The 72,089-nt window shown below is 40.0% G+C and overlaps 1 protein-coding gene and 2 pseudogenes across 4 annotated transcripts; 1 reads left to right on the forward strand and 2 right to left on the reverse strand.

The window, feature by feature from the left end:
- The first annotated feature begins 14,138 nt into the window (after positions 1 to 14,138).
- Positions 14,139 to 29,252, forward strand: LOC121767949 (2-alkenal reductase (NADP(+)-dependent)-like). 4 transcript variants are annotated; one of them, XM_042164278.1, is made up of 6 exons: positions 14,139 to 14,210; positions 14,307 to 14,377; positions 15,317 to 15,381; positions 27,562 to 28,183; positions 28,271 to 28,357; positions 28,702 to 29,178. In XM_042164278.1, the coding sequence occupies exons 4-6, from the start codon at positions 28,038 to 28,040 to the stop codon at positions 29,006 to 29,008; spliced, it is 540 nt and encodes a 179-aa protein (XP_042020212.1). In that variant the 5' UTR covers positions 14,139 to 14,210; positions 14,307 to 14,377; positions 15,317 to 15,381; positions 27,562 to 28,037; the 3' UTR covers positions 29,009 to 29,178. The 4 variants fall into 4 exon arrangements, 3 of the variants coding, with proteins under 3 accessions (XP_042020212.1, XP_042020211.1, XP_042020210.1); XR_006043247.1 differs by lacking the exons at positions 14,139 to 14,210; positions 14,307 to 14,377; positions 15,317 to 15,381 and adding exons at positions 26,599 to 27,160; positions 29,226 to 29,252 and having other exon boundaries at positions 28,702 to 29,079; XM_042164277.1 differs by lacking the exons at positions 14,139 to 14,210; positions 14,307 to 14,377; positions 15,317 to 15,381 and adding an exon at positions 26,599 to 27,160 and having other exon boundaries at positions 27,562 to 27,740; positions 28,028 to 28,183.
- A 4,198-nt stretch (positions 29,253 to 33,450) lies between these two features.
- Positions 33,451 to 37,894, reverse strand: LOC121767093 (annotated as a pseudogene).
- A 14,986-nt stretch (positions 37,895 to 52,880) lies between these two features.
- Positions 52,881 to 55,230, reverse strand: LOC121767205 (annotated as a pseudogene).
- Between the last annotated feature and the right edge of the window lie 16,859 nt (positions 55,231 to 72,089).

The following is a 72,089-nucleotide window of genomic DNA, read 5'->3' on the forward strand; positions in this document are numbered from 1 at the left end:
ACAAAACAGACCATAAAACAAACAAAGAACATGCTAAAACCAAAACAAACTTCTCACACTTAGACCGTACACCGGGCTAAGTGGGAGAAATCTCAACAACCAAAACCGAACATGCAAAAACAGCACAACCCCTTCTCACACTTAGACCAAAGATTGGGCTAAGTGTGGGAAGGTGCAATATATATATACAGAACGAAGCATGCTGGCACAGATAATCATAAACAGAAAGCAATAAAAATAAATAAAAAGAAAGTAAAAGTTACTTGGGTTGGAGGAAATCAATTCGGGGTCCGGCCCCCTCGGGAGCCAGACTTGGGCGGCACAGCCTGCTGGGTCACTTTAGCTTTCTTTCTTGCCGGCGACTCCGGCCTCTCTGTCATCTCTTCTGTCTGTCTGGGTATGGTCTTCTTCAAGATCACGGGTCCAGTAGAAGGCGGGGTGGTTAGAGACTTGGTGGCTTGTGGCGGCTTCTGGATAGATAGATTTCCTGGACCTGGCGCCTTGGATCCGCCACTATGTCCAGGAAGTGACTTTGGTGCGTCCGGGAATTTCTCGCACAACCACTTCATCATTGTCATCATTAATGAGGTGGCCTCTCCCATCCTATCAGAGTGCCTCGACGACGCTGCCACCAGGTCAGTGATGCGCCCTTTTAAGGCCACAACCTCCTCTCTGCTCCTCCCGATCTCTCTTTTTATCTCTTCTACCTCCGTTCTTATCCTGGCGACCTCCTTCCGCACTCTCTCAATCTCAACACTGTCCTTTCCTTTAACCCGTAGGGCCACGATCTCTTTTCTCACCATTTTAATTTCGGATCTCATCCATCTGACCTCTGTTCTCATTTCTTCCACGTCAATCCCTCTACCTGCTTCCATACTCACTGCTTCCTGTTTTACCTGCACATCTGACTTGCCAACTTCGTAAAAACAGACCTCCTTCCCCTGCGTGATTAGCAGCCCCTTGTTGAAGAAGTAATCCATGTTGAAGACCTCCGGGGGTAGACACATCTTCACTTCCCGGCAAGACTTGTGGATCCTCATGATCACATTGCGCTGCAAATAAGCCCCTAGAAGATGGCATGTGTATAGGTGCCTGGAAGGGTTGGCCGTTACTTGGTGGCAAGCTTGGGCTAACCAGTAGCCCAAGTGGACACACACTTCCGTTGCCATACACCAAGTAAAGTACAAGTCGGGGGTTGTCGAGGCATTGTTGGCGGTGCCCATCAGATTGTAGCTAATGAATGTCTGGGCAAACCTCAGGATCCTGTTCTCGATATGGTGGGCTTTCGAAAAGCTGGTCTTAAACTGACCCACCCTAGGATGAGTTACAAACTCCCATGCACTCTGTGTCTTGAAACCTGGTGTGAACTTTGGCGGACCAACCATTCTCTCGTTCCATAAACCTTCGTCGTCCTCTGTACGCGTCAGCAGATCCGTCCGTAGAGTCCACTCACGGATGCTCATCACATGCTCTTTATTGAAGAGGCGGAAGTTGATGGACTCGGCATCCAAGTCAGTGGTGGACTTAAAACGGAAGGTCAAAAAGAATTCCCGTGCCAAGTCTATTGGAACTTTGGAGGTGCTGTGCTTAAGTAACCAGTCAAAACCGATTGCGTCGATATACGCTGGGAATTCATCGTTGCTCGAGATCTCCTTGAGCTCGGCCGAATCGTACATCTTTCCGGATTTAGCATACTTCCCCACGACACTCTTCTTCTTATATATCGCTGTGTGGTTTGGGTCTGTGAACTTTCTCATCTCGTCCAGCAATTCCTTGGTGATCCAGATTTCTGTCGGCTCGAAGTTGAGCTCCTCTTTTTGTTCCTCGTCGGAGTCGCTGGACCCATCAGGGCTTTCGGACTCAGCAGCGTACGGTACCTTAGCAGGTGGAGGGAGAGAGGGTTCAACGGACTTCCCTTTTGCTTACTTGGTCGAGGAAGGAGCAATCTGTTTTCCTTTCCTCTTCCTCTCGACCGCGTGGCGGCGCTCCTCCTCATCGCTCTCCCCCTCAGTAACATTTTCCCGGGCTTCGTCGCCCTCCAAGACAGTCTCACACACACCAGGAGTTTCCCCCTCTCCAAACTCCTCCAAAACAGGGGTTTCCCCCTCAGCACTACTATCAGCAACAGCAGAAAGATCCACACCCACAGATTCGGGTAGGGTTTCTCTCTCAACAAAATCCACAGCGGCAAACACAGGGTTCACCCCCTCAGCAACTCCAACTACTTCATCATTTAAAACAGGGGTTTCCCCCTCAGCGACTGAATCTAACCTGGGTTCACGTATAGCCAATAATTCCCGCCCTGCCGCCAGATCTGCTTCTTCTTCGTGCTTTTCTGCGACAGTTGTCTCCGGGACGGCAGTGGTGGGTTCTGCAACGGACTCTGGTTAGGGTGTTGAAACCCCTGGAGTTTTCGGTGGTGGTGGTACGGCAGATGTTGAAACAGCCGGTACGGTCCCCCCATTGCAGATGCGAGCATGGCAAACGCCTCCATCGCTTTTTCCGGCCCCCCAAGCTTTTGTAGTAAGTCAGCCATGAACGCCGCCGCGTTAGAATCGGCGGATCTTGAAGTGCTTCCGGTGCTCTGTTTGTTGTCCATGAAGAATTCTGCAAAATTTCCACAGAAACTCGGACGGAATTTTCTTGATTAGGGTTAAAGAAAGAAAACCTAGAGAGAAATTTGGGGAATTTTGAATGTAGAGAGAGAGTGAGTAATGAAAAATAAAAGGCAGCACACGGTTATTAGCCGATAGGCATGGAAGAGGACGGTTTTGTAGGCATGATGCTAGCGACCGTATGCCTCCATATAAAGGTGTTTTTTGAAATCCGAACCGGTGCCAACTCCCTCCAATATTTTGCTCCTCAATTCCCTGCCCCAGTAGATACTTCCTGCAAAGTCACACTTAAAAAGACATCAAATTAAAAAAAAATGGAAACGCCAGACTCCCCGGGTCTCGGGTATGACAGTATCAAAATCATTCCTAAGGAGTCTGGTATTTCGAAAATATTTTGGAAGATTTTTTTTCTAATTTGTTTGGGTTTTTTTTTCTTGAATTAAAGAAAACAATTAAATATTTACAAATTATGTTCAAGTGCTCTCAAGATTCCCTAGGTCAGGTCATGGTAAAACTTTTTGGATACTGGACCTAGGAAATCTCTAAGAACACTTACTTCCCAGACCGATTAGGCGATATCAGGAGTGCGCGTAGTGGCATTTCGTCCACTACACACATCTCCGAGTTATCCCTAAATACCTTCACACGATGACCGTTGACAAGAAAAGGAATCGAGTTTGCAGCACTTCCCTGGATCTCTACTGCTCCATTTGCACGAAGACTCACAATAGTGTATGGTCCAATCCATTTGGACTTCAGCTTACCAGGCATCAACTTTAGGCGGGATTGGAATAGGAGAACTTTTTGACCTACTTTCAATTCCTTGACCCAGAGGTTCTTGTCATGCCAGAGTCTTGTTTTCTCTTTGTACCACATTGCTGATTCATATGACTCCAGCCTTAATTCCTCCAACTCCTGCAGTTGTAATTTTCTCTCTTCCTCACAGGACTCGGGTCTCATGTTAATCTCCTTGACCGCCCAATATGCTCGGTGTTCTAATCCCATGGGCAAGTGACACATTTTTCCGAACACAAGCCTATAAGGTGACATCCCAATAGGCATCTTGTACGCTGTCCTGTAAGCCCATAGTGCATTTCCAAGCCTCTTACTCCAGTCCTTCCTAGACGGATTAACCGTCTTCTCCAGTATCGCCTTTATCTCCCTGTTGGAGATCTCTGCTTGCCCATTTGATTGAGGGTGGTATGGTGTGGAAAGACGGTGGTGAACTCTGTACTTTCTCATTAGAGCTTCAATAGTCCAGTTACGAAAATGCGTTCCATTGTCAGATATTATAGCTCTGGGCACTCCATACCTGTTAAAGATGTTAGCTCTAAGGAATCTCGATACCTCCTTAGCCTCACAAGATGTGGTCGCCTTGGCCTCTATCCACTTTGAAACATAATCAACTGCCACAAGTATGTATGCGTTCCCGTATGAAGACAGAAATGGACCCATGAAGTCCATTCCCCAGACATCGAAGATCTCACACACAATTACTGGAACTTGTGGCATTTCGTCCCTCCTGGAGATTCCCCCGGTCTGTTGACACCTCTCACAGTTCTGACAAAACTCGAAAGCATCTTTATGCAATGTAGGCCAGTAAAACCCGCTATCTAACACCTTCCTTGCAGTCTTCCTAGGTCTAAAGTGACCTCCACAAGCTAGGGCATGACAATGATTTAGCACATCCCTCTGTTCCCACTCCGGGATACACCTCCGGATCACTTGGTCAGCTCCCATTCTCCACAAATACGGGTCGTCCCAGAAATAATACTTGGCTTCGCTTTTGAGCTTCATCCTCTGGGCCCGGGAAATTTCCTGCGAACTGGGCACCTCTCCAGTGACCAAGTAATTTGCCAGGTCTGTGAACCATGGCTCATCGTTTAGATGACATTTTCCTTTCTCAGAATCTCCTGGACCTGTTAACACCATGATCTTTTCCCAATTGATAGGTCTAAGAAATTCCCCTAGATAGTGGGCACCTCTTCGGGGAATGCATCTTGTATTGCTTCCTCGGTCTCCCCTTGAAAAATACGACTCAGGTGGTCAGCCACCTTGTTCTCAGTTCCCTTCTTATCCTTAACCTCCCAATCAAATTCTTGTAAAAGTAACACCCAACGGATTAATCTTGGTTTGGACTCCTTCTTCGCCAGCAGGTACTTAATAGCTGCGTGGTCTGTGAAAACGATCACCTTCGACCCCAGCAAGTACGGGCGAAATTTCTCAAATGAATATACCACCGCCAGCATTTCCTTTTCGGTGGTGTCATAGTTCTTCTGGGCTTGATTTAGCGTCTTGGAAGCATAAAAAATCACGTAGCTCTTCCCATCAACTCTTTTACCTAGCACCGCTCCCACGGCATAGTCGTTTGCGTCACACATGATTTCAAAAGGTAGATTCCAGTCGGGCGCTCTAATAATGGGAGCAGAAACTAACCTATCCTTCAATAACTGAAAAACTTTCTTGCACTCTTCATCGAAAACAAACTCCACATCGTTATGCAATAAGTGAGTGAGTGGTTGAGCAATCCTTGCGAAATCCTTTATAAACCTCCTATAAAATTCTGCGTGCCCTAAGAATCCTCTCATCTCTTTCTGATTCGTCGGGTAAGACAGTTTTGAGATAACATCAATTTTTGCTTGATCTACTTGTATGCCTCTTTCTGATACCACATGCCCTAGGACAATTCCCTCAGGGACCATAAAGTGACATTTCTCGAAATTCAAAAACAAATGCTTCTCCTGACACCTCCTCAGCACTATATCCAAACTTGCCAAACACGAGTCAAATGAATTCCCGTACACAGTGAAGTCGTCCATAAAAATCTCGATGCAATCCTCCAGGAGATCCGAGAAGATACTCATCATACACCGCTGAAAAGTGCCTGGCGCATTGCACAGACCAAACGGCATCATTCTATAAGCATACGTTCCAAAGGGACACGTGAAAGTTGTCTTCTCCTGATCCTCGGGATCCACATAGATTTGAAAATACCCACTATATCCATCCGGGAAACAAAAATATTGCTTGCCCGCCAACCTTTCCAACATCTGGTCAATGAAAGGTAATGGGAAGTGATCCTTCTTAGTAGCCTCGTTCAGCTTCCGGTAGTCAATACACATCCTCCACCTAGTAACAAGTCGAGTGGGGACCAACTCGTTTTTATCGTTCTTAACCACCTGTATTCCTGACTTCTTTGGTACCATATGTACTGGACTAACCCATTCACTGTCTGGTATGGAATATATGATTCCTAGGGATAGCAACTTCAATACCTCCTTCAGCACTTCTTCCCTCATGTTCGGATTCAACTTGCGTGGTGTGTCCCTACAGGCTTTTGCTCCTTCCTCTAGGAGAATGTGATGCATGCACAGGTCTGGACTGATCCCAACCAAGTCAGAGAGTGTCCACCCAATAGCCTTCATGTTTCTCCTGATTACATTCAGCAATTCCTCTTCTTGTCCCTCGGTCAAGCTGCTGTTAATAATCACCGGGAAATTTTCATTCTCCTCCAGATACGCATACTTGAGCCCGGGTGGAAGTGTCTTCAATTCTTTCTTGGGGACATCTTTTTCTTGGGGCAAGGGATTTTTCTCCATCGACTCAGTTGGTATTCCCTTCTTAGACTCAGTAGAACTGTCCATGCTCGCCACATAAGGTGCCTTCCTTGATCCAGCTCGCTCCGGTTTCGTACAGAATTCCAGAATTGCTTCAGCTAGCTCATCATCTGATAACTCATCTGTGTTCATTGCTTGACACCAACTAGCTACTTCTCTATCAATGGCATGACTCATCTTGGAATTCTCGATCTGTTCCTGCATTAATTCTGTCTCAAGATACTCCTGGAACAAAGGGGTTAATAACATCTATAGCATGCAAATTTTCGACGTCAAGAGGTTTTTTCATTGCCTCATCTATGCTGAATGTATATTTCTCCCCATTATAATCAAGGCAGATGGTGCCATCAAAGACATCAATGATAGTCTTAGCGGTACGCAGGAAGGGCCTCCCTAAAAGCACTCCGCCAGACTCTGCAGGCTCATTATCACTCATTCTAATCACATGGAAATCAGTTGGGTACAAGAAGTCATGTACCTTTACTATCACATTCTCAAGCACTCCTTCAGAACAAATGCATGACCTGTCTGCCAATTGGATCACAACCTTCGTGTCCACCGTGCCTACCCCTACTAACTTCTTGTATATAGACAGTGGTAACACATTTATGGATGCACCTAAATCGCACATCGCATGCTCGATTTTTACATCACCAATAGAGATGGGTAAGGTGAACATACCTGGATCATTGCATTTCGAAGGCATCCTCCGCTTTTGAATCACTGCAGAGACGTTCTCTCCTATCAAAATTTTCCCACTGGGTCTAGCCTTCCCAGCTATAAATTCCTTGATGAATTTACTAAACACCGGCAATTTCAAAGCCTGTAAGAATGGTAGATTAATCTCCAATTTCCCAAAAATATCCATGAAATCCACCGGCTCCTCCTTCTTCTTCTTGGCTTCCCCCGGCTTGGGAAAGGCTTCAGCCGCTTCCCTGCTCCTATAGAGCTTTCAGCTGAGAATTCTCCATTTTCTTCCCTTACTGCCTCATTCTCCAACTTCGGCTCTGGATCGAGGAAGAATGGTTCATTTGACTTAGGCAAGGGTTTCTCCAAATCTCCTGTTTTAAAGTCATCCTTGACCAAGGAATTTTCTCCCTCCAAGTTCCTAGACCAAGGAGTTGTATCCTCGTCCTTCTTATTTTCCTTGGAGATTGTCACTTCCTTCATTTTTACCACTGGCCCATCATATCCCTTCCCGGATCTCAAGGTAATCTGACTTATATTCGCTCTATCCGGTGGCCTTATTAAGGCGGGAATCTTTCCTTCATTTCCCCTCATGTCACTCAAAGAAGTGGCTATCTAGGACAATTGCTTAGCCAGCATATCCATGGCTGCCTTTTGCTCATGTTGAGCATCTTGAAGCTTATGCACTACGTCATTGTTCGATTGCAGGTTGTTTTGCATATGTTGCTGAGAACTGACGAGATCGTGCACCATATCATGAATACTCTTTTGTGGCTTTGGTGGCTGACTGGGCCCTGGCCATATACTCAGAGTCGGCCCACTCATTTGATTCTGACGAGCGTTTCCTTGACCTCCTGAAGAGTTGTTGTATTGATTTCCATGACTCTGGTAATTGTTCTGAAAATTCCTTTGGTGCGGTGGTACATAAGAGTTCCCTTGATTATTCTGATTTCTGTTTCCCCAGCTCGAGTGGTCTCATTGGTTCCGATTGATCCAGCTGCTCTGCCCCTCTTGATTCCTTCCTGACCAGTTACCTTGTCTCTCGGGCTGAGGTGCAAACTGCTGACTTTGTTGTGGTGCTGGCTGATTCTGCTCATTGTCAGTCCATCTAAAATTTGGATGGTTTCTCCAGGGCGCATCTCTCTGTCTCCCTGGATTCCAGCTCCCATCGGGATTCCAACTTCCCATTGCATTGACCTGGGCCTGATAATCTCCTTCCTGGGTTCCGTAATATTGCTGAATTTGATTATCTCCTGGACCAGGGGATTTCTCCTTCCCTTGTGAAGCTGGTGGATTTTCTTTTTCAATCGCGTTCAATAGAGCTTTCTCGAGCCTGTCAATCCTTGCTTCTACCTTATCACCCTCTTGCTCTCTCACAGCATGCACCGATCCTCTCCTTACTGCATTCCTAGGGTTATCTTACGCCTTCTTAGCGTCAATCAACTTCCCCAGGATTTCTCTTGCCTCACTTCCCCTCTTTCTTGTGAAATTCCCCCCACTCGAGGAATTCATTAAATCCTTTGACTCAGGAGTTGCCCCTTCGTAAAATAGAGAGTAGGTCTCTGCCTCTATCATTCGGTGATTCGGGCATGCATCCAACAATCCCTTAAATCTCGACCAATACTGACTCAAGGATTCATCGTAATCCTGCTTACACTCTAGTATTTCCTTTTTCAGTGCATTCATCTTGTTAGATGGGAAGAAATAATCTAAGAATTCCAACTTGAAGTCCCTCCATGTGCGGATAGAATCCGGGGGCAACCTCAATAACCACGTATTAGCTTCCCCCTTCAAGGTAAACGGAATTGCCCGTAGGCGATAATCCTCCTCTGTTGCTTCATTCGGCCTCTTCTGAATACCACACAACTTACTGAATTAATTTAAGAACTCATACGGACACTCATTTCTGCACCAAGAGAACGTTGGCAAGATGCCGAGTACGTTTCTCTTGATCTCAATAGTCCTCTGGCGCTGGTTCATTACTATGGCTTGGGCCGGCTCTCCATCTAAATGAGCTGTCAACGACCCTATCTCTGGATCTGGATCTACCACTTGCGCCATGACTACTTCCTCTATTTCCCCTGTTTCCGACTCTGTTTCTGATTCGGGTGGTGACTCGGGATCTTCGCGTCCTGACGACATCCAAGATTCGTTGCTAGTGAAATCACTCGGAAACGGATCTCCGGTGGTGAACCCTGATCTGGTGGTCATAGTAGAGATTGTATCCTTAACCTGCCAATTAAACTGGCCGTGCTTCCACCCAGATGAGTTGCTCCAGTGGGTAGATCTTGAGCCTCTGCTCATAAACTACAAATAAAAAAGAAAGAAAATAAATCAAAACTATTTACACCACAGACTCTAAACACTAGCACAAAGCACGCCATCCTTCCCCGGCAACGGTGCCTTTTGAAGGGAAGGGTCGTGATTATCGATCTCGGAGTAAGCAAGTGTGCACAGAGAAAATTAATGCAAGTGCTTGGTCAAGACACCACGCTCCACTGGATCACCAGGTCCAGGAACTCAAGAGAACATAGAGTGTTTTTGTCGTTGGACACACTCGACTCCCCTTCAAAAATAAATCCCTCAACCCGTAACTATGAATTAGTATAGGGAAGTGGGGTCGATCCCACGAAGATGGATTCGTGAAGTAGTGCTTAGAGACTCTGGAAACAAGCGGCTGCTGCCACGCAAAAGGGTTGAGAATTTTAACTACCTCTAGACCTAGACACGAAATGTAATAGAATCAGACTTCAATACTGAGAGACACATTTTACTTCCTAGATTGAGTAAACGACTAACTAATTAGACTAGACAGGGAGAATAAACAGCGGGGACCATGATTCCAAATATAGCAAGTACGGCTAAAGCTGCAAGTAACAAACTCATGCTCCAACTAACAACGACATGCAATTTCCTAACCAGTTCAAACACGCAAATGGAGAAAACAGAGCATATATCTAGATTCGAGCAGAATATAGAGATTGGAATGCCGAAACTTACCATAAACTGAAAATACATCAGATCTACGTAAACTAGGCGAAATGAAATGAAAACACGTAAACTAGGCATAATTTAAATCAATCTTGCTCAGATTCACGTCAGATGCTTAATCCACTCCGGATCCAAGCGATCCGAACCCAACAACAGACACAATCGATCCCATAACTCCGGTTTTCACAGATCTACTCCGATCCTTTCAAATTCAAACAATCGCAGACAACTCCACAACACCAGCGAACTCAACCCTCTGATTCATCCACAAACAGACTCTGATCACCCAGATCCACCGCAAACCTGCATAAATTCAGAAAACAACTGCGAAACGCATCCAACTCGAACAATCCAACTCCAACTCCAAAATTCCGAAAATCAACATAACAGTCGTAACAGAAATCAAACTTGCATTAAACTAAGAGAATATTCAGCAAAAACAAACAGAGGTCCGAGCTTCGAACAGCGAAGCTCGGCGAAATCAGCAAAGTATGAAAGCGGAAATTAAATTGTTTTCTCGCCCCACAGAAGGACGGTGTTACAACCCAATCGAAATGTAAGAAAGCTCAAAGTAAACCCAGTGCATAACCCCCTGAATCTCCCCACGAAAAGACCCAAGTGTGTGAAAAGTGAACTGAGCTACAGGCTGTTAGTGAGGCCTCCAACGAGAAGGTCCCTCCAGCGTGCATGCTTCTCCCTTTTATAGACGCGGACATAGCCTTCTAGAGTCTTCGTAGAAATCTCTATTCTATCCCTTCAACTCCGAGGCTTCCTCCGTCAAGGCAATTTTCTCGCATAAATGTCCACTCATGCTGCCTATTTCCATAGGTCCACGCAATTTTCCTCCTCCTTTCCGGAATTATGTTTCAAAGTGGGATAGCCTAGCCAAAGGCCTTTCACGACACCCAGGCGAGTCTTGTGAGAGCAATCAGTGGCGTGGTGATCTGAAGAACCCAGTATTAGAAGTCTTCACAGAATCATTATACCACCTAGACCTATGAGCTAGGAGTGCGCCAGAGCTGACAAATTAGGCCTATAATATCTACATATCATATAGCAAAAGTGATACACGACATTATTTTCCGTACCACGATACCCTAAACTTTGAGCAAAGCTAACCTCAACATAGTCAAAATACCAGATAAACTTACATAGAACGTGATGTCCGATATTCTCTCGCACTTTCCCAGAGTCTTTACCTGAATTCTTACCCCATATTTCCACCCTCAATAAATGGGCAAGCAGAGATCTCCAACAGGGAGATAAAGGCGATTACGGGAGGAAGACGGTTTAATCCGTCTAGGAAGGACTAGTAAGAGGCTTGGAAATGCACTATGGCTTACAGGACCGCGGTATAACAAGAATGCTTACCCACAACAACTAACTCTATACTATCTACTACTACTACTACTACTACTACTAATACTACTATTTTAATTATTTGTACTTTAATTTTAATATTTTTTTTAAATTTTATTCACTCAAATTATTTATATATTATTCAAAATCTCTTTGCAATTGATTTTTTTTTTCAAATAATTATAGGAAGATAAATTTGAATAGACATATTTAATGTTCCATCTATCTCATATAAATAGTCCACTTCTATATTTGGTGACTTTATTGTTCCATCACTTTCTCTCTCAATGTTTCTCATATTTTACCAATTTTGCATCAACCTATGTCGTACCAAAAGTGTCTATTCTTATGGGACGAAGGGAGTAATATTTAACGTGATTAAAAAATTATCTAATAAATATATACGAAATACAATTAAAATTAGAAATTATAGGAATATAGATGATTTAATTCTCACATAATTTTTTTTTTAATTTAGAGTACTACAATTTATTAAAAAACATTCAAAAATACATTTAAAAAAACTGATAAACAATAATTTAATTTATGGGTACCCAACCTAGCTTGAGCTAGGTTGAGTCTAAACTTATAGAAAGAAAATGCAGCCCAATCTAGCCTACTTTAGTCATGGGCCTGAGTCTAGAAAGGCCTGGGCATGCGCCGCCAATTGATAACTCCTAAAAGGATGCAATGTGATGGTTGACATTTTATTTGCATTAAAATAAGATATTGATCAAATTTCAATAGCTGTTCTTAATTTTATTTTATTTTTGATGAAAAGAAAAATGCTCAAGCTAGGTAAACAAAGAGAAATAAGCCTCACAAACCACAAGAACAAAACTCACCCAAACCAACACCAAAAGTAAGAAAAGTTAAAAACTAAAAACATCTATACCAGGGATCTAGCCTCTAGGTATCAAAAACAAACACCAACCCAAAAATGTTTACATGTTGTTAATGGTTTAGGACTTTTGTTAATAATTTAGTGGGCAGAAAGTAACTATTGGATCTAGCCTTTAGCGGCGTAACAAATGGGGGTATATCTTCCTCCCCTTCAGAGGTAGAAAATGATGGACCTCCTGTGTTCAACCCGGACCTGGTGACAACGGGAACGAATGCTGTTCTTATCTTCCAATTTCCCTCGGAGTCTCTCCAGTTCCCGGTATTGTTTCCAGCGTCCACGATTCGGGCCCAGGTACAGCAACTACAAGAAATAAGAAATAACAAAGTAAATAAACTATTTACACTAGTGTCTCAAACACAAGCACATAAACGTCACGTCATCCATCCCCGGCAACGACGCCATTTGAAAAGCCTGCCTTTTAAGCTAATCCTTTATAACCCTCTGAAACACAATCAAAATTAAACACGTATAGCATATACCGCTTGGTCAAGTCTAAGAACGGATGGCTCAAGCTAAGCACAGCTACTGATGGCTGTTTGTGCTCCAGATTGAAATTTGGGATGTCTTTCAAGACCTTAACCCGCACTACTATCGTCTTAGTAGAGGGAAGTACGGGTCGAATCGCACAGGAATGGTTGCGAATGGAATTGAGATTGAGACATTTTGGGGGGTTTTGGCTGCTGCCACGCTTTTGGGGGTTAAGATTTACCTAAGAAAATAAACGACTCAACTTATAAACTAAACTTATCAAGTTAAATAAGAATATGATGGAAGTAAATAACCAACTGATCAACTAGACTGATAAAGCGAAAAGCAAAAAGCATGTTGGGACCACTGACACAAATGCGCGCCTCCAAAAAGCTGTGAAAACTAGAAAAGGTGACAGAAACATGCAGTTTAACTAACTACCATCTTCTTCTTCTCCAAGAAACTAAAAGCGAACATCAAACAACATATTTGAACAGAGCATGAATATTAACATGAAATAAAACAGACTCAACACAGATCCGTATGAGATCCAACGTAAATAAGACAGATCTAGACAATCTACTCTATTTCATGCACCCAACTAGCTGAAAGCACAAACTACCAACGTGAAAACAAAAAGAGAGCTGAAACTAAACGCATCAGGGTCATCATAATTGAAATCCACAGATCTAACACAGCAAGAACTAACAACTCCATTTCATAAAGGATCGGCGGTGGAAATATCCAAACTCAGGTTCCAAACACAAATGCACGATCTAAACACAACGGAATTGAAACTAGAGTAGTTAATAATTAATGGTTAATTAATCTCCTTTTGACTTTATGAATGAGTTATATATGGATTGACTTGATTAACATGTTAAATATGAATTTGAACTATATAGGTTAGGACCAGAAGCGAGGACTGTAACGCCCCGTTTTTCTAAACCTAATTTTTAAAACCCTAAAGTACTTGCATTTAATGCTATTAATATTGCGAAGTCCGTGAATTAATTGTTGAGTGGAATTGTGGCTAGACTGGGGATTTGTGAAATAAATTACTGAGCGGATTTAAAATAATTCCTTTCCGTGAGGAATAATATATTGGCCTCAATATGCGAGTTGGATCGAAAAAATTGAATAAGTGATATAAAAACTCAGTCCATGCTAAATAAATTGTGGCTGCACAGTTTAAATAAAATACAAAGGGACCGCGAATTAAACTAATTTAACTAAATCTTCTCCCTGTTGACTTGGTCACCGAGCTGCATTAATCCAAATTTTTTAATTAAAGATTCTGCAGAGATTTTCCTTCTCCGTGATGAGACTTTTCTCCTCCGTGACCTGTAAATAAATACCAAACAAATTCAAATTAATAAAAAAAGAAAAGAAGAAGAATTAGAATTCCACCGCCTTAACCCACGTTAAAACCGTTTCCTCCCCACTTCCTAAATCTCTCCCATATCTTTTAATACCCTCCCTCTATATTATGCACTCCCCAATTAGTTTCTCTTCTAATCGTTATCTGCAGCAAGAAACCAAGACCTATTATTTCAACTTCTATTCAAGGTAATCTTGCAAACTCATTCAATCTTCTTGCTTTTGCAACTGGCGAGTACAAAATCGCAATTTATTTACTCGTGACACAATTGCTTGGCATCACAGTTTGAGAGGAAAAGCAAAACTTGCCGTGAATCCAATTTCTTTTGCTGCTAGGCAATTTCTTCTCCCCAAAGGTACATCAATTCCCCTCTACAATAGCCTCAATTTTGTGCATCTCATAAGTTCCGTAACCAATCTAATAATCTGGTAATAAAAACAAAACCGAATAAAAGATTGAACATTTAACGAATCGGAATCAAGTAAGAACTTTGCTTCGGGGTAAATCGGGGCTGTTTCGGGAATGGAAACGGATATGCCAAACCATCGGACAACTCTGGTCGCGGCGCTGGAAACGATGATGGAGCGGCTGCTCGTGGAGACGATGGCGCGAGAAGAGAGTGTCCGTCAATTGGGGTTTTATCTTTGTTTCATTCGTTTCTGCTTGAGTTTAAATTTGGGGAAGAAGAAAAGGGGGATTGAGAGAGAAAGGGAGAACGACGGATCTGGAAAGAAGAAGTGTTGATTTCATTACTGTAAAACATTTTTTTATTATTAGTTGAAGACGTTTTTCCAAAGTTTGAATTTGAGACCGTATTTGTGTTTGTCAAAAAGGGGAAGAAGCATTGGAATTTTTATATATATATATATATATATATATATATTACTTTAATAATTGATGATGGTTTTAAAATAGTGGTGGAAGAGTATACGTGTACACGTATAGTGTTGAATGGGAATATGTGTTTCTAAATTGTTTTATTCATCTAATACCATTAGTATTTTATACTAAAGTAGAAAGGGATAAGAGTATATGTGTACGTGTACGATAGAGTATTTTAGTTCGTTTTTCTTACTCCCTTTTGCCCCATTTAATTTAGTTGGTTTATTTAATTGGTTTATGCCTGTCTTTAGGCGATTTGTTGGTGCTTGATCGCTCGGAGTTAATCGAAGTACTTAAGTTTCTAATTAAGAAAGTTTATAATCTTGATCGAGAAAATAATTGGAGACATAGGATGCATGCATTTTATTTATTTGAAAAGTGTGTTGATTTATGTATTATCAAAATTCTAAAGGTGAATTCTCGCAAGTGAATCGTGATACCAAGGGGAAGAAAGTACTTGAGAGTTAAGCTGTCGAGGTGGGCTTTCTTTTGCTAAACTCTTTTACACTTTCAAAAGTATGATTATGGTGGAATAATGGTGGTTTAAATTGTTATGTCATGCCATGTTTATTTTGATGATGAGATTGTCGCCTGATGCCTAGTTTGTGAGTTCGCTCCATTAGGCTATAGGGCTATGTTAAACGAATTCGGGTCTGAGTAGGGCCGCAAATCCTATCAGGCTAGTGTACACAGGTGGGATCGTGAGCCGTCCTTGCTAGTCGGCCGGTCTCGTGGGCGAATAGTGTGGCCACACTTTCATCGCACTATGGACAGAGGATGTGATTGAATGATTGTTGAGAAAGTGGGGAGATTATTTTGACTGGCCAGTCTATGAAATTGTTTTGTGATACTCGATGCTATTTCTTTTCTAAATGTAAAACTCGAGTTCACTGTGGTATGGATGACATAACTTTCATCAAATATTTTCGGAATAAGCCCACTGAGTATATTAAGTACTCAGCCCTGCATGTGTTTTCCCTATGTGCAGGTTGAGCGGCGACGAGCAATTGGTGGTGTTGAGCAATTTAAAATTGAAGCATGGTTTGGTTAGTTGTGTACTGCGAGTGTCGTTGTGTCTCCACACATGACGTCACTCTTTCTCTTGGACGCTTCCGCTGATACATTGTTTTTACTCGTCAATCTTTTAGCTTTGAACCTAATTATTTGGATAATGTCAAACTCTTGGCCCCTTTTTATTAAATATTAATTATTGGTCAAACTCTTTACTGAAACCCTAGTTTCCTTTGTCTGTTTATTAAGTTCTTTTAATCACGATCGCCCGTATTTATTAACCCTAAAGGGCGGTCGTGACAGTTTGGTATCAGAGCCTCAGTTTCTTTCCGCTCTGGACCCAAGAGTCTTTTGGAGTCAAAATCAATCCTTGTATTAATTGGCTAAAGTGTTAAACGTTGAAGGCTCAACACCACAACTCGTCACGCCCAACCACAAAAGAAGAGGTAAGAATATTTTGGCGACTTTTTAAATGAATTACTGAAATCTTTGAAATTCGATGGAAAAATGGTTCCTTGTGAAAATGGCAATTTTGAGGTCTATAGGAAATTTAAAGTAAATGCTATGGCTTTTAGAAAAAATTGTGGTCATACGAGACGTGAGACACTATGGGAGAATGTGATTGAAGGTGAATGTTATGGATATTGAAGTGTGAATATAATCGCATGCTTGAGGCGGAGACTTGTTATTACAAATTTGAACTGCGAATTTAACTTAAATGACATACATGTTGATTACTTGAGCGGAAATTCATTTTTATGCCTATGTGGTCGAAATTGCATGATTATGAAACTGTGAATACAAAGCATGATGAGTGCATAGTTGCAATTTTGTGATTGTGATACAGATGTCCATGAACTGTATGATTTATGAAATGTGATTCCATGGATGATGGATAGATTGAGTTACTATTTTAAATTTTAATATATGCTGGATGAAATGCTATGGAATGCTAAATGGTTTATATGGATAAACATGTTTGACTGCGCAATACGTTTTATGTGATAATTCATGATTGATGAAGTACGAGGTATCGTATAAAATCATTATGAAAGTGAAATGTGAAATTTTGAACTTTGTTGCAAATGTAGAATCCATATGAAGCTTGAATTAAGCAACGATCGAATATATGTTGAAGTATGAGACTATGAACTATGTCTGTAAAACATAGAGTGCCTAAGAAGTATGCTAGGCTGAACGTGCTCGAACATAGTTGTAAATTAATAACTACAATATCACTTTCCTAAGTGATGGGACAAACGAAAACATATATTTCGAACTAGACGGACTATTATAGCTGCCTATTGTTTTCCCTGGATGATAAGAACAAAAAGAAAGGAAGTTTCTAACGAGATCAAGACAAGAAGAAATGTTAGGTGATGTATCATTACAACGACGAGAAATTGTGCCTGCAATCAAATAAAGTGAATGCAATCGTGCATAACATGTTAATGCGACGACGCGTTACAAATATGACAACACTTATGACACGTTAAGGCCGAGAGGGTTATTACCAAGTGAATGACCGCTAGGGCGAGCCAAAAACAATATGAAGATGTGACCTTCCAGGACAGTTAATTGCTGTAACGACACCAAGAATCTTGAGTTAGAATTTAGAGTTTTCGAGAACGCCTCTATTATCTTCGGGAAATGACGTAGTGCCACATTTGTAGCTAGAATGGATGAATTTAATTGACAGTACTTACTTGGATTATCAAAAATTTCTTTCTATGAAGCTCCTTGACAATGATATTCTTTTCGTGCATTTAAAACTTTTGATTGACCTGCAATTTGCAACTGATGCATCACTGTTTCCTTTTAATGAAAGTAGTGACTCATTCTTGTTCCTCTTGAGTCATTTTTGGAGCCATTCTAATCAAGGGAAATTTCAATAGTACTCCTCATGTTGAAATCCGTTCTGGTCCAAGTAAGACTGTTAAATAGATTTCTAAATTCTTGATACAAGACTCTCAAGAAGGACAATGGCTCGATCTCTGCAAACACATATGAGGAATAAGTTTCAAGAGACACATACAAATGATACACCAACAACTCAAGGAGTCGAATATTTTTGCATCTATGCTTAGTTGCAGCAAATGGCAGAATAATCAAACGTTGTGCCATACCTAGATATTAGGTCTTGAGAAACAAAAAGCTTAGAGAAGCCGTGTACATCAAATGATCACGTTTTGCAGCTCAGAATTTATGTAAGTGGTTGATCAATGGATATACGGATAACAACTGAGAGTCGGAATATTAAGGTCGTCACATAAGATCATCGTTGTACGATAGTATTGGAATGAAAATACGAGCACCCTGATAGATTATGTTATACGAACGAAGGTCGTCGATGAGAGGAAATCATCCAACAAGTGGCCAACTAAAATGGGAAACAATCGAAAAGAGAAACGCGTGCAAGCACCATCACCACCACCTCCTCCGCCTCCAGTAGACCGAGAAATTGTGAAGATGTTCTTAAAACAAAAACCTCCCGTCTTCGATGGAATGGGAGAGCCGGAAAAGGGCTGAGAGCTGGATACGCGAATTGGAGCGTATTTTCACGATTCTGATGTGCAACGATGCGGAACGAATGACTTGTGTGACCTACCAATTGACTGGGTCAGCTAACTTCTGGTGGGATACCAAGATGAAGACCACGCCACGAGATCAAGTGGGTAGAATGACTTGGGAGAACTTTAAGGAGGCGATATATAACAAGTACGTACCAAAGGGCTACTGAAAGGCAAATGCAGCTAAGTTTTACAACTTAACCCAAGGGCTTATGTCGGTGACTGAATATGACCGCACTCTGCGATATGACTCGGTATGCACCTGAACAAGTTGACACCGACGAGAAGCTAACTGATAAGTTCCGTGAGGGTCTAAGGCATGAGATAAAGATGGCATTAGCTAGTCGTGGGAGACTTACATACGCAGAAACGTTGGCCCTCGCACTAGATGTTGAGGCAACTATGCCCAAGGAGAGGGCGATGTGAAACACTACACTGGCACTGCCTCCACCACATTATTCTCGAGAGAAGAGAAAGTGGGATGGGAATAGGACCCACTATGAAAAAAAGAGGTACCAGCCTACCCAAAACCGACCACAGTATGGGGGCAGACAAAATTTCTCTAACTAGAGGGGTGACTTCCGACCTAGACCACCACAATGCAATGTGTGCTCCAAGTACCATTTCAGAGAGTGTAGAATGCAGAACACTACTAAGTGCTTTGATTGTGGAGGAAATGGCCACTTCCCTAAAGAGTGTCCGAGCAAGAATGTGGGGATGGGGTCAAGGCAGAACAATCAAAGATTCCGTCAGCAGCCGAGGGCACCACTAGCGGAACCAAGGGTGAATCGTGATCAACCTTCGCGACAACAACAACTTCACCACCCAAGACTTCCCTCCTCAGAGCATATGCGTTGATTTCTAAACAACCCAAGACTGAACAAGAGAGTCACGAAAACGGAAACTTGGCAAGTATGGGCAAACTCCTCGATACATCTATTGTTGTATTGTTTGATACGGGCGCATCGCATCCTTTCATATCAGAACTATGTGTGCCTGCTAATAAATCTGAGCATAAGATGATGGTGACCTCACCAGTGGGAGGGGTAATAGAGATTTCTCAAACATGCTCGAATGTAAAAATTTTTATGGGAGAACTTAAGCTAGTCACGCACAACCTACAAGTCATGGCAATGTGGAATATCGATATAATCTTGGAAATGGATTGGTTAACTGCCAATTTTGCTACTATTCGTTGCAAGGAGAGACAAATATCATTACAAGCCCCTGGAAAGGAACCAATCGTGTATCATGGAATCACGATGAACAGAAAAACGTCTATCATCTCCGTATTCCAAGCCACTACGATGTTGAGGAAAGGGCGTCCTGCCTATCTGGTCTATCTACAAGGAGATGGAAAAGAAGAAAGGAAAGTGGAGGATGTTGCCGTGGTACGAGAATTTCCAGACATTTTTTTTTCCTGAAGCTTTGCATGGCCCACCGCCAGATCGACAATTGGAGTTCATAATCGACCTAGAGCCAGGGTCGACACCAGTGTTCAAGGCCCCATATCGAATTGCACCTAAAGAGTTGGAGGAACTCAAGATACAACTTCACGAACTCATGGACTTGGGTTTCATTAGACTCAGTGTTTCACCGTGGGGCGCGACTGTGCTTTTTGTGAAGAAGAAAGATGGGTCGATGAGAATGTGTATTGACTATAGAGAGTTGAACAAAATGACCTCGAGAACTAATATCCACTGCCGAGGATAGGTGACCTATTCGATCAACTTTGAGGAGTCGGTGTGTTCTCAAAGATGGACTTAAGGTCCGGATACCATCAATTGAGAGTCCGAAGAGAGGACATACCGAAGACTGCTTTTCGCACAAGATATGGTCACTATGAGTTTGTGGTAATGTCGTTTGGATTGACGAATGCACCTGCAGTATTCATGGATTTAATGAATCGAGTATTTCATCCATATTTGGATAAATTCATTTTGGTCTTCATAGATGATGTACTCGTCTACTCGAAGGATGAGAAGGAACACGAGGAACACCTGCGAATCACTTTGGAGCCATTGAGGAGTGAGAAACTATATGCCAAATTCAGCAAGTGTGAGTTTTGGCTTAAGGAAGTGAACTTCCTTGGTCACATTGTGTCGGCAGAAGGAATTCGAGTGGACCCCGCCAAGGTTAAGGCGGTACAGCAATGGAAAGCACCTTAAACACCAAACGAGATTCGGAGTTTCCTATGCTTGGCAGGATACTACCGAGGGTTTATAGATGTATTCTCCAAGATAGCGAGACCCATGAACCAACAACTCAAGAAGGGGGCAAAAGTCAATTGGACCCCGGAGTGTGAGGCAAGTTTCTAATTGTTGAAGGAGAAGCTAACTAGTGCACCGATTCTAGCCGAGCCAGGGCCTGGAGTGAACTACGTGGTATACACTAAAGCTTCGAAGGTGGGACTTGGATGTGTGTTGATGCAAAACAGCAAAGTGATTGCTTACGCGTCACGACAATTGAGGCCACACGAGTTGAACTATCCAACCCACGACTTGGAGTTAGCAGCGGTAGTACACGCCTTAAAGATTTGGAGACATCATCTCTACGGAGTTCGATGTGAGATCTTTACGGACCACAAAAGCCAAAAGTATTTCTTTGAGCAGAAAGATTTGAACATGCGGCAACGAAGATGACTCGAGTTGGTGAAAGACTACGATTGTGGCATCAACTACCACCCAAGCAAAGCAAATGTAGTGGCAGATGCTTTGAGCCGGAAGGACCATTCCCAACTGGCTACTTTTCTCACCAAAGAGGAAAGCCTGATTCGCGAGTTCAGCAAGATGCGTTTGGAAGTGGTGGGGGCACTTGGAACAGTGGAAGCCCGAATCGCCACCTTAGTTGTTGAACCTGATCTAAGGTAGAGAATTATTGAAGCACAACGGATGTATGCGAAATTAGAGGAGATTCGTGTAGAGGTGCGAACTGGCGAATCTGGGAATTTTAGCGAAGAAGGTGACAATGCCCTTACTTTCGAAGGAAGACTATGCATACCGAATAACGAGGAACTCAAAAACGAAGTTATGAGTGAAGCACATGAGACTCCTTACACCGCCAACCTAGGAATACGAAAATGTATCAAGATCTGAAGAAGTCCTTTTGATGGATTGGTATGAAGAGGGATATAACGTCATTTGTTGAGAGATGTTTAGTCTGCCAGCAAGTGAAGGCTCTACATCAACGACCGTATGGGAAGTTACAATCACTGGAGATCCCTGAGTGGAAATGGGAGCACATCTCCATGGATTTCATGACGGGATTGTCGAGGACTCTGAGAGGAAACACCACTAATTGGGTAATTATAGATCGACCTACCAAGAGTGCGCACTTCATACCGATTCTCATAAGTTATGGGTCCAACAAGCAAGCTCAAATTTACGTAAAGGAGATAGTCCGATTGCATGGTGCCCCAGTGACTATTACGTCCGATAGTGACCCAAAATTCACCTCAAGATTTTGGATAAGTCTACAGAAAGAGCTTGGAACTAAATTGAACTTCAGCACAACGTTTCACCCGCAAACCGATGAGCAGTCCGAAAGAACGAGCCAAACTCTCGAGGATATGTTGAGAGCCGTGGTACTCAACCGAAGTTGAGTACATTACGGGAAAAAGTGTAGATCGCCACTCTACTGGGACGAAGTTGGCGAGAGAAGAATACTTGGACCCGAAGCAGTTGAAGAGATGGTGGGAATCGTTTGGCAAATTCGTGAAAGGATAAAAGAAGTTCAAGACAGACAGAAACCATACGCGAATGTCCGACGAACTGACCTACAACTCCAAGCTGGCGATAAAGTTTTCCTGAAGGTATCCTCGTCAAAAGGGACAACACGTTTTGGCGTCAAGGGCAAATTGAAGTCGTGATTTATTGGGCCTTACGAAATTCTTGAAGGAGTGGGCCCTGTTGCATACCGATTGACGCTATCACCAAACCTTGGGAATTTGCACACCGTTTTCCATGTGTCACAGTTACGGAAATACGTGTTCGACCTGAAACACGTGATCCAATACGAAGAAGTCGCTTTGAATCCAGACTTGAGCTACGAGGAGAGACCCCAATCTATTTTGGACCGAAAGATCAAGAATGTGAGAAATAAACATGTTGCTTGTGTCGAAGAACTTTGGAAAAATCATGGGCATGGAGAAGCCACGTGAGAGAATGAGGACAAGATGATGGAATTGTACCCAGAACTCTTTACTTAAGGGTAACAAATTTCGGGACGAAATTTCTGTTAAGGTTGGTAGGATGTAACGCCCCGTTTTTCTAAACCTAATTTTTGAACCCTAAAGTACTTGCATTTAATGCTATTAATATTGCGAAGTCCGTGAATTAATTGTTGAGTGGAATTGTGGCTAGACTGGGGATTTGTGAAATAAATTACTGAGCGGATTTAAAATAATTCCTTTCCGTGAGGAATAAATATATTGGCCTCAATCTGCGAGTTGGATCGAAAAAATTGAATAAGTGATATAAAAACTCAGTCCATGATAAATAAATTGTGGCTGCACAATTTAAATAAAATACAAAGGGACCGCGAATTAAACTAATTTAACTAAATCTTCTCCCTGTTGACTTGGTCACCGAGCTGCATTAATCCAAATTTTTTAATTAAAGATTCTGCAGAGATTTTCCTCCTCTGTGATGAGACTTTTCTCCTCCGTGATCTGTAAATAAATACCAAACAAATTCAAATTAGTAAAAAAAGAAAAGAAGAAGAATTAGAATTCCACCGCCTTAACCAACGTTAAAACCGTTTCCTCCCCACTTCCTAAATCTCTCCCATATCTTTTAATACCCTCCCTCTATATTATGCACTCCCCAATTAGTTTCTCTTCTAATCGTTCTCTGCAGCAAGAAACCAAGACCTATTCTTTCAAATTCTATTCAAGGTAATCTTGCAAACTCATTCAATCTACTTGCTTTTGCAACTGGCGAGTACAAAATCGCAATTTATTTACTCGTGACACAATTGCTTGGCATCACAGTTTGAGAGGAAAAGCAAAACTTGCCGTGAATCCAATTTCTTTTGCTGCTAGGCAACATCAATTCCCCTCTACAATAGCCTCAATTTTGTGCATCTCATAAGCTCCGTAACCAATCTAATAATCTAGTAATAAAAACAAAACCGAATAAAAGATTGAACATTTAACGAATCGGAATCAAGTAAGAACTTAGCTTCGGGGTAAATCGGGGCTGTTTCGGGAATGGAAACGGATATGCCAAACCATCGGACAACTCTGGTCGTGGCGCTGGAAACGATGATGGAGCGGCTGCTCGTGGAGACGATGGCGCGAGAAGAGAGTGTCCGTCAATTGGGGTTTTATCTTTGTTTCATTCGTTTTTGCTTGAGTTTAAATTTGGGGAAGAAGAAAAGGGGGATTGAGAGAGAAAGGAAGAACGACGGATCTGGAAAGAAGAAGTGTTGATTTCATTACTGTAAAACATTTTTTTATTATTAGTTGAAGACGTTTTTCCAAAGTTTGAATTTGAGACCGTATTTGTGTGTCAAAAAGGGGAAGAAGCATTGGAATTTATATATATATATATATATATATATATATATATATATAATATATATATAATATATATATTACTTTAATAATTGGTGATGGTTTTAAAATAGTGGTGGAAGAGTATACGTGTACACGTATAGTGTTGAATGGGAATATGTGTTTCTAAATTGTTTTATTCATCTAATACCATTAGTATTTTATACTAAAGTAGAAAGGGATAAGAGTATATGTGTACGTGTACGATGGAGTATTTTAGTTCGTTTTCCTTACTCCCTTTTGCCCCATTTAATTTAGTTGGTTTATTTAATTGGTTTATGCCTGTCTTTTATGCGATTTGTTGGTGCTTGATCGCTCGGCGTTAATCGAAGTACCTAAGTTTCTAATTAAGAAAGTTTATAATCTTGATCAAGAAAATAATTGGAGACATAGGATGCATGCATTTTATTTATTTGAAAAGTGTGTTGATTTATGTATTATCAAAATTCTAAAGGTGAATTCTCGCAAGTGAATCGTGATACCAAGGGGAAGAAAGTACTTGAGAATTAAGCAGTCGAGGTGGGCTTTCTTTTGCTAAACTCTTTTACACTTTCAAAATTATGATTATGGTGGAATAAGGGTGGTTTAAATTGTTATGTCATGCCATGTTTATTTTGATGATGAGATTGTCGCCTGATGCCTAGTTTGTGAGTTCGCTCCATTAGGCTATAGGGCTATGTTGAGATTGTTGCCTGATGCCTAGTTTGTGAGTTCGCTCCATTAGGCTATAGGGCTATGTTAAACGAATTCGGGTCCGAGTAGGGCCGCAAACCCTATCAGGCTAGTGTACACAGTTGGGATCGTGAGCCGTCCTTGCTAGTCGGCCGGTCTCGTGGGCGAATAGTGTGGCCACACTTTCGTCGCACTATGGACAGAGGATGTGGTTGAATGATTATTGAGAAAGTTGGGAGATTGTTTTGACTGGCCAGTCTATGAAATTGTTTTGTGATACTCGATGCTATTTCTTTTCTAAATGTAAAACTCGAGTTCACTGTGGTATGGATGACATAACTTTCATCAAATGTTTTCGACATAAGCCCACTGAGTATATTAAGTACTCAGCCCTGCATGTGTTTTCCCTATGTGCAGGTTGAGCGGCGATGAGCAATTGGTGGTGTTGAGCAATTTAAAATTGAAGCATGGTTTGGTTAGTTGTGTACTACGAGTGTCGTTGTGTCTCCACACATGACATCACTCTTTCTCTTGGACGCTTCCGCTGAGACATTGTTTTTACTCGTCAATCTTTTAGCTTTGAACCTAATTATTTGGATAATGTCAAACTCTTGGCCCCTTTTTATTAAATATTAATTATTGGTCAAACTCTTTACTGAAACCCTAGTTTCCTTTGTCTGTTTATTAAGTTCTTTTAATCACGATCGCCCGTATTTATTAACCCTAAAGGGCGGTCGTGACAGTTTGGTATCAGAGCCTCAGTTTCTTTCCGCTCTGGACCCAAGAGTCTTTTGGAGTCAAAATCTATCCTTGTATTAATTGGCTAAAGTGTTAAACGTCGAAGGCTCAACACCACAACTCGTCACGCCCAACCACAAAAGAAGAGGTAAGAATATTTTGGCGACTTTTTAAATGAATTACTGAAATCTTTTTAAAGTATTGAAAACAACTTTACAAATGTTGTGCGTGAATTAGTCAAATGTAGTGAACTTAATACCTAATGACCTATAAATACAATAAATTTTGCCAGCCATAACCTAAAGTCATAAAAGAAAATACAAACTGAGACTCGTTCAGTTTCCCTTATATGGCCTGGTGGGCCCACGTATTGGATCTTTTTTCAAGTGTTCAGTGTTGGAGAATTGCGGCTGGTTAGGGGCTTTAGGTGTTAATATTTGTTTTTTAATTAAATGGTTGCTGAAGAAAATAACCCCGCCTATTATAGAGTAGAAGGAATATTTTTTTTAGTCCACGAACTTTGTCAATGTATCATTTTAGATCCGTGAACTTTAAAAATATCATTTGAAGTCTGTCAACTATGAGTTAATATCAATCGAAATATTTTTTTACTATTTTCAAGTTTTTTTGATGAAAATACCCTCAATACCGGGTACATATTTTTAATAAACTTATCACATACCCATATTTTTTTATACATATTTTTACTACTCCCTCCGTCCCTGAAATTTTGTCACATTTCATTTTCTGCACTCGTTTTGAACAAATGATACTTCCTTCGTCCGCAAAATGTTGTCCATGTTTGACTCGGCACGTGTTTTGAGAAATGTAAAGAAAAGTGAGTGAAAGAAGTTAGTGGAATGTAGGTCCCATATTTATATATTGAATTTATAATAGAATGTGAGTGTAATGAGTTAGTGGAATATGAGAACCATTTACCAAAAAAGTAAAATAATAGCAAAGTGGACAACATTTCACGGACGGACCAAAATGGAAAAACTGGAAAACGTTTCATGGACGGAGGGAGTAATAAATAATTAATGAATAATGGGTAAAGTAAGATAGAGAATAATGTAGATAAGACTCTCTTCTAAGTTATTCTCTCTCTTACTTTATCATATGTCCACTTTAGCTATTTATTATCATTTACAAAAACCATATGAGTATGTGATAAGTTAATTAAAAATATGATTGAGGGTATTTTCATCCAAAAAACTTGAAAATAGTAAAAAAGTACTTCGATTGATATTAACTCACGGTTGACGGACCTCAAGTTATATTTTTAAAGTTCACGGATCTAAAATAATATAAAAAAAAGATGTCCCTCCATAGAAAATTAGAGGTCCCTATGATTCTCACCTAGCAGAGGCGCCGCTACTACACACAACCCAAAACTTCTACTCCATTAGCCTAGAGCTTTTCTAGGGATTTTCAGATATAAAACAATGAAGCTGAACACCAGAATTCCACCAGAATTAACGGCAAAATGGGTGAGGAAATTAGCAACAAGCAAGTGATACTCAGCAACTATGTCAAAACATCTGTGAACGAATCCGATATGTCGCTGAGAACTTCCAAAATTCAGCTTAAAATTCCCAGCGGTTGCGACGGCGCCGTTTTGGTGAAGAATCTCTACTTATCCATCGATCCTTTTATTCTTGCCCTCATGAAGAATCAGGAGCTCGATTTACCTTCTTTCATGCTGGATTCTGTAAGTTTAGTTTTTTTAAGTGAAATTTTTGTTGTTGAAATTAATTTTTCTTCTGGTTGGAATAGAATTTGTTATACATGTCTTGATTTAAATTGGGGCCCTTAATTTTTTATTTTATTAAAAAAATAGACTTATAATACAATATTGTGTAGATGATCTCATTGGAATATAACAATAGTATTTTTTTTCGTTTGATGAATAGTTTGAGATTTTGGGGAGAAAAATATAAACTGTATCTTTCTATTGATAAAATGTTTGTTATGTCTTTTTGATGTTTCTGCAGAGGTCTTGTTTGATGAATAGTTTGAGATTTTGGGGAAAGAAATAAAAAATGTTATCTTTCCATTGATGCAATGTTGGTTGCATCTTTTTTGTGTTTGTTGACCTTTTTATGGTGACAGCCTATTTATGGATTTGGAGTGTCGAAAGTACTGGATTCGTCTCATCCAAATTTCAAGACGGGCGAGCTAGTTTGGGGGGTTTACTGGCTGGGAGGAGTATAGCCTTATTAAAGATCCAGACCAATTGTTTAAGGTTCAAGATAAAGATTTGCCCCTCTCTTATTATACAGGGATTCTTGGTGAGTTTCTCGAGCCCCTTGTGATTATCGACTTCAAATTTCACGCTTGATTCCTGCTTCCTAGTGCTATTTGTCTGATCTAGAACTAGTTGTTTGTGAGTCTGCAGAAGTTATGTATGCAGTTAACTGTTAACGAAAACGAGCTGTTGATGAACTATATATGCTTGAATTAATAGATTGGGAAATGTTGGATTTGTACCGTTTATCTTGATAGTTTCTGAAAAACAACAGTAGGAGATGTACTAACTTGAGACTGAAAATCAACGTGTTTCGCGTTATCATTTTAGGCATGCCTTTATGTTGGTTTTTTCAAGTTTTGCTCTCCCAAAAAGGGGGAAACTGTATATGTCTCTGCTGCATCCGGAGCTGTTGGTCAGCTCGTTGGTCAGTTTGCAAAGATCGCAGGGTGTTACGTTGTTGGGAGTGCAAGGAGCAAAGAAAAGGTCAGAATCTAATGGCTTATCGAAAACTTATTAGATTGTTGGCTAGATTGGTTGTCGATTTATGTGCTATTTTTCTTCTGTGGCAAGTTTATGTTTCACATTTGATGAACAAGTCGGGTTTGACGAAGCATTCAACTACAAAGAAGAGCAAGACTATAATGCAGCGTTGAAGAGGTTCTATCATTGCTATAAAAATGTGTATACTTATTTAACATTGAAGAATAGTTAGTAATTTAACACACAATACACATATTTATGTTCTTATATAACAAAAGAATCCTTTTGTTTTCAACACAAATTTCATAAAAACTAGCAAAAAACCGCGAAGTTTGGTAAATCAGCTGAGAAAACCACCAAGTATGGATCAGTTCACAATCATCCCACGACTGTGGATAACAAATCCAAATATATAATTTTTTTGGTTAGTTTTTTGAAAGAATTTGACCAAATTTTATAGTTTTTCCGGCAATTTATCGATATGTAGATAATACTCACATATTTGTGTTGTTGTTAATTAGGTACTTCCCCGATGGCATCGACATCTACTTTGACAACATGGGAGGGAAGATGCTCGAAGCGGTGCTAAACAACATGAGACTCAACGGCCGTGTTGCGCTTTGTGGGATGATCTCCCAATACAACAACCTTGAGCAGCCCGAAGGCGTCCACAACTTGATTAACGCAATAGTAAAACGGGTCCGTATGGAAGGATTTTTCACTAGCGATGTCACGACCGCACTTCCTAAGGATAGAAAGTACGGTGGATCGCGACTAATGGGGGAATTAAGAAGCGGGGAAGAAAGGGAAATAACAATCAAGGGGTAGCAGACAAGGAAGTACGACATATCGATCAAAATACGAAATTTCATTTATCAACAAGGTTTCAAATCTTTAAGGTACATAACGTCAATGACATAGTTTGACAATTCAAAGGAAAACAAAGAAATTCTTAAAACTTGGCATAGCGGAAGCATTTGAGAGTTAGCTACTACTATGTATAGAGACACAATAGTAACCGGAATGTTTATTGAATATGATCTAGGTCCAATGCTCAACATCCTCCGCCTCCCTTCCTCGCTCAACCTGCACATAGGGAAAACATATGCAGGGGCTGAGTACTTGATGTACTCAGTGAACTCATGCCCAAAATACATTTATCGATTATGTCAAGCCATCATTGAGTGAAACTCGGGTTTTACTTTAAAAGGCCGAGAAACACTAAATCATTCCTTAAATAAAATTATGCCTGCAGGCAATCATCATCCCTCATCCTGTACCATATCTGAACCATCATGTGAAACGAGAATGTGGCCACAAACTCGATCACTGGACCGGCCGACCTAGAGGACGGCTCACGATCCCCATCAGTGCACTAGCCTGAGTAGGGACCCGAATTCGTTAACCATCAAAGTCTAGTAGGACATTATCCTAGTAGACAATCAGATAGACAATTCAAAACACAAAATACGGCATGACATAACATTTAAACCACCCTTATCTCTCCATATACATATCATTGCAAATCAAAGAGTTTAAGTAATAGAGCCCACCTCAATAGCTTAGAAATTTCTTTTTATAACTTCTCGATCCGACTTTAACGAGCATGCGAACCACCTTTTCGGAAAACAATTAAAGTACACATCAATTCTCGGTAACGAAGACATTTAGAATGCATGCACTCTATTTAGAATCTTTTATTTCGTTTTCTCGGTTTTCGTGCATTTTCGATTATTCGGCGGCCGCCCAAGGTGTCGCCGGTCGGCCGCTTACGCCCATTCTTTCCTCCGTTGGCTCCTCATATTTTCCATGACGTCAAAAATAATTTCTAAAAATTATTTAAGCGTATACTTTAATTATCGCAATTACTTATCGTTGAAAACATATTATTTCATGCTTAGGATAAAATTATTCATTCTTCAAAAATTATTCCGGAAATAATTAAAAGCCAAGACTTAATTATTTTCCCCCGATTTATCTTTAATTACCGGCCCAAAAGATTAAGCTACTTAGCCACTTTATTCCTCCATAACCAAACAAAACCCAACAAAAGTATGAGGCCCAATTTCCATAAGCAACAAAAGGCCCAACTAAAAAAAACACATGGCCCATTCTTTTATCCCCCTCTCTATCTTCTCTCTCTCTTTCTTCTCTCTCTCTCCCCGTCTCTCTTTCTGCCGACCGAAACAGCGAGCAGCCGTCGTCGCCCTCTCTCCGGCTCGACGCCGTCGCTGCTGGAGTCGCCCGTCGTCGCAGCTGGAGTCGCCGGGAGTTGCTGTGCCGTCGGGAAGTTGCTGTCCGTCGAGAAGCTGCTGCGGTCGTCGACGCGGCTGTCCGTCGGGTAGCTGCTGTCGTCGGGAAGGGTCGCACGATGCCGCTGCCGCGGGGAAAGCTCCTGCCGTCGCCCAACGGGAGCCGTCGCCCGCACCGGAACGTCGAGCGCGGCTGTCCGCCGCTGCCCGTCACTGGCGGCGGCTTCTCCTCCTCCGAAACCACTCCGAAACGTCCCGCAATACACGTTATAGTTATAAAGTTAAGTTCTTTCATAGTTTCGGTTACGTACGACGATCGTTTGGTTGATTCTCAGTGGATTGCTATTTGGTTTGGTTATGGAACAAGAAGGTATAAAAACATATATGCAAAGCTAAAATAAACTCATGCTTTGATAGGAATGGGTTATACCTCCAAAATGGTTGAAAATGGTAGAAGAAACACAAAAGATGGTGACCAAATCTCCCCCCTTTCCTCTCGGCAATTTCCTCTCGGCCCTCTCACTTTCTTTTTCCTTGATTTATTTGTTGTGTAATGTGAAGTGTTTAGGGAATGGATTAAAGAGGTAGTGGTTGTCTCTTGAGTTGTGGAAGTAATGGGGGAAGATAGAGGGGTGGAAAAATGGAGAGTCTCCTCCATGAAGGAGGAAACCGTCGGCCACCTTTGAGGAAGAGGAAGAAGAAAAGCTTTTGGGCTTGGAAATAATTCACTTCTATGTTGTTGGCTCAAATTAATTTATTTTGATTTGGGCTCAATTTAATTGGAAGCCCAAGTTAGAAAAACCCAAAAAAAATACTATTATTTGGTGAATTTAACATAACTAGAATCCAAGCTATTTTGTTATCTCGTTCTTCATAACAAAAAAAATTAAAGTACGGGAAAATCGTACAACTTATATTTGGTGTTGTTCCAAATATAATTCCTTCAACCATTCCTCGATTTACGCACGTCGTCTTCCATAAGAAAATATTCATCTCCACGTATTTCATTCGTCATGCTAAATATAGCAATATCGTCGTCATTCTTTCATAAAAAGTACGGGCGTTACAAGCGACCACTACCATCTCTACTCCAAGTTCCTGGAGATGGTTGTGCCTCTAATCAAGGAAGAGAGGATCACATACGTCTAAGACATAGCCGAAGGCATTGAAAGCGCGCCTGGGGCTCTCTTTGGCTTATACTCCGGTCGCAACGTAGGGAAGCTGTTGGTGGTGGTTGCTCGTGAGTAATTCTGTTTTTACCATCGGAAACAAGGAAGGACTTAAATAAGGCTATAATCATGAATTATAAATATATGATCATGAATTTGATGTATTGTTATTAATTTAAACAGGTAGCACCTCCAATCCTCCATTTCTTATTAATCTCTTCCCTTCACTATTCATGGCTCTCATTATTTCATTTTTTATTTAATATATTTATTATAAAACTTAGTGAAAATACGAGATTTCTGAATTTTAACTTCCATAGACGTCTCTGGTAGGGATGTCAATCGGGTCGGCCCAGCGGGTTTCAGGCCAACCTTGCCCGAGTTATGGGTCACTCAGGTGCGGGTTAATCAAGTAGTGGTTTTTTTCAGGTTATAGAAGTTCAACCCTAACACTAAAAACTCGGGTTTCGGGCTAGCCCAAAGGGTTAATCGGTTTGCTACCGATAAATTTAACATGTGATCAATTAAATAATGTTGAAAATTAGTTATATTTATAAAATGTAAAACATTTAATAATAGTGAATTTGAGATATATGCTTAAATTCAAACATAAACACGATTAAATACTATTGAGATTTATGCAAAATAAAACATAAACATCAAGAAATTTCAAAGCATATTTTAGAATTTTAAATGTTTTTCTTAGTGAATTTGAAGTTTCCAATTTATTTTATCTATTATTATATTAATAAAATTTAGTATATAATTTATATATTTAATATAAAATTAAAAGTTATTTTTTTTAGTTATCTATATTATAAAATAATCAATGAAGTGTCGAATTAGGAGTCAAACAAATCGGGCCAACCCTAATTTTACCCCCGGTGAAGCGCAATTATATTGACTCTTTTGCCCCCCGGTGAGGTCCGTGTTTTCCCTTTTCCTTCACCAAAAAGGCACCGTTGGGAATATTCCGTTTGATTTATGAGGTTTTCAGAATAAAATCTGATTCCTTTATCAAACCCTTCACGTAGTCTTTCGATACAATCTGCGTGTTTCCCTCCATTTTTCATTATGCGTTTTGTTTTGTTTATATTCTAAATTGAAGTGATCTTGACATATAATATCATGAAACTTTCCAAGTATTAGTTTTTCCCAAGAACATTAAAAATTGTCTAAATTATCACAAACTTTACATTTTATTGTTATTTCACAACTCGGCACAAATATGATATTTTCAGAAAAAATCTTATTATACGTGGGCAACCGTGAAGTGTTTATAATATTTTAGATATACGATGAAAAGCTACGTTGAAAATCACAATGATTTAGTAAGTGCCAAGTAAGATAAAAAAATGCGCGGAAGTTGGTTGGATATGGTGATTGACCTGCCATGGGAAATAGTAGTACTAACAAACAAATTAAGTGTAAAGTTTGTTATATTTTAGACCATTTTTTAAGTTATTGGGAAACACTAAGTCTTGGCCTAATTTCGATATTATAATTCAAGAATAATAAATTATTGTGTATCTAACAACATCTCCTGCTGTGACTGAATGCAAAGTATGAGATCGAAATGTGAAATATTCAGTGGCATTACTTTCACTCAAATTCAAAAGTTCTATCCCTTTGACTAGTGTATTCATGCGTCGATTTCTCTTGACTAGGTCATCGAGAATTTTTTTTAATGAATTAAACAATTTTAAGCAAAGAAAATTTCATTGTTTCCTTCGATTTATTCTTCAAAGTAGAAAAAAGAAGTTTCATCTCTTAGTTTCTAGTTTCTAACATCTATAAAAATGGTAATTCTTTATTGAAGCTAACACAAATTATTTTAGATATAAATTAATACACAAATCAATCCTCACCGTCCATTAAATCAAGATCGATAGGACCAAATTGATCAATCACGAGCCACAAGAACAACTTGCTTTCCCACTTTGCGACCAGAAAAGTGTCCAACCAAAGCAGCTGGCGTAGCCTCAATTCCTTCAACAATGAAGTAGTTGAAGACGACGAATCCTTGCATTCGGATTTTCTTTACGATCAAATACATCAAGTTGTGTGTCTGGCTCCTCCTCGTCATACTGCGAGATCGTCCCGCAGGCGGTGATGCGACCGTGGGGTCTAATGTTCGGGAGCACCGAATCGAGCATTTTGCCTCCTACATTTTCGAAATATATGTCGATCCATTCGGGGAAGTACCTAAATAGTAGTGATTAATTTCATACACTTATTAGAGATAACAAAGTACGGGTCGGGGTTGTGCTCATTAGACCGAAAGGGAAATTTTGATCATAAATATATGTTTTTTGTTTATTTATGTGACTAGCCAGGGCCATATGGGCTATATGTATATATATCTTTGGATTGGACCGGCCCGACCCGACCCAATATCTTGTTGGCCCATAATCTATATGGTCAGATCAGTTAATTATATATGTAAAAGAAATTAATTAATTTTGTCACTTTATATATATACCTCTTTATGGCTTCATTCAGGTACGATTCTTCATTGTAGTTGAATGCATCATCAAACCCCAATATGTTCTTCAAAAGGTCAACCTTGAACAAAGTAATATATATAAATAAATTAACTCTAAAAAATATAAAGTAATTACAACCCCAAAAAGAAAATTGCTGCTTCAGTATTAAGATAATTGCTGAGGTTATTTTTATTAATATTTTTTATTAAAGATAATGCTTATTTAATATTTTAAACCTTGAATTAGAGTTGACTTTTGACTGTATGTTATTTATGTTAATTATTACTATTATATTCCATATACATTTAATCACCAACAAATTATGCAAATTCAAATTGAAAAAAGAAGTTGGTGAATGGATTTTTATAAATTAATTTAAAAGAATAATTAAAAGACATTATGTTGTGATCCTGCGCTTCCAACGACATAACACCTAAATAGCTTAGCAAATTGGCCAACAAGCTAACCTACAACTCCTGATGCAGCGGATATAAAGACGAGTTCACCCTTTTTTAAAGAGCAAATCTCGTAAAATCCAACATATGCAGTGATGCCGGCCATACCTTCACAAAATGATCGTCAAAATATGCAGTGATAGACGCATAAAATTTCATTTAAAGATTATTACTTAAGTCTAATACTTTTGTTAGCGATGCGTGTATGATGTGGTTATGTGTTATTATTGTTAACATTTTAAAACACGTATTTCACAATTGATTTATTCTGATTTTGCTTCCGATTAAGATTTTGAGTTTAAAATGGTTTGATATAATTCTATAACCAGAATTCAACCAATGGATTATTTAACTATAAAATTTAACATTATTTTGGTTGATGTCACATTTAATAGTTAAAATGCAAAATCAATTCGAATCAATAGTTTGGTTGCAAAATCAGAACAAATTAATAGTTTGATCTTTTACATGTGAATTTAATAGTTTGGTTGCAAAATAGAACAAATTAATAGTTTGATAATTTACATATGAATTGTAAAGTCTGTGTGCAAAAACTATATTTTGATGAAAGTTTATAAATTTATAGGCAAATTATCCTACAATAATATGCACTAATACGATACATACGGCGGCTAATTTGACAAACAAATTTACCAAGAATTCCAGTGTAATAGGAGAGAGGCACATCTATAGAAGGGATTTATAATAAATGTGATGTATATTAAATTCAACCCTACTTATATTTTTCTTTAGTTTCTTGAACTTTGTTTATAGTTTGGCGTTTTTATATATTAAATTAAGTGAAAGATATGCATTAAAATCCCACTAGTCACGAATAAATATATTATTTTCATACGGTTAATTTTTACCGTGAATTATCCAAGTTTATACATTCAAAATATTATTCTCGATTCTCACATAAAATGTGATTTTCACATTAATCCATAAACACAGATAAAGTGATGTAATTATGTTATGACTATGAAAAAAAAAATACACTAGAACATTTAGTGTCTTAATACCTTCATAAATAACTTTATAGCGCCTAAATTAACAATTTATTAAGCCATAACGTGTAGTTTCTTCATAGCCTCCAATAAATATAGTATAAATTCTCAATTGATCCTTGATTAACACTCTCCTTTTCATTAGCCGTTGCATATCTGCTATTCTTTCTACATCATTGGGTCGAAGACTTGAAGCACAACGACAAAAGCTTGATTCTGGCGGTATTCATGGGTCGGCGGTGGGGTCGGTCGGCCCCCCTCGACCCCAATCGCCATATTAAAATAATAATTTTGTTAATAACTAATGGTTAATTAATCTCATTTTGACTTGATGAATGAGTTAAATATGGATTGACTTGATTAACATGTTAAATATGAATTGAAATATATAGGTTAGGACCAGAACCGAAGACACTTAATTTATTATTATTGTATAGGACAAAATATGTTTTTTAATATACGAGCCTAATTTTGGACTTTAAAATACAAGTACTCTACTAATTATTAATGTATAGGATTAAAATGTTTTTTTAATACAGGAGCCTAATTTTAGACTTTAAAATAAAAGTGCTCTACCTAATTGACAAAATCTATTAATGTATAGGACAAAATATGTTTTTTTTATTATAGGAGCCTAATTTTAGACTTTAAAATACAAGTACTCTATCTAATTGACAAAATTTATTAATGTATAGGACAAAATATGTTTTTTTAATATACAAGCCTAATTTTAGACTTTAAAATACAAGTACTCCACCTAATGGACAAAATCTTTAAACAGTGGATCCAAATATCTTTTGAAATAAATATGCGAGACAAAATTTAAACTTTAGTCAAACTAAATAAATAATAAGTCTAATATTGTGTCGCATTTTTACGAAAAATTGAAAGTATTGAAAACAACTTTACAAATGTTGTGAGTGAATTAGTCAAATGTAGTGAACTTAATACCTAATGACCTGTAAATACAATAAATTTTGCCAGCCATAACCTAAAGTCATAAAAGAAAATACAAACTGAGACTCGTTCAGTTTCCCTTATATGGCCTGGTGGGCCCACGTAATTGGATCTTTTTTCAAGTGTTCAGTGTTGGAGAATTGCGGCTGGTTAGGGGCTTTAGGTGTTAATATTTGTTTTTTAATTAAATGGTTGCGGAAGAAAATACCCCCGCCTATTATATAGTAGAAGGAATATTTTTTTAGTCCACGAACTTTGTCAATGTATCATTTTAGATCAGTGAACTTTAAAAATATCATTTGAAGTCAGTCAACTATGAGTTAATATCAATCGAAATATTTTTTTACTATTTTCAAGTTTTTTAGATGAAAATACCCTCAATACCGGGTACATATTTTTAATAAACTTATCACATACCCATATTTTTTTATACATATTTTTACTACTCCCTCCGTCCCTGAAATTTTGTCACATTTCATTTCCTGCACTCGTTTTGAACAAATGATACTTCCTCCGTCCGCAAAATGTTGTCCATGTTTGACTCGGCATGTGTTTTGAGAAATGTAAAGAAAAGTGAGTGAAAGAAGTTAGTGGAATGTAGGTCCCATATTTATATATTGAATTTATAATAGAATGTGAGTGTAATGAGTTAGTGGAATATGAGAACCATTTACCAAAAAAGTAAAATAATAGCAAAGTGGACAACATTTCACGGACGGACCAAAATGGAAAAACTGGAAAACATTTCACGGACGGAGGGAGTAATATATAATTAATGAAGAAAGGGTAAAGTAAGATAGAGAATAATGTAGATAAGACTCTCTTCTACGTTATTCTCTCTCTTACGTTATTCTCTCTTTTTTACATTATTAAACAGTACATTGCCATTACTCGGTTGATTACATCCATTATATATGTTGTGTTTACGACATCAGACACTAGTACCAAAATATGCTTATGTTAGCAAGAAGTTCCGCATACTGTGTATGGATCAAAACAGACATGGCAACAAGTCATTTTTTTCTCAACCACAATGAGTTATCCAAAAAAAAACATAGTGTTAAAAGTAATATAAATAGCGTTTCCAATGATTATCCGTATGATCAATCCAATTCATTCACGACTTCCTTCTGCCGTGGAGGTATGCTTTTTATACAGGTAATGAACTCGGTGGGGGTCTGTCGACAGTAGAGGTGGTCGACTTTCTTTCCCCTCGACTTCCTCTTCTCTTTGTCTTCATGAGACGTACTAGCCTCGGCCCCTTGCTGTTCAGCCAATCTCTCCCTGAACTTTTGGGCAATTGCACGTGGAAGAACATCATCCACTACTTCGTCAATATCCAACCTTGGCTGCTTCGCTGCTGTCCAAAAATTAGTAATGTATCGCATTAATGCACAACACTATCTGTATAATGTACAAATGTAATCAAATAATGCACCAATGAATTAATGTATCGCATTTGTGCATTAATGTATCGCATTAATGCACAACACTAATTGTATAATGTACAAAGATAATCAAATAATGCACCTGAATTAAAACTAAAATCATAATGTACACCAGTCCCTACAATAATGTACATATAGCAACAAATAATGCACAAATGAAAATAATAATGTACATATAGCATCTGACTTAATCAGATGGATGTAGCTTCAATCTAAAAAATAATGCACAGAACTACATACAATAATGTATACATTTCAGCAACTAATGCACGACATAATATAACATTCACTAAACCAAAATCCATAATGTATACCAAGTAATGCACAAACGAATGTTATACCAATAACAAATTTTGTTAACAACTCCCTACAGTACTGAACAAATAGGATCAAATAATGCACAGATGATAACAACATTCACTCATTTACAGGCTTTTTATCAAACTGATTTATATAGTTTCAAACAAAAACATAATGCACAACAATTCATACAATAATGTACACATTGCATCAAACAATGCACAAATAAATACAAGATACACTTAATTACAGGCTGTCCAAAATCGCCCAAAAATTACCTGCAGTCTGGGTTGGTTGGCTTCTGAAGGGCCTTCCTCGTTTCGTCATACTGGATCTGTGACACAATCCAAAAATCAAATCGGGATACAATCTTCTCTCTAAAATCGCCCAATACACAATTGTAAACCAGTTATTAACTACAAACTTCAATAATGAACAGAACCCTAGCACAAATGAACCCAATTTTACGATTTACGAAAAATTGACCAAAACAAGTGCGAAAAACTTGAAACTATTTGGTAGAAAACAATGAATCTACGATTAGGTGGTGTGTCGTCGGTGATAATCGCCGCTTAACAGTGTGTCGTCGGTGATAATCGGCTATTAATAACAAATTGAAGCATAAAAACCCTACCTTGATGTCTACTTGAACCGGAAGTCGCGCGCCAAGGGAGTACGTTTTCTCGACAGTGAAACGGCATCGGAGGCTGGAAAAAACGACGAAAATCAACTTTTGGGTTTGATTTTGGTGGCTGGTAGTGGCGGCTAGGGTTTGGAAATGAGTGGAAATTGGGGGAGACGATGTTGAATCGTGGGTTTGAGGAGTGAGACAGTTGGAGTGAGAGAGAGTGTGAGTAGATGGAAGGTCTATGAAAATCTCGCTTAAATCTCGCTCCTTCCGTTTTAATTCATGGTTGCTTTACAATTTTACCCATATAATGCACAGAATGAACCTAATAATGCAACACGGGATGATTTTGTGAGGCTTCATCTAGTCCGTCCATCATACTAATCTAATGGTTGATATTAAGAAGGAAATAAACACGAAGGGGGCAATAGGACCCTAATGCTCCCCTATATATATATATATATATATAAGGATAGAGTCCCATTATTCACAAATCCAGTCTTAAAGACCCAACCGCAGAACCATACTAAATTAGGGTTTTAAGATCTAGTGTTTCCTGAAGGAGATACACAAATTTATAAATTATTTTCGCCTTCATCACGAGCCTATTTTAATTCATCCGAAGGCAAATAAGTCATACTAACATGTTACGAAGATTTAACTTCATTCCAGAATTTATTACTTCATTCCAGAATTTATTACTTCATTCCAGTATGTTTTTACTTCATTCCAATAGGATTATTACTTCATTCCAGTACGTAAATGTGGTTTCGCCGTCGCATACCATTCTCTCTCTTCACAATGTCTATCAGCACCGCCACAACACTGATATGGTGTAATAAACACATGGAATGATGTAATAAAATTTGAACGAAGTTTATGTAGAAGCATTTGAAGTCCTACTGGAATGAAGTAAAAACCTTATCCAATGAAGTAATAACGTTTATAAATGAAGTAATAAACCCACTTAAATAAATTGTATTTTTTAAAGTGAATAAAGTAAAATTCTAGGTCAATGACTTCAAATGAAGCATATGTTGAATCATTTCAAAACCTACTGAAAGCAAGAAAAACATGTTGTAGTTTCAAGGTATTATGTACGGAGTGAAGTAATAAACCTAATACAATGAAACAAAATGGGCTTGTAATGAAGACCGAAAAAAATTTACACAGCAGTACATCTCATCAAAGAACTAGATCTAATGGCCCTAATTTGGTCTCTAGTTCGGTCTTTAAAATTGGTTTGACATTGATCACAACTCTATATATATCTATAAATATATATATAGGTGTGTGTGTGTATGTGAATGTAAATACTAAATATGGGGTGTTACAATAATTGATCTATGTCCGTAGGTGAAATAATTCTGCGACACGTTCTACCATCACATCACACTAATAAAAATATGAAACATCTATGTCAATAATAATTCCGCTGGTGGATAACTTCGACCTGAGCTCGATTAGGATGGTTCTGTCAGGGGCAGCGCCACTGGGGAAGGATCTGGAAGTCGCAGACGGTTTTGGACAGGTGAAAAGTGAAAAATAACTTATATACCTAACTTCATTTTTCATGTCCTTTAAATGATCATTTAATACCGGAAACACTAAATTCAATTTAATTACTCCCTATATTTGTGTAGAGATTATAAGAATCATACAACTAATTGATTTACTTTATTTTACTCTAAATTCAGTGTTAGGAAAATTAGTTGGGTATGTGGAGGAATGTGAAGTTACGTCGAATTAATTTGTCATTACTCCTTATTGATCTATTGCATATATAACTAATCGATTTAAATCCTTATTATGGTACCACTTGCATCTAATACTTTGTCAATTTTGATTTATAGTATAACTAAATGCACGGTTCCTAGAGAGATATTGAACCAAATTTTCAACAAATTCAACATTTATTTATTGAACAATAGAATGGCATACTAAATTTGATTTCATTTTATTTAACCCTTTTTTTATAGTGATGCTCTCGTCTTAGTCCGATAATTTCAATAAATTGTTTAATTAATTATAGAATGATTGTCAATGTCTGCAAATGCTACCACATAACATGCATGTTAAAAATTTGTACACGAAGTTATGTACTAGCCATGTATAATAATAATATTATCATAATTTCTAACCTTTTTTTATTCTAGGTAGGTTAGATAGACCACGAGGAATTCAAAGATATTAGACAAAAATAATAAATTCATGGGCTAACTAATAAACATAAATTTCCTACCCCGTTTGTCCATTATTCTAGGTGGGTTAGATAGACCACAAGGAATTCATGATATTGGACAAAAATAATAAATTCATGGGCTGACTAATAAACATAAATTTCCTTGCATGTTTGTCCATACTATATTTTTTCATAAGTAATATTTAGTTATATTATAATTCAAAATTGACAAAGTATTAGATGCAAATGGTACCATGATAAATATTCGAATCGATTAAATATATATGCATCACATCAATAAGGAGTAATGACAAATTAATCCGACCTAACTTCACATTCCTCCACCTACCCAACTAATTTTCCTGACACTAAATTTAGAGTAAAATAAAGTAAATCAATTAGTAGTATAATTCTTATAATCTCAACACAAATATAGGGAGTAATTGAATTGAATTGAATTTAGTGTTTCGGGTATTAAATAATCATTTGAAGGACATGAAAATTGAAGTTAGGTATATTAGTTATTTTTTACTTTTCACCTGTCCAAAAACCACATGCGACACACGGCTGAGCAGAGCCGCTTCCAGCTCCTTCCTAGAGGCGCCGCCTCTGGCATATCCATCCTAATCGAGCTCAGGTCGAAGTTATCCACCAGTGGAATTATTAGTGACGTAGATGTTTCATATTTTTATTAGTAAATTCTATGTAATTTAAGATTGAAATGGTGTTGCATATATTAATATCACTGAATTTTTCATGATAATAAAACAGTCATTTCCAGCCTTAATTCAACGGGCCCTTGCCCATTAAACGAGTCACAGAGAAAATTTAACCAACAAATCAAATTCTACATTGGGCCATTAAATGCACTATGAATGCCCCTATTTACCAATTCAACCACACCCATATTTTATAAATAATAACCCTCTCAGTCTCAACTCATCTTTGTAGTGCATAGACATCTCATCCGCCACAATCAGAAATCCAAGATGTACGGAACAATGTTTGCTGAGATGACGGTTGACGTACCGGCAACCGAAGCATGGAAGCTCTACAGCAGTCTCCTCTTGGTATTTTGACGTGTTTTGTGAGAAATGTGTAAATTTGAGCCTAAAAAGATAGCTTAAAGTCGAAGATGAAAATCTGGAGCATTCAACCCGCCCAGCGGACCGCTGGCGGCCAACGACCGCTGAACAAGCCGCGGTCCGCTTCGAGAATGTTGTGCTGAAAAGACTAGTTCAAGACATAATTGTAACACCCCAAATCAAAATTTGCCTATAAATTTTCATGTCAGTGCATATTATTATAGAATAATTTGCCTATATATTTATAAATTTTCATCAAATTATAGTTTTTGCATACCGACTTTACAATTCACATGTAAATTATCAAACTATTAATTTGTTCTATTTTGCAACCAAACTATTAAATTCACATGTAAACGATCAAACTCTTACTTTATTCTTTGGTGAGGCTCGGAACGACGGATCAGATTAATCAAGGTTTTATGGAAGATAACCGAACCCGGTGGATCAGTTAGCAAATTGTCGTTACTACTTGATCAAGTCAATCCTCAAACCGACTCACGCAAAGAAAATATTTATAACTCCCAAAGACTCGCACTACTTTAACTACTGGATTTATGCTAGGCAGAATTTAAACTAACTACTTGATTAAACCACGGAACAGTAAATCATTTTAACATTCATTATAACTAGGCACTTGGAACAATATTTAAAGGCGAGAAATTAAACTGTGACAGTGAACTTGAAGATCCGAAAACAAAAGAACTTTGATTCCAGAATAGATCTCGTCCAAAGCGAAATATAAAGCGAAAACTAGCTACGAAATTGAAAGAACATAAAGCGAGTAAAGGCCGAGCAATTCTCGGTCGGAAACTGGAAACAGCGCCGGACAGAACTGAAGCCTCTGTCGCACTGAATCACTTACCTTTCACTAAAATTCTAAACTAAGCTAGCTAAGAACTGGAACGAAAGTTAACTAAACTAAGATAAAACTAAAAACTAACTAGAAAGCGGATAAAGTCCTCTCTATTGTGGTGTCGCAGCCTCTATTTATAGGCAACCTTTGGTCGAATAAGCTAGCGAAGAACTGGAACGAAAGTTAACTAAACTAAGCTAAAACTAAGAGCTATCCTCCAGCAGGGATAACAACCTTGTCGGCGAATATTCGCTTTCTTCCAGGACCGCGCGTCTCTTTGGTCGACACGTATTCCTCCTTCTAGAAGACAGTGGTCCCTTCATAGCAGGATGGTGTCCTTTGTATCCGCACGTGTCTTCTTCTCTTTGCCAATGGTCCCCGCCTAACTGCTTGATCACTCCCCTTGATCAATCTCCCTGATTTCTTGGCCTTTTGCGTCCTTTGTGCCGACTTGATCAGTTTAGCCTTGATGTCTTGGTCAAGCTGCATTCCTGCACTTTTAACACTTGTTTTGCGCAATAAACAGATCAAGTGGCGTACTTTTTACCCTTTAAACCGATGCATGAAATGAGCCTTATCAAACTGCTCACACTTAAAACATACTTGTCCTCAAGTATAAAAGACAATAAAAGAAAAAGATAAGGCAAGTTTCAAGCACGGTTTACTCATCTCAAGAAAGAAAGGAAAAAAGAAAGACTTAAAAACACATATTTACATAGATGCATTAGACCGAATAAACTTCCAACAATCATACCCGAGGTCGAGGTCAATCCATTTGCCAGCAGCTTATGTTTCTTCTCTCCGCATATACTTGATCAAGTCGTCAGTTTGTCAAGATCGCTGCATATGAACTCGTCCTCGAGGGATTGGATGCAGTGGAAAAAGGGTTAGGCAACGGCTCAGAAAGCACAAATCTAGGACAACTTCTCTCACTTAGACCAGACAATGGGCTAAGTGTGAGATAGTGCAATCAGTCAAAACATGCCAATAGGAACAACAAAATATAGACGAAAACGTAGTTCAAGCAGTGGACTAAGTGTGAAAAGCAGAATAAAAACATCAATATATACAAACCAAAGTAAAAACTAGAATTAAAATTGTTTGGAAAGTTATAAGCTTGAGATAAGGGGGTGATACTATTGTTTCCGAGAGGGTTGATCGGGGGATGCCAAAGGTGGCCAGGTTGATGATGGACGTCGAGGGGGATGAGAGCTTGTAGAGGGAGTTGGTTGCCTGGTAAGGGTATTTTGGCGGATAGCCTCCAGAATTTTGGCCAAAGCGACCAGCTGAGCATGTGAGTTCTCCATCAGTTGCGTAAGCGTTTGCTCAATGCGGAGCAAACTTTCGCGGTCAGTGTGTGCAGCCTCTTCTGGCTCTGTCCTCTCAATGGGTACCATGTTCAGGTCGGCCCTCTGTCTTTCTGGGTTCGCCGGACGATCAGCCGTTCTTCTGGTTTCCTCCTGCTACGTTTCCTGCCTGCTCTCTTGCTGCCTCTCCTGCCTTGCTTGTGAGTAGAAGCGCAGTCTCCTGCCGGGTAGTCGCTCTAGTACCTGTATTCTCACAAGGAAATCTAGGTCAAATAACTCTGGGTTTGGGCAGCGGTCGGGTAGCTCTACACCTTCTTGGAACACCAGAGTCCAATTGCGTCGGAGGTAGGCTCCGAGGAGGTGGCAAATGTTGAGGTGGCGGGAAGAGCGAGCGGCAATCTGATTCATCGAGTGGGTAATCCAGTAGCCAAGGTGCACCTTCCTTTGCTCCCTCATGCACCACATGAAGTAGAGCTCAGCCACAGTAATGATAGCCATCGTGTTGGCTTGAACGTGGAGGTTGCACCCGAGGTATACTTGGGCGAGTCGGAGGGCTGGATCCGCTATGTATGTTCCTCTGGACTCAGAGGCTTTAAAGTCTGGGGCACGACCGTTGCACAGGGCTTGCCTGACGGCCTGCTGCTCAAAATCCGGTTACCTTTGAGGAAGACCAATGTCACGGCCGAACCACTCCTCTCTGGTGACCTGGGCTTCTGTGTAGAGTCCCATCCTTACGGAGAACTCGTTAAGGCTCATCTTTTGCCCATGGCCGAACACCCTAAAAGAGATGCTCCATGCCTCCAAGTCTGTGCTTCCGGTAAATCGGAAGGATGTGAAAAATTCCTTGGCCAGGGCCTCCGGTATGAAGGTATCCTCAATATCCAGCAACCATTCGAAACCAATGCCCGTAATATACTGGGCAAATCTCTCCTCAACCTTGATCCTCTCCAGGGTTGGCTGATGGAGTTTCTTACCAGCTTTCAGCCGCTTCTGGGGAGTTACCCTCTGGGTGACCTCCTTCTGCCACCATCTGCTGGAGGAGGCTCGTGGTCAATACCACAGTCTGTTTGAAGAGGTCGGCGGTGGGGGGGTACTATAGGCCTTCCTTGTCGCCTACGGGATGTTCGGGCCCATCGAAGTTCCCTGCTCTCAGCATCACTGCCTAACTCGTTTTCTCGTGGCAGTGGGGAAGTCGGGTGCCCTGCATCAGCAATAATAATGCCCTGGTTGGCAGGGCGGCTACGCTTAGGAGGAGGAGGAACTATCTCCTTCCCTTTTCTTTTCATTTCTCTCTCCCTCCTCATATATCTGTCCCCGACAGCCTCTCTCGCATCCCACGCGCCTCCGATCCTTTGACCTATTGGCGGCACCTCCTCATCTTCGTTAATGAGGTACCGTCTGACGTGAGGCCCTGTATTTCTGCCTCCGCCCGCGCCGTCTGTTCGTCTGCCCTGGCCTTCATGGCGTCTGCTTCTTCCATAAGCTGGTTCGTTGCTACGCGGCGTGTTCTTCATCGGAACCCACGCCACCATCGTCTTCACCTGGCCGCCTTGCTGCCGCCGAGCACCACCAACCGCAAACTGCTGCCTCGATCTGCGTGCGGTCAAACTGTAGGGGTCTCGACCGCCGCCAAGGCTGCGCGCCCAGCCGCCTGTTCGCCGCCAGCCGGGAGTCGTCGGGAGAACTGCTGCCACCGCTGCCGCGAGAGACAGCGGCTGTCGCCGCCCAGCCATCCGCCGCGGCTGCCGCTGCTTCGAGTGCAGCAGCCGTCCGCCGCCCAGCCAGCCTTCCGCCACCGCCACCGTCGCTTAGATCTGCTCGCGGCCGAGCCTGCTAGGGTTTCGGCCGCCGCCTAGGCCTCCATCTCGTCGGCTTCGTCTTCGTCTTGTTTTATCCATTGTATTACATTTCATTGTATTCTAACTATTACATATGTTTACAATACAAGGAAAAACAAATCTAATCTACCACGGTCAACCCCCGTGGGTTTACAATAAAACGAAGAACATCAAGATTCAACATTCACGCAATATCACAAGCATAAAAACAATCATCCATCACATTTTTCAAATATGTAGATCTACACGAGTGGAACACTATTGACATAGATCTAGAAAAAACTATCATATATCTACAATATTCTTAATCAAGAATATTCTTGTAGATCTAGAATATTCCATTTAATATAGATCTAGAATATGTTCTATAGATCTTGGAATACTCTATTGTAGATCAAGACATTCCTCATCAATTTTGAATAAAATTCATAGATCTAGAATGTTCTTTAGCCGATCTAGAGTATTCACTTATAGATCTAAAATATTCTTCATTGATCCATGTAATTTTGAAAAAACAAGATTAAATCCACATAATCAGAGCCTAAAAGCATGGCTCTGATACCAATTGTTGGGAAAATCGTAGCGGAAATTACAAATTAAATAAATCCACAAAAGAATCTATTTAGGAGATTATGTGGACCGATTCAATTTCATGATTATGTAGAGACATATTATTGCGCAATTAATCACATAACTTTGAATTAAATTATGTCATTGAATACTTACAATAATGATTCTCCAAAGAATCAAAGTGGCTCGCTACTTCTCCATGTGTAGATCTTGATACTTCAATGTGATTGCAAGACCAAGGATCTTTTAACCTATGACCCAACTCTAGATCTAAATTCCTTGTGGGAGGAATCTCTTAGAAATGTAGGGATCTCGAAGAAGAAGACAAGAACGCCAAGAACACACAAAAGACAATTTTCGACTTCCCTATAGAGAGAGGGGGCCGAAAATATGATGTGTGGAGGCTAGGGTTTCACTCTTGTGATGTGTGTTTTTGTCAAGCCTCCTTCATCCCTTTATATTGAGTTTTTGTGGGCTAGGTTAGGGATCTATGGGGCTTGGATTGGGTCTCCCTCATTGGACCTTCTTTACTAATAAAATAATAACCCATAATTCAATATAAGGCCAATGGAATATTTCTTGTGCCACTATCGAAGAAATATTGACCGTCCATCCAATCCGTGATTACAAGCAATCCGAGTTAACCTCTTTAATATATTATTTCCCGTGTCTAAGACTTTCTATTTCCATTAATTAATTTGTAGTCTGCTATGGACTTTAAATTAATCAATATCTTTTATTTCCAAGAGTTTGTCTAGTAAGAGAAGTATATTAAAATATACTTTGCCTTTTCTATTATTCTTGGTTAAAATCCAAACCGATCGAGTTTCAGAATAATAGAACTTTTCTCGAACACCTATTGGGGATATAGTCATACCACGCGGGCACACGATTCACTGTAATAATAAAACTGACACCATACTAGTTATCAATTACTACTACCCAAGATATCAGGAATATTGGGTTACGAAAAACCTGCACCTACTGGTAAGTCAAAGCAGCGTATGATCGAATAACGTGTGTCCTATATTATTACAAAGATTAAGAAATGCTAAATCTCCAAGACATCGTCTTACAGTAGATACTTTCAATGCTATACCACACCAGTGTCACTAGTCATTCTCAAGGTAAAGACGACTTTCGGATGGACACTGCAACCTTTCGCGATAGGTATCCAAAGCCTATCTAGGTTGTGAAAAAGTTTTACTTCTACAAGGTACCAGCTGGGCCACCTACTGTGATGACCTGTTCCACGACCCAACCTTTAATGTAGAAGACTTAGACTGATTTTACTCTCCGGCGCTTTAATTATATAATTTAATATATAATTAAATACGGTCAATACCCATTAAAGTAAAATACACAATGTGAAGAAAACATTTATTATTCTCATTAAATGAGGAGAGTTTACAATATACAAGCAATTTATCAAAATCGGCGCCTCCTCCTTCTCATTCACTTGTCTCGATTTTCGTGCCTAGCACGTGGGAGAATTAGGGTTTTGAAATTGAAATCGAAATCAAAAACAAAAAAAAAATTCGAAACTAGGGTTTCGAAAAACCCTAGTTGATCACCCACTGTGAATCACAACGGAGGAGCAGCTGGGGGGGCGGCGGCCGGCGCTGGTCGTCGTCCAGTGGGTAGCTCGGGTCCAGTGGGAGCAGCGGTGGGCGGCGGTGGCGGCAGGCGGCGCGGCTGTTGGAAACGCGTCAGATCTATTAATAGATCCGACGACGTGGGTCGCTGGCGCCTGCTGCGGCGGCTGGTCGACGTACGTGGCGGCTCCAGGAGGTGTTGAAGGCGGCGGTTCAGGCAGGCGGAGGTGCTGGCGGCGTGTCGGGTCTGTCTCGGCGGATCTGGCGGCGTATGCTGTCGGTAACTCTCTGCGGCAGCTGACCTTCATCCGCAGCGACGCCAAACGACGTTTTCAGGCCGTGGCGGCGGTGGCAGCGGTGACTCCGGACGCCGGTCGTCGGACGGAGCAGTTCCCGACCAGGGGAGGCGGTGGCCAGAGGCTGCTGCAGCGGCCCCAGCGGCCGCAAGTGCCGAAACCCTAGCTAGGGTTTGAGCGCGCGTTTCGTCTCATCTCGTTGATTCGTTTCTTAACTCACAAGTAATTTATAATTGTGGTTTAAAATCCTAAACCTAGAATAATTCAATAACTTGTGGAAATTAGAATGATTCTCTAATTAAATCAAGATTCTAATTTAAAAGAGAATAATTGCCTTCTTTAAAATTGCCAATTGAATAATTTGGTAAATAATTGATTTAATTTTTTAATTAGTTGATTTTGATGGATTATTTCCATCTAGATAATATCATGGTAATTAACATAAGGAAATTCAATTTTAATTTATCTAATTTTTGGCTTCTCCTTAATAAGATGGAAATTTAAAGAATATTATCTCTAGATGCTTTCATGTTTTATTTTAAGATTTAATTGAAAAATTGTCTACATTTTAATTGGTATGTTATGGAATTATTTCCTAGATATATACCTAAGTAAAAGACACAAGTTTTTCAATTATATGATCCCTTAAAATTTTTCGAAAATTACACTAATAAGAATTAGATGGATTTTAATTGAAATTTAATTCCTAGTTTGAATTATATCTTTAATTTTGATGAAGGTGAATTTTGTTTCATCTCGACAACGTCAATTTAGTTAAAGAAGTTAGAAATTCATTTAGCATTATCATGCTACTAAAATCCTATATTATTAATGTGTGAAGTGATTAATTGGATTTTAATTGGAATTCAATTCCTAGTTTAAAATTTGAATTTTTATCTTTAATTTTGATGTAGGTGAATTTTGTTTCATCTAGATAACATCGAATTGTCTTAAAGATATGAAAAATTCATAGAGCATTAATCTTGCTATTAAAATCCTTAGTAATCCACAAAGTTGAAAGTTCTCTTTAATCTTTGATGAAGGTGAAATTTGTTTCATCTAGAAAACATCGTTATAAGTTAAAGATGTAATAAATTTTTTCTAATCATGAAAGCTAAGAGAACTTTAATTCTCGAATTTAATTGGTGTGTTTTAAATGGATTTAGTCTTTATTGGATAAGTGCGGATTTATGTATCCAAGTGGGCATTTTAAATTAAGACTTAGCTAATCTTTTATGATATACACCTAGATATAATTTTTAGGATAATGATTGATTAATTCTATCTAGGTAAATCCTAATAGTAATTAAAGGTAATTCTAATAATCAAGATACGTTATTTTAACTAATAATGTATGATTGTTTAAGATTGGACTTAAAGTCTAGATAATCTTGTTTATGTGAAGGTAGAATTTTGTTTCTATCTATATTTATTTAAGATGCTTAATTAAATGATCAAGTTTCGTCATTATGGTTATGTGAACCTTTTATAAGTATGTTTACATGTTTTTAATGATGATTGATGGATATTTAATTGGAATTATGATTTTATTTGTTAAAATCTAGCTTTAACTCATGCATCGCCTATGTACTTATTGCTTTGCATGCATAGATAGTACATATTTAATTATGCTTTGAATGTGGATGCCTACCTAATCTACTTAAGTGATAATTAAACTATTAAAACCACCAACACAAAAATATGAAGCGATAATTACAACACGTTTGTATATAGCCTCCATAAAATTGATCTAAGTATGAAGTAGTGACCGGTCTGTCTTTACGGGAGGAACATTACCAGTTTGTATGTTTAGATTTCTCTAGATAAAGGTTATTAAAATCGTAAAATTAGTTTTCAGTAATATCGCGACTGGTCTTTACCGGAGCAATATTGCTGCGAAATTATAAGGATTGTATTTTAATAATGCTTAGAGGGAACTATAGGAGGAGGTGCTTGTCCGGTCCGACCTTTCTTTAGAGGAGTTCACGCACAAGTAAAGAATCCTTAGTGCTTAATTTTATGGTTATACGCTTTAGCAGTGTTAGTCAGCCATGCCATTCTTATGGTCTCTGGACTATCTGTCGACACTGTGGCCAGTAAAAATTATGGATTTCTTGCATGAATATGACACAACTTCCTCGTTGAAGAACGTTTGTGCTTGATTTTTGTTGATGTAAAATGGATAAATTGTTTTGTGGTTATTTGCAATTCTTTGAAATTTTACATGTTTATATTATTGGTGTTTTGTTCTCAGCTTGAACGAGAGATGTTTACTACTTGGGAAGTTTATAGTGCGATCTTTAAATCAAAGGAACGCGATTCTGATTCTTATTTGGATTGGAAAAGGAGACTTGACATTGATCAGTTGGCTCGTGATTTGAAATTAGTCCTCAGTAAGAATCACCCCTCTGCTTATTACATATCAGACAAGGAAAAGGATGCTTATGATCGATGGGATACCGCGAGCGGTCATGTCAAGAAGTTTTTGTTGGCTTTGGTTGGCAATGCTCTTGGCTGGATTGACAAGCCCGACAGGTGGATTGAAGAACCTAAATGATTTGATGAAATGTCCACCAAGTGTCTCATGAGATCGGTGGTGAACATTTTGAGGAGAACTGTCTTGAAGGAGAACCAAAACATTATTGACTACGTCGTGGAAATGGTTGACGGTTTTGATAGACTCGAGGTGTTGGTGGGAAAATAGGCCCAGAAACCCAACTCCTCATGATCCTCGACGGACTTCCAAAGAGCTTTGAGAAAGTAAGGAAAGAGATAATGGACAAGTTTTGGCCAACATCTCTTCTAGTACTCTCTAGCAAGCTCATTGAGACACAAGTCCAGATAAGGAAGATGGAGGGTGGGATGGTCAATAACTCCACTGACCTAAGACGCAAGTCTGACATGGCAGAGAGTTCGACCCAAACCAATGTGATTAGGAGGAAGACGTGATCTCAATCTAGCTATGACATTTATGTTTTGAACAATGAGAGTCTTATTTTGCTTTATTTACATTGTTGAATTTTTGAGGTTTTTGATATTTATACATTGTTTGGTTTTGATATCATATGGATTTTTGATATGGAATTATATTCCTGGATTATCAATTGTGTTTTTGGATTATCAATATCATTTTATAATGCTTGCATTATTAGATAAATGAAGTTTTGACTATCCGAATATTTATGACATCAAGTGTAACATGGTTTTAATATCAAAATGTTTACTTGTGGATATATTTGCTGATTCAATTATTAAGAAGTTTACTTCTAGTAATGTTGGTTATTAAGTTTCTTTAATCCTTAAGTCCTTTGAACCATTATTTTGTCGATGAGTCAATAGAACATTTATGTTCGACATGGATTCAATACAAAATAAAGTGATCTTATGATCGCGTTTGTACAAATGAAGGTGTAAGAAAAATAATCACAATAATTGATTACAAGACAAGTAAATTTGAAGTTTTATTTATTTTGTTGTGAAAATGATAATTAAAATAGTCACTTTTCGGTTTTTCTGCTTTGGTTGTCTTGTAAACTTCAAGGAAAAGGGAAAACACGGACCTCACCGGGGGGCAAAAGAGTCAATATAATTGCGCTTCACCGGGGGTAAAATTAGGGTTGGCCCGATTTGTTTGACTCCTAATTCAACACTTCATTGATTATTTTATAATATAGATAACTAAAAAAAATAACTTTCAACTTTATATTAAATATATAAATTATATACTAAATTTTATTAATATAATAATAGATAAAATAAATTGGAAACTTCAAATTCACTAAGAAAAACATTTAAAATTTTAAAATATGCTTTGAAATTTCTTGATGTTTATGTTTTATTTTGCATAAATCTCAATAGTATTTAATCGTGTTTATGTTTGAATTTAAGCATATATCTCGAATTCAATATTATTAAATGTTTTACATTTTATAAATATAACTAATTTTCAACATTATTTGATTGATCACATGTTAAATTTATCGGTAGCAAACCGATTAACCCGTTGGGCTAGCCCGAAACCCGAGTTTTTAGGGTTAGGGTTGAACTTCTATAACCTGAAAAAACCACTACTTGATTAGCCCGCACCTGAGTGACCCATAACTCGGGCAAGGTTGGCCTGAAACCCGCTGGGCCGACCCGATTGACATCCCTACCAGAGACGTCTATGGAAGTTAAAATTCAGAAATCTCGTATTTTGACTAAGTTTTATAATAAATATATTAAATAGAAAATGAAATAATGAGAGTCATGAATAGTGAAGGGAAGACATAAATAAGAAATGGAGGATTGGAGGTGCTACCTGTTTAAATTAATAACAATACATCAAATTCATGATCATATATTTATAATTCATGATTATACCCTTATTTAAGTCCTTCCTTGTTTCCGATGGTAAAAACAGAATTACTCACGAGCAACCAACACCAACAGCTTCCCTACGTTGCGACCGGAGTATAAGCTAAAGAGAGCCCCAGGCGCGCTTTCAATGCCTTCGGCTATGTCTTCGACGTATGTGATCTTCTCTTCCTTGATTAGAGGCACAACCATCTCCAGGAACTTGGGGTAGAGATGGTAGTGGTCGCTAGTGAAAAATCCTTCCATACGGACCCGTTTTACTATTGCGTTAATCAAATTGTGAACGCCTTCGGGCTGCTCAAGGCTGTTGTATTGGGAGATCATCCCACAAAGCGCAACACGGCCGTTGAGTCTCATGTTGTTTAGCACCGCTTCGAGCATCTTCCCTCCCACGTTGTCAAAGTAGATGTCGATGCCATCGGGGAAGTACCTAATTAACAACAACACAAATTTGTGAGTATTATCTACATAACGATAAATTGCCGGAAAAACTATAAAATTTGGTCAAATTCTTTCAAAAAACTAACCAAAAAAATTATATATTTGGATTTGTTATCCACAGTCGTGGGATGATTGTGAACTGATCCATACTTGGTGGTTTTCTCAGCTGATTTACCAAACTTCAAGGTTTTTTGCTAGTTTTTATGAAATTTGTGTTGAATACAAAAGGATTCTTTTGTTATATAAGAACATAAATATGTGTATTGTGTGTTAAATTACTAACTATTCTTCAATGTTAAATAAGTATACACATTTTTATAGCAATGATAGAACCTCTTCAACGCTGCATTATAGTCTTGCTCTTCTTTGTAGTTGAATGCTCCGTCAAACCCGAATTTGTTCTTCAAGAGATCGACCTTCATCAATGTAAAAGCCGACTTGTTCATCAAATGTGAAACATAAACTTGCCACAGAAGAAAAATAGCACATAAATCGACTACCAATCTAGCCAACAATCTAATAAGTTTTCGATAAGCCATTAGATTCTGACCTTTTCTTTGTTCCCCGCACTCCCAACAACGTAACACCCTGCGATCTTTGCAAACTGACCAACGAGCTGACCAACTGCTCCGGATGCAGTAGAGACATACACAGTTTCCCCCTTTATGGGATAGCAAAACTTGAAAAACCCAACATAAGCTGTCATGGCGGGCATGCCTAAAATGATAACGCGAAACACGTTGATTTTCAGTCTCAAGTTCGTACATCTCCAACTGTTGTTTTTCAGAAACTATCAAGATAAACGTTACAAATCCAGCATTTCCCAATCTATTAATTCAAGCTTATATAGTTCATCAACAGCTCGTTTTCGTTAACAGTTTAACTGCATACATAACTTCTGCAGAATCACAAACAACTAGTTCTAGATCAGACAAATAGCACTAGGAAGCAGGAATCAAGCGTTAAATTTGAAGTCGATAATCACAAGGGGCTCGAGAAACTCACCAAGAATCCCTGTATAATAAGAGAGGGGCAAATCTTTATCTTGAACCTTAAACAATTGGTCTGGATCTTTAATAAGGCTATACTCCTCTCAGCCAGTAAACCCCCAAACTAGCTCGCCCGTCTTGAAATTGGATGAGACGAATCCAGTACTTTCGACACTCCAAATCCATAAATAGGCTGTCACCAGAAAAAGGTCAACCAACACAAAAAAGATGCAACCAACATTGCATCAATGGAAAGATAACATTTTTTATTTCTTTCCCCAAAATCTCAAACTATTCATCAAACAAGACCTCTGCAGAAACATCAAAAAGACATAACAAACATTTTATCAATAGAAAGATACAGTTTATATTTTTCTCCCCAAAATCTCAAACTTTTCATCAAACGAAAAAATACTACTGTTATATTCCAATGAGATCATCTACACAATATTGTATTATAAGTCTATTTTTTTAATAAAATAAAAAATTAAGGGCCCCAATTTAAATCAAGACATGTATAACAAATTCTATTCCAACCAGAAGAAAAATTTAAGTTAAAAAAACTAAACTTACAGAATAAAAACTAAACATACAGAATCCAGCGTGAAAGAAGGTAAATCGAGCTCCTGATTCTTCATGAGGCTTAGAATAAAAGGATCGACGGATAAGTAGAGATTCTTCACCAAAACGGCGTCGTCGCAACCGCTGGGAATTTTGATCTGAATTTTGGAAGTTCTCAGCGACATATCGGATTCTTTCACAGATGTTTTGACATAGTTGCTGAGTATCACTTGCTTGTTGCTAATTTCCTCACCCATTTTACTGTTAATTCTGGTGGAATTCTGGTGTTCAACTTCATTGTTTTATATCTGAAAATCCCTAGAAAAGCTCTTGGCTAATGGAGTAGAAGTTTTGGGTTGTGTGTAGTAGCGGCGCCTCTGCTAGGTGAGAATCATAGTGAGCTCTAATATTCTATGGAGGGACATCTTTTTTTTATATTATTTTAGATCCGTGAACTTTAAAAATATAATATGAGATCCGGTTTGTGGGTATTTTCATCCAAAAAACTTGAAAATAGTAAAAAAATATTTCGATTGATATTAACTCATAGTTGACAGACTTCAAATGATATTTTTAAAGTTCACGGATCTAAAATGATACATTGACAAAGTTCGTGGACTAAAAAAAATATTCCTTCTTCTCAATAATAGGCGGGGGTATTTTCTTCAGCAACCATTTAATTAAAAAACAAATATTAACACCTAAAGCCCCTAACCAGCCGCAATTCTCCAACACTGAACACTTGAAAAAAGATCCAATTACGTGGGCCCACCAGGCCATGTAAGGGAAACTGAACGAGTCTCAGTTTGTATTTTCTTTTATGACTTTAGGTTATGGCTGGCAAAATTTATTGTATTTATAGGTCATTAGGTATTAAGTTCACTACATTTGACTAATTCACGCACAACATTTGTAAAGTTGTTTTCAATACTTTCAATTTTTCGTAAAAATGCGACACAATATTAGACTTATTATTTATTTAGTTTGACTAAAGTTTAAATTTTGTCTCGCATATTTATTTAAAAAGATATTTTGATCCACAGTTTAAAGATTCTGTCCATTTAGTAGAGTACTTGTATTTTAAAGTCTAAAATTAGGCTTGTATATTAAAAAAAACATATTTTGTCATATACATTAATAAATTTTGTCAATTAGATAGAGTACTTGTATTTTAAAGTCTAAAATTAGCCTCCTATATTAAAAAAAACATTTTTATCCTATACATTAATAATTAGTAGAGTACTTGTATTTTAAAGTCCAAAATTAGGCTCGTATATTAAAAAAAACATATTTTATCCTATACATTAATAATTAGTAGAGTACTTGTATTTTAAAGTCCAAAATTAGGCTCATATATTAAAAAAACATATTTTGTCATATAGAATAATAATCAATTAAGTGTCTTCGCTTCTTGTCCTAACCTATATATTTCAATTCATATTTAACATGTTAATCAAGTCAATCCATATTTAACTCATTCATCAAGTCAAAATGAGATTAATTAACCATTAATTATTAACAAAATTAGTATTTTAATATGGCCAAGACATATAACCAGATCTAGGAATGAACGGCGATTGGGGTCGAGGGGGGCCGACCGACCCCACCGCCGGCCCATGAATACGGCCAGAATCAAGCTTCTGTCGTTGTGCTTCAAGTCTTCGACCCAACGATGTAGAAAAAATAGCAGATATGCAACGGCTAATGAAAAGGAGAGTGTTAATCAAGGATCAATTGAGAATTTATACTATATTTATTGGAGGCTATGAAGAAACTACACGTTATGGCTTAATAAAGTGTTAATTTAGGCGCTATAAAGTTATTTATGAAGGTATTAAGACACTAAATGTTCTAGTGTATTTTTTTTCATAGTCATAACATAATTACATCACTTTATCTGTGTTCATGGATTAATGTGAAAATCACATTTTATGTGAGAATCGAGAATAATATTTTGAATGTATAAACTTGGATAATTCACGGTAAAAATTAACCGTATGAAAATAATATATTTATTCGTGACTAGTGGGATTTTAATGCATATCTTTCACTTAATTTAATATATAAAAACGCCAAACTATAAACAAAGTTCAAGAAACAAAAGAAAAATATAAGTAAGGGTTGAATTTAATATACATCACATTTATTATAAATCCCTTCTATGGATGTAACACCCACTTTTTTTTTCTAACTTGTGGAAAATTGACTCTTTAGTGTTGTTATTCGTATCTAATCTCTTTTACCTCGCGTTGTGATCGAGTGATATGTTTAAAGTAAGTATCATGTCGTCAGCTGAATGAAGTTCTTTTTGCATTGAAGAACTAATAGCTAGTTGAGAGGTTCTTTCTACAAATAAAAGTCCAAAAGCGTTTTTACAACGAGTTCGATGCTAGAATAAAATAAGAACATGATTTCGGACATCACAAGAGTCGTGCCGGGCAGCCGTGCCGAGTGCCGGGCAGCCCCGGGACAGCCGTCTTCCGTCCTCCGGGTCTTGCTCGATCACCACATTTTTTTACTCCCGATACCTACACGAAAGGATAGACCTCGTGTCAAATCCACTTTCGACATCAAATTAAGATGAAAAGTTTGACAAGAACCGCATCACATCAAGCACGTTTTCCAAACGACGGTTCGCGTTCTACGAACGACGGTTCAACTCCAAACAAAATTTCACGTTTTCCAAACGACTGCCGCATTTATTAGTCGTCGTTTCGAAATGACAAGATGCGAGTTTTTGTCTTTTGTGAAAAATGTAATTTTCATTCCATGCTTTTGTTTCTCTTTTGTCTCTATATATATAACTTCCATCCACTCCAAATTCTTTTACTTCACCAACAAAGAGCTACCATCAAGATTTTCGCCCCCTCTTCATCCTCTCCAAAATTTCTTCCAATCCTTGTTCTTGCATCCATTGGAGTTTGATTTTCAAGAGTTCCCGACGAATCGCATCAATCTTTGCTTCTACCGCTTGGTTTTCGATTCAAGAAGGTATAATTGAATCTTTTCCTCATCTTCTCCATTGAAACCTTGTTCTTGATTCCTTCATGCATATAGTGAGTGTAGGAATCTTAGATCGCATAACTAATCGGTGAAAATTTGTGTTTGTATGAGAACAATTGTGAATATGTGATTTTAAATGAATATGTGTGAAGTTTGAATGAATCATTGGTGAATGATGTGTGAATATATGAGAACATGATTGTAAGAACCTTTTGAAGCATGATTGTGTGTTGGAAGCATGAAAAATTGTGTTTGGATGAATGAGGAAGAAACCCTGATCTCGAAATTTTGAAGCCTGAAAACTGTGGTGTTCGAACAGTGGATTCCGACGTGTGTTTGACCCATCAAAAGATCGAATTTTGACACGAAATTTTAACTGAATAAACTTCACGGTGTTATCTGTGTTGTGTGTGAATTTCAGACCTTTTTAACGAGAGATAAATTTTTAATAAATTTTTGAAGTTGACTGTTCAATTCTGCCAGAAATTTGTCGCCCAGAAAGTTTCTTTTTCTATTTGACCGACCAAATGGCCTTATCTTAATGTGAATTTTTGACTGTATGTAATTTGAAGTGTCTTCTATGTTTTGTGAAAATTTCAGCCTCATTGAACATCGGATGAAGTTTTGGTAAATTTTTCAATCGAACCGCGTAGTACTGCCAGAATTTTTATGTTCCGACCAGAGGGTTGCATTGTTGTTTTGACTGACCAAATGATATGATTTCGATGTGAAATTTTAACTGGATGAACTTGAATGTGTCTACCGTGTTGTGACCAAACTTTAGCTTCATATGAAGTCGGATGGATTTTTGGTAATTTTACAAACCAACTGCGCAGTTCTGCCAGATTCGTGGTTATGTGGAAATATCACTTGTTGCCAAGTTGAGTGAATTATATGATGCATGTATTTTTTAGGAATGTATCCTATGACGTGATTATGTGTGGCACGTTGAGAAATATTATGGCATGTTTTCCTTATGTTGATGAATGTTGGGATGGGTAATTTAAGAGAATGATAAAAGGAACGATAGGACATGCATGATAATGTGAATTGATGGAAGACTGATTTGTATTGTGGTTTGGCAAGGGTTATTGTGTGTACGTGAGCACAAGGAATGAGGGTTTGCCTTAAGTGGATATTGAATTGTTTAAGCAAACAAGGTGGGCTTTCGAACTGAGTATTTTTAAGACTTTCTCTTTAAAGTATGTTTACAGTTTTTATGAAAAGTATTTATATGTGCTTTCTAATTAAGATATGATGTTAAGTGCGAGCTGGCTATTTAATGTGAAGTATTATGATAAGTGTTATTTGCTTGGTGTTATTATATGTCGTTATGTGTTGCTTTACGAGTGCTTATGAAGTGTAGCTTTTGTTGAGTTTGAAAGTTATGTGTTCGGCTTTTGATGACAGAAAATGATTTACATTTCAAAAATGTGTTATGAAAAAAAAATAAAGTTGAAAAGGTTATGTCAAGCCATATTTTGTTTTGGAACTATGCCTATCTGACTGCAACGATGAATGGAATGGATTGATGGGTGACCGTGGGAGGTAACCACTTCCCCGGCACTTGAATGGAATGGATTGATGGGTGACCGTGGGAGGTAACCACTTCCCCGGCACTTGAATGAAATGGATTAATGGGTGACCGTGGGAGGTAACCACTTCCCCGACACTTGAATGGAATGGATTGATGTGTGACCGTGGGAGATAACCACTTGCCCGGCACTTGAATGGAATTGATTGATGGGTGACCGTGGGAGGTAACCACTTCCCCGGCACTTGAATGTTAAGATATGATGAATGATGAAAGGAACGATGAATGATGAATGGATTGATGAATGAACAAGAGATAGTGAAATCGGGTTTGTCAAATACGGCATATGTTCCAGGAAAATAGATCGAAAAATCGCTTTTGAAAAAGGAAAAGAAAAATGTTTAGTGTTCTCGGACTTTTCCTAAAACCCTGTCACGACCACATCTCCCTAGTCAAAGAAAGTGTAGCTATTTCGCGACTAAACATACTAAACTGTCTTAACTCATCATAAAAGTTACTTAATTTAAGAAAACATTGTCTGAATGTTATAAAGATAACAAAATACTGAATCAGAGTGAATTCTGGGACATTGTCTTTACTAAAACAAGTCTAAGTCTGCGCATCGGAAGAGTTCCAAGACAGGTATAATATGTATGAAAACATACTACACCAGCTATCCTTCTACTTATTTAGCCTTCTATCCCAACACCTCCTCTGCCTCGATCGATCAACCTGCACATTAAGGAAAACAATATGCAGGGCTGAGTACTTGATATACTTAGTGGCTTATGCCGAAAACTGTTTTCTTTTCATTGTCAGCCAAGCTGAGTGAACGCGGGGTTTTTCTGAAAACAAGTCCCGGTCACTAAAATCTTTTATTTCTTTCTGAAATAGACTGCAGTCTTTTAAACTTCTGATGATATGCCATATCAGCTGTGTGAATCGGGAATGTGGCCACATTCCACGGCCACTGGGCCGGCCAACCTGGCGCTAGCTCACGACCCCTAGACCGGCCAACCTGGCGCTAGCTCACGGTCCGTACGTGTACACTAGTCCGAGTAGGATTTACTGACCTACTAGGACCCGAATTCGATTTAACAGATAGGCAATCACAAAACAAAACATGGCATGACAACTCACTGAAAATATTCATGCTTTTTCACATAAATTCTGAAAGGAAAGGAAGCCCACACATAATGTAGGATAGAAAAGCCCACCTCGTTTGCTTAACTCTTTCAAACGGGCACTGTCTGACTTGAGATTTACTCGTCGAGCGACGACGTCCCTTTTCAAAAATAATATACTTAAATTAGGCTTTAAGTAATCATTGATCTTGCATGAATGCATGCCTAAGCGTGTGCTCATTATTTTAATTTCTGCCTTCTAAAATTAGAAGTCTTAAATCTTTAATTAAATCGGTGATTTAATTTATTCTGAATCGGGCATTAACATTTCCCGCATTATCTTAAGTATTTTAAAAAAAATACCTTCTGTGACCATTAAAGTCCGCTTAATTATTTTTAGCTTTTATTTCACTCACGGCTTATAAGTTCTTTTCTTCCGCGACTTAAGGAATTAATTCCAGAAATAAAATCTTAGGCCCATAGAGATTAATTATTCTGGCCCAGACTATTTTAATTTTCGGCCCAGCTTAACTAATTGGTCCATTTCTCTCCTCCTTCTAATTTAATCTGGCCCAACCTAGTTAATTCCAGGCCCAAGTGTTTTAAATTGGGAAGGCCCAATTAATCATACTCCATTCCTCCATCAGACGATTCCATCCTCATTTTCTCCTTTACAAAATTCCCAATTCGAAAATGGGGAACCCTAGCTCAAACCCCCTTCTCTTCCCCTTTCTTCTCGGCAAACCGCCGCCACAAGGTCACCGGAAACGGCTCGCTTCACCTCGCCGCAACATATGGCTGCCGGCTCGGCGGGTTTGCGCTGTTGGGGCAGAGGGGCGTCGCTTCCATCCACTGACACGGTTCAGCACCGCCGCCGCGGCTCCTCTTCAAGCCGATCCACCTTTGTCACGGGGTAAACCACCGGCGTTCTGTCGTCACCGTCGCACTCCCCTCGGACAACGCCTCCTCTCGGCTGGAGCCCGTCATCGAACTGGGCTCGGCCGCTGTTCGGCGTGCTTCGAGGTGAGGCCCCGGTTATAGCGGTGCCTCGCGAGGCTTCCATCGTCGTTGCTGATTCGTTGCTGGTCCGAGACTCACGCCGCCGCTGCCGATCTTCTTCAGCGGTGAGCCGTCGCGTGTCACGGTTGTCTTGCGGTCGACTTCCGGCTTCACCGTCTGGTCGCCGCCAACTCCGACTACCTCTAAGCTAAGCCTTCTATTCGTTCGTTACATAGATTATGCTATGGTTTCTAATCGGCAGAAGCTTAGTTCTCAAACTCTCTAAGTTCTCGTGGTAGATTCACTATGTTCCACCGCTTATGTTTTGATTACCGAGTGTGAGCTCTAATTACGGTATCCTAGTGATAAGTCGTATTCTAGGCCTCGGTTACTGGTCAGTATGACAGGTTTAAATGATTATATTTGCAAAGCAGTTGCTCAAAGTGTGCAGGATAAGTGTTCTGGCCAGTAGGGAAGTTCCGGAGTGTTCGGGTAGAAAAAAAGCGCCAGCATGGTCTCATACTGATCCGTATACGTGCTAAAACGGCTTGAGATGAAGAAGACGGATAGCTGGGACGGATTACCCACAATTAAGGGAAAAGAAGTCAAATTGCAGCGAGGATTTACCCTAAAATCAAGGGTAGCCTCCCTATAAAAGGTAGCCAAGTTGGAGAGAGAAAGAGCTCCGATAGACTTCAATTCACCATCATCTTTAGGTAGAGAGTTCTCTCGGTAATTTCAGTTTTTCAGCCGTGTCCCACTTCTTGCCTCGCCGAGCCATGATCACCTGACGTTCAGAATGTTCCCGAGTTCCAGTCATCGTCCGTTCCAGTTAGCTAGATCGTAGTTCCAGTCAGAGATTTTATCGCCCGGAGTGGCAAACAATTTTTTAAATTGCTTTCGTAGTTTAATTAGTTCTCCGTCTTTACGTTGGATTTCTGTTACATTTTGGGATTTTGTTGTTTTGAAATGCTTGCTTTGGATATCCGAACGTGTTAATGCTATGAAGTTGATTTCCGTTTCGTTCATTGTAGTGTTCTTTTCTTTCCTTGTCTAGTTAGCTTAGATCTAAGATTTCTCGGTGTTTTAAGTGCTAAATCTCTAAATTCTGTTACGTAACAAATTTCTTTAGGATAGGTAAACAAGTACTATTTGATCTGGAAGTAGATCGTTGCATGCAAGGCTTCGTTTTATTTTCTGAATCGATCTTTCATGTTGACCAGCATGCAGAAGTCCAGTTTCAGCGTTTGATTTCAGATTTGATTTCTTAGTTTTAGATCTGTGTTCGCGAGTTGTTAATCTGCGTTTGCCGGGTTGGATCTGGAATTGTTATCTGAGTTTAATTTGTGTTGTTGGAGAAGATGATGTCTACATCCAGATTGGGGACCACCTTACTTTTATTTACTTTTGCTTTCTTTTGTCCTTCACCTCTGGTTGTACCTGCAGATCTGTCAGCCTAGTCACCACTACCTCCACTACACTCTGAATATTCTGTTTAGCCAAAAATAGAAATACCGTCCTTTCCAAACAATTTCTGTTACACCATGTCCCCTCATTTCCACGTACACAGTTGCATTCCATGATCTGCTCCCCCATCCTAGTCAGTAGGACGCCACCCTTTAATTACTCGCCTAGGTAGAAACTCAACCCGAGCGTGGTAGCTAACCAACCCTCCAAAACATCACCGCAGTAGTTTAAACGCACCATCTCTGTGGGATTCGACCCTTACCTCCACTATACTGATCAGTAGAAGTGGGTTGAGGAATCTTTGAAGACGAGGTCTAGGCTTAGTTAGGATCTTTATCCTGCCAGTAGGATATATCCTCACTTGAACGACACCTACGCACCACGTTACCTCTTCAAATGGCGCCGTTGCCGGGGATGGATGGCGTTTTAGATACTATTGTGTGTGATACTTTGGCGTAAATATTGTGTATAATTTTTTCTCTTTTTCTTTTGTTTCAGTTTATGAGAAGCAGTTCGGATCCTAATCCGTGGAAACCGAAGATACTTCAGCGAGGATCCATACTTGTGACCACTCGTTCTGGCCTGTCAACAACTCTGTCTGACCTAGACACGAGTAGCGACGAAGAACAGTACACCATAGAAGGACCAATTCCCGTGGAGTTACCACTGTTGGAAGGCAATCCAGGAATGGCTGCCAACATGGACGAAGATCCAGAGATCGGTACGCTGAATGCGCATACCGAAGGAGAACCACCGCAAGCTATCGTGGTCACCCCGGGACAGACTGCTTGTGACGTGAAGCCTCATGTCATAGCGATTCTACCTACATACTGCGGGAAAAGCTATGAAGGGCCGTATGAGTTCCTTCATGAATTTTGTAAGATTTGTAGAGCGCAGAGAAGACCAGCAGGAGCGACTGAAGATGATTATAGGCTGAAAGCTCTGCCATTTGTGCTCAAGGGGGAAGCGAACACCTGGTTCATGCGCTTGCCCCCTGACTCTATTGAGACTTGGGCCGACTTCAAGTCAGCATTCCTGGGCGAGTTTTTTCCGTCATCTAAGACAAGCGCACTGAAGAGAGAAATAACGAATGTGAAGCAAGGATATGACGAGCCCTTGAGCGACTATTGGGCAAGATACATGGGTCTTTTGGAATCGTGTCCCAACCATCGCATGGCGGACATTGAAGTACATCATACTTTCTACGAGGGCATGAACGCGGTAACCAAAGACCTGGCCAATTCATCTTCGGGAGGAAGCTTCACGCAATTACTGGTCAGCGAAGCAAAGAGAGTCCTAAGGAAGCTACTGAATGCAAAGAAAGAGTATGACCATTCAAGGGAAGGATACAACCGAGAGCGGGCTGCTGTTGCATCGACTACTGATCAGGAGAACAAGCTGGAGCAGAAAATGGACTTGAAGATGGATGAGCTGAAGAAGTCACTTTTGAGTGCCATCGAGAAGAGCACTCCACCACCTCTCCCAACTGGGAACTACAAGGGTACAGAGCAGGGGAATCAAGGGGCCCAATACGAGCATCCGAATGACTTGATCAGTACGGAGCAAGCTAACGCTGCTGGGTATTTTAACCAGAATGGGAATTGGATCCAGGGGAGACAACAGGACGCACCATGGAGGGACCACCCGAATTTTCGATGGGGAGAAGGGAACCAAAACCAGAACCAAGGTCAAGGCCAGAACCAATATAACCCTTACCCGAACCAAAACCCTAACCGTGGACCAGCAAACCCAGACTTCCAGCCCAACTGGTCAGGAAGAAACCAACAAGCCCAAAACCATAACCCACAAAGCTCAAACTCGAACCCTGTTTACGTGCCACCCCACCAGAGAAATTTCCAAAACTACCAAAATCAACCAAACCAAGCATCCCAACACCATCAGAACCAGAATCAATTCCAAGCCCAGCACCAGAATCAATATCCTCAAGATCAGTACACTCCTCCTGCCCAATATAACCAATACCCGCCTAATCAAGGACAGCAAACCTTCCAGAACTATCAACACCAAGGGCCGGGTCATTTCCAAAACTCGAACAGGCCGAGGAGATCCGTTGAGGACATGATGAGTGAAATGCTAGCATCACAACAGAACATCAAAGGAGAATTGCAAGCCCATAATGAGGTCGTGCAGGGGATGCAAAATGCCCAGAAAGAACATAAGGCGAACATGGATATGATGAATAGGCAGTTAGCTCAACTGGCCAGTTCGATGGGTGATTTGAAGGGGAATGCAGGAAAACTCCCATCTACAGTCCAAATGCCCGAGAAGGCAAATGTGAGTAAGGTCACGTTGAGGTCAGGAACTACTTATGATGCACCTCAACCGAAACAGCCGAGTGAAGGATCGAATGGAACGAAGATAGGAGGCGAGACAATTTCAGCTGAGGAAATAGGGAATTTCATGCCTCGAATGCAGGATCCATTCTTCCTGGATGATACACCAAGTATAAGAGAGGAACCCGATGCCTTACTGACCAGGAAGGAACCTCCTCAAGAGAAAAATCCCAGAATGGAGGCTCGGACCCAAGAGCTACCAAAGAAAGTTGCTGAGGAACCCGTAGAAGAGAAAAAAGGGGAGAAACCATTCCCATTCCGATTTGTTACAAAGAGGAAGAAAGAGAACCCGGTCGACTACTTGTCGATTTTTGGAAGGTTGGACGTCACCATACCATTCCTCCAAGCCGTGAAACTACCCCCGCTCGGAAAATTCATTAAGGATTTCATAGCCGGGAAAGCTCAAAAAGATGGACAAATCATGGTGGAAGGGATCGCATCCGCAATTGTGCAAGAGAAACTGCCGCCCAAGAGGGCCGATCCAGGTATGTTCACTTTACCCATAACTATAGGGGATGTGAAGGTTGAACATGCGATGTGTGATCTTGGAGCTTCCATTAATGTCATGCCATTATCGATCTATAACCGACTGAAAGGAGTGAGGCTGTCAAACACTAGGGTGTTGATCCAGCTGGCTGATAGGTCGTGCATAAGCCCTGAGGGAGTTTTAGAGAACGTGTTGGTTAGAGTACAGGAGTTCACATACCCTGCTGATTTTTATGTGATCAAAATGAGTGAGCATGAAGCGAGAGAGTCTAGTGGAGTCTTGTTAGGGAGACCTTTTTTGAGAACGGCTAAGACAATAGTGGATATGGCCGAGGGGACTATTTGCATTGATTTTAATGGTGAGAAGTTTACTTTTGATATAAATGATGCCATGAAGAAACCCATTGATTCTGAAAATCTATGCTTTGTTGATGTGATTGACCCTCTAGTCCAAGATTTTCTTGAGACCGAACTATTACAGGAAAAACTCCAGGCTTTAGATGCTTGTGATCAGGCCGACGAAGAAGCTGCTGCGTGGTGTGATTTGATCAGTAGCCAGGGGTTGACCGACGAAGAAATAGAAGGAGCGATCAAGGAATTCTGTCAAAAGTCGGCGTTCATTGGAGCCGCAGGGGCCAAGCTTCCAGTCAGTACGGAAGAACCTTCAGGGGAAGACTTAAAGAAAGACGGGGAGGCCCAGAAAAACCCTCTACCCGAAGACACACTTCCACCCCAAGTCGAGCTAAAAAAGTTACCATCGAACTTGAAGTATGCCTACCTCGGGGAGGAGAACTCATATCCCGTAATCATCAACAGCAGTCTCACAAAAGAACAAGAAGCGCGGCTACTGGCTGTGTTGAATAGGAATAAGAAGGTAATCGGATGGAGCCTTACAGATCTAGTAGGGATAAGCCCCGACGTTTGCATGCACCACATCAGGCTAGAAGAGGGAGCGAAGGCTCATCGAGATGCTCAAAGGAAGGTAAACCCTAACATGCGAGAGGAAATTTTAAAGGAAATCTTGAAGTTGTTGTCGCTAGGGATTATCTATTCAGTGCCGGACAGTGAGTGGGTCAGCCCGATCCACATGGTTCCAAAGAAATCCGGGATCCAAGTTGTCAAGAATGAGAGGAACGAGCTGATTCCAACAAGGCTGGTCACGGGTTGGCGAATGTGCATCGACTACCGGAAGCTGAACAACGCAACAAGGAAGGACCATTTTCCTTTGCCTTTCATCGACCAGATATTAGAGAGATTAGCTGGGAAAAATTTTTTCTGCTTCCTAGATGGGTACAGCGGGTACTTCCAAATTCACGTGGATCCTGAGGACCAGGACAAAACCACTTTTACTTGCCCGTTTGGAACCTATGCATACCGTCGCATGCCTTTCGGTTTATGCAACGCTCCAGGTACGTTTCAACGATGCATGATGAGCATATTTTCCGATTTGATTGAGGAGTGCATAGAAATATTTATGGATGACTTCACGGTTTACGGAGACTCATTCGACTCTTGCCTTCATCATTTGGACATAGTTTTGGAAAGGTGTCAAGCAAAGAGTCTGGTTTTGAACTTCGAGAAGTGCCATTTTATGGTCACCGAAGGGATAGTCCTAGGACACGTAGTCTCAGAAAGAGGTATCCAGGTGGATCGAGCCAAGGTGGATGTCATATCCAAATTACCATTCCCTACTGATCAGAAGGGAATAAGGGGTTTCCTGGGACATGCTGGATTTTATCGAAGATTTATAAAGGATTTCTCCAAAATCGCCCAACCCCTTACCAGACTGCTTCAAAATGATGTGGAGTTCGTTTTTGATGAGCAATGCAAGGCAGCTTTCGATCTTCTCAAAGAAAAATTAGTATCCGCACCTATCATACGAGCTCCTGATTGGAACCATCCTTTCGAAGTAATGTGCGACGCCAGCGACTTTGCGGTAGGGGCCGTGCTGGGTCAGAAGATCGATGGGAGGAGGCACGTAATTTTTTATGCGTCCAAGACTCTAAATCAAGCCCAACGGAATTACGATACCACCGAAAAGGAGATGCTGGCAGTGGTGTTTTCTTTCGAGAAGTTCCGGCCATATTTGCTGGGATCTAAGGTCGTAGTATACACTGACCATGCAGCCCTTAAGTATCTAGTTACCAAGAGAGAATCAAAACCACGCTTGATCCGATGGGTACTCTTGTTACAAGAATTTGATTGGGAGGTGGAAGATAAGAGAGGAGTCGAAAACAAGGTGGCAGACCATTTGAGCAGAATAGTGCAAGAAGGAAACAGCGAGGAGGTGCACGACAAGTTTCCAGAGGAACACTTATGTGAGGTGATTTTTGCACCCAGAAAAATTGATTGGGAAGAAGTGTACAAACTTACTGGTCAGAATGATGCAGCAAAAGGAAAAGAGAAGGTAGGGCAGGAGCCATGGTATGCGGACCTGGCCAACTACCTAGTAACTGGAGAACTTCCAGAGGTACCAAGTGTTACCAAAGCCCAACGAATGAAGATCAAGAGCGAGGCAAAATATTATTTTTGGGACGACCCTTACCTATGGAGGGTAGGATCCGATCAAGTGATAAGAAGGTGCATTCCTGACTGGGAACAGCGGGATGTGTTGACCCACTGCCATTCGTTAGCATGTGGAGGGCACTTCGGATCCAAGAAGACGGCAAGGAAGATTCTGGATAGCGGCTTTTACTGGCCAACTCTCAACAAAGATGCATACGAGTTCTGCCGGAGCTGTGAGCGTTGCCAACTGACCGGTGGAATATCTGCCCAAGATGAGATGCCGCAAGTACCGATTATTGTTTGTGAATTATTCGACATATGGGGAATGGATTTCATGGGGCCTTTTCCCTCGTCCTATGGCAATCTGTATATCCTAGTCGCGGTGGATTACGTCTCCAAATGGGTAGAAGCGACGGCCACAAGTACGTGTGAAGCAAAGGAGGTGGCCAAATTCTTAAAGAGTCACATTTTCAGCCGTTTCGGAGTCCCAAGGGCGATCATCTCTGATCAAGGTACACACTTTTGTAATCGTACAATTGAAGCTTTAATGAAAAAGTACGGTGTGCACCATAGACTTTCAAGCCCCTACCACCCGCAAGCTAACGGCCAAGCCGAGATCTCTAATCGAGAGATAAAGAAGATTTTGGAGAAAACTGTAAATCCTTCTCGGAAGGATTGGAGCGTGAGATTAGAAGATGCTCTCTGGGCATATCGAACAGCCTACAAGACCCCCATTGGTATGTCCCCTTACCAAATAGTTTTTGGAAAAATGTGCCACTTACCTGTAGGGATCGAGCACCGAGCATACTGGGCAGTACAGAAAGTGAATATGGATGCTACAGCCTGTGAGGAGGAAAGGAAGCTGCAATTACAGGAGCTTGAGGAACTTAGATTGGAATCTTTCGACTCGGCCATGTGGTACAAGGAGCGAACGAAATTATGGCATGATAGAAATCTGAGAACCAAGGAGCTCCATGTTGGCCAGAAAGTACTACTCTTCCAGTCAAGATTGAAGTTAATGCCCGGGAAACTCAAATCTAAGTGGACAGGACCGTACATCGTAACAGCCCTCCGAGCTAATGGAGCGGTGGAGATTTCAGGGAGTCTTTCTAACTCTGAGCCTTTTGTTGTGAATGGACATAGGTTGAAAATCTTTAGGGATAATAGTGAGGTGGGGGTAGTGGATGAAATTCCACTACTACCACATACTAAGGTCACATACTGATTAGTAAGATAGGAATTTGGAATTCCACGTGGCTAGTTTCATTTTGATAATATTCTGCATATACTGGCCAGGTAGGATTCCAAATTACCTAAGGAGAATGTAAATACTGTATATACGTAATTAATTTTTGCATGCTTGAAAATTTTCTAAAAATCCAAAAATATATTTTCGGGCCTTAAATTTAGGTTGGGGTACACTTTGACCAAGAGATTACCTATTTAGTGTCACTCCAATTTGTATTTAAGTGCCATTTTGAATTATTTTCCGTAATAGGTAAGTATAGAGGGAAATTGTGGATAGGACGTAAATTTGAATTAAGCGTGTGCAGCTTTTGCAGGGTGGCAGTGCTGGAATGGTGTGGAGCAGAGAGAGTACACACGCTAGCCAATCAGGAACCAACGCCTGTCGCCCAACCACTTTTCACATGAAGCGGCATGACCGGTAACCACTGATAGCCGGTTGAAACCACCTGCAACTGCCATTTCTAATCCGAACTAAACCAACCGACCCTCCCTTTCTCCCTAAAAAACCCTCATTTCCAAAATACCTTTCAAGAAATTCTCCTCTATCCCTCTCACAGAACCATCGTTCTCAAACCAAACCCTAATTTCTACCGTCAAATCACAAATTACAGTCATGGGTAAGAAAGCTATCGCGAGGAAAATCAAGCCCCGTCGTGCGAACACCCAAGATACGCAGCCGCTGCGAGAAGAAACCCCGGAGGCCCAACCACAGTCGAACCAACCACCCGCACCGACTGCTCAACCGCCGGCCACTATTTCTTTGGATGCCGTAATGGTATTCCTTCGCCAACAAGACCCGACTAGGGACTGGACGGCGGCATTGACCAATTTCGGCCACACGGGGGGCATAGGAACCGCACCCAGTGGAATTCCTCATGCACAGGTCAGACACGCAGAACTACAGTCGGAGGAAGGATCTCCCTCAGCCACCGCGGCATCGGAACCCTCGGTACCAGATTCGGCAGACCTGGAAGCTATCGCCGCGTTTTACAGCTCCGACTCTGAGGAGCGAAAGAAAAGGTCCAGCCAAGTAAGGGAAACCCAGGGAGAGAGTGGCGGAGCAAAAATGACGCCCGAGAAGGACCCAGTATTTCAAGAAGTAAGACGGCCAGAGATAGATCTGAACGAATCAGCCAGGAAACAGGGCCTCATGACGGACGAGGAGTTTGACTCGATAATGAACAGGGTAAACCGAAGAGAGGAGACAACTGACTTGGTGGCTGAGGGTCTGGACCTCGCACCAAGATCAGTAGGAGAGAATGAACAAGCTCTTAGAGAACCCATACCGAAGGATAAGACATCCCAGTCAGAAGGAGAAGAGGAGAGGGAAAAGCAGAGTGAAGCCAAGGAAGCAGGAACAGAGACAACAGAACCAGAGGTAGAGGCATCCACCCCAGTGGCACCTCCGGTAGTTAAACCGATCCCCGTCAGAAGGAAACTGGTAGTGAAGACAGGCTCCAAGGCAGAGCCACCCAAACCGCAGAGGAAATCGCAACGTTGTTTGGGTAAGTGGGCACCCAACAGGGCGAAACCGAACACGGCGGAGGATCCCCTAGAGATCGTGAGCGACGACGAACCCTGTCCGGCGCAAGAGGATCAGGGTGTGGAAGCCGAGCGGGTGGCTGAGGGACTGGACCTCGCACCCGAGTCAGTGAGCCCCGAACAATTGGAGAAGGAAGATGCCAAGAAAGAGTGTAGCTCCACTACCCAGGAGACGCCACCAACCGAGGAGGAAGAGGAAGCTAGATACCAAGTAGAAAGGAAAAGAAAGGGCAAGACCGTTGTGGAGGAAAAATCAAAAACCAAAAGAATGCGTACCCCGAACACAGGCATAGTGATCACTGAGACTGCCCGGAGGACCCCATCAAACCGGCAGACACAGAGCGATAGTGAGTACGAGGCCAGTGAAGAATCTGAATCAGATAGCGACACAACCATGGAAGAGGAGGAATACAAGGAGCGGGAACTCCCCAACGATCATCGAGAACTGTTGCATCCACCTGCCGAACCACTCCGGTATAAGCGTTGGACGGTGGAACTCACGGATGACGTTGTGGAAGAGATGAAGTTGTTTGACGACAAGAAGCTCCAGTCAGTTTACCGCACAAAGAACGCAAAAGGCAAGAAGGTTAAGTGTGGAAAGGTAATTCATCTCCCATCCTTAGATGAATTGCAAATTAGTGAATCGTTTCTAGCCCTTTTGCATGAGTTGGGTTTTGAATGGTTGTTGAGGAATGAGAAGTTAAGTGTCCCGGTCGATTTGGCCAAGGAGTTTTTCGCAACTTTTCGATTCGAAGTCACAACTGATTTGGATATAGAGTGTGTTAGCTTCAGGGTATTTGGAGGAGAAATTAGGATGAATCTGATTGAGTGGACTGTGAGGTTGGGTATATGCAGTTTGGAGGAGGCAA

The sequence above is a fragment of the Salvia splendens genome, chromosome 15 (assembly GCF_004379255.2).
Source record: "Salvia splendens isolate huo1 chromosome 15, SspV2, whole genome shotgun sequence".
NCBI classification, from domain to species: Eukaryota; Viridiplantae; Streptophyta; class Magnoliopsida; order Lamiales; family Lamiaceae; genus Salvia; species Salvia splendens.

What these genes read in the sequence shown, in the direction of transcription:
- LOC121767949 (XM_042164278.1), top strand. Translation starts at nt 28,038, where the DNA reads ATGTTGGTTTTTTCAAGTTTTGCTCTCCCAAAAAGGGGGAAACTGTAT. An exon ending in GTGCAAGGAGCAAAGAAAAG is followed by an intron (nt 28,184 to 28,270) that starts GTCAGAATCTAA and finishes TTCTGTGGCAAG; the next exon opens with TTTATGTTTCACATTTGATG. An exon ending in TATAATGCAGCGTTGAAGAG is followed by an intron (nt 28,358 to 28,701) that starts GTTCTATCATTG and finishes GTTGTTAATTAG; the next exon opens with GTACTTCCCCGATGGCATCG.